General features: G+C 36.7%; 3 protein-coding genes across 3 annotated transcripts; 1 reads left to right on the top strand and 2 right to left on the bottom strand.

The window, feature by feature from the left end:
* The first annotated feature begins 22,545 nt into the window (after positions 1 to 22,545).
* LOC145107658 (putative multidrug resistance protein) lies at positions 22,546 to 26,021 on the top strand. Its single transcript, XM_079044596.1, has 4 exons — positions 22,546 to 22,976; positions 23,061 to 23,601; positions 23,685 to 25,531; positions 25,614 to 26,021. Exons 1-4 carry the CDS (start codon positions 22,546 to 22,548, stop codon positions 26,002 to 26,004), a joined length of 3,210 nt encoding a protein of 1,069 aa, XP_078900722.1. The 3' UTR covers positions 26,005 to 26,021.
* Positions 26,022 to 29,457: 3,436 nt separating this feature from the next.
* LOC145107656 (autophagy-related protein 16-like) lies at positions 29,458 to 32,846 on the bottom strand. Its single transcript, XM_079044594.1, has 5 exons — positions 32,526 to 32,846; positions 32,192 to 32,318; positions 31,787 to 31,968; positions 31,377 to 31,572; positions 29,458 to 30,656 (listed from the first exon to the last, which is right to left on the bottom strand). Coding segments are annotated over exons 1-5 (1,536 nt in total). The 5' UTR covers positions 32,528 to 32,846; the 3' UTR covers positions 29,458 to 29,627.
* A 579-nt stretch (positions 32,847 to 33,425) lies between these two features.
* Positions 33,426 to 36,772, bottom strand: LOC145107657 (uncharacterized). The gene is made up of 5 exons (XM_079044595.1): positions 36,187 to 36,772; positions 36,005 to 36,041; positions 35,672 to 35,908; positions 35,535 to 35,582; positions 33,426 to 34,227 (listed from the first exon to the last, which is right to left on the bottom strand). The coding sequence occupies exons 1-5, from the start codon at positions 36,486 to 36,488 to the stop codon at positions 33,709 to 33,711; spliced, it is 1,143 nt and encodes a 380-aa protein (XP_078900721.1). The 5' UTR covers positions 36,489 to 36,772; the 3' UTR covers positions 33,426 to 33,708.
* Positions 36,773 to 72,089: the final 35,317 nt, after the last annotated feature.

The following is a 72,089-nucleotide window of genomic DNA, read 5'->3' as shown; positions in this document are numbered from 1 at the left end:
CTTCGTTGCCTCATATTCAAATCTTTTTTGCGAAAACATATGTTAGACTCTTATGATCAATGTACAACTTGCATTGCGTGTCATACAAATAATGCCTCCAGATCTACAAGGCAAAGACTATTACCGCTAATTACAAATCATGTGTCGAATATCTTGTCTCAGCATCCTTCAATTGCCTAGAACCATAGGCAACCACCTTATCGTGTTGCATCAAAAACACAACCAAGACCTTTAGCTGAAGCGTAGGTATATACCACAAAATATTTTGTCCCATCGGGCAATGCTAATATCGTAGCTTCGCATAACTTCTTTTTTCTTGATCTTGTCCCCAAAGAAACTTCACTTCTTTTCTTGTCAAATTGGTGAGGGAACTGGATATACGGGAGGAATATTAAATGAAACATCGAAAGTATCCAACTAAACCCTGAAAACTACACACTTCTATAGGCGTCCTTGGAGGTTCCCATTTTACAGCGGCTTCAATCTTCACGGGATCGACCATGATTTCAGAACTAGACACAATGTGTCCAAGGAGTTGAACTTCTCAAAGCCAAAATTTACACTTTGAAAACTTGGCATCAACTTCTCCTCTTTCAAGACTTGCAACACTTTGCGAAGATGCTTCTCATGCTCTTCTTCGGTCATTATATAGATAAGAATGTCATCAATGAAGATGATAATCGACTTATTAAGGAAAGGTATACATACTTTATTCATGAGATCCATGAATATAGCGGGAGCATTAGTGACCAAATGACATCACAAGAATTTCCTAGTGACCATAACGGGTACTAAACGTTGTCTTCTCTACATCACTTCCCTTTACCCATACTTGATGATACTCGGATCGAAGACCGACCTTTGAAAAATAATCTGCTCCTTGCAGGTGGTCAAACAAATCGTCTATTCTTGGCAATGGGTACTTATTCTTGATGGTAACCTTGTTGAGCTCTCAGTAATCTATATGCATCTGCATCGAACCATCTTTCTTCTTTAAAAACAACATCAGGGGACCCCACGGTGAAGAAATCAACCGAATGAAACCTTTATCTAACAGCTCTTGAAGTTGGTACATCAACTCTTGAATTTCCAAAGGAGCTAGCCATAAGGAGATTTGGAAATTAGGCTAGCACCAAGAATCAAATCAATACTAAATTCCACTTCTCTTGAATGTACCACATATGCTAGAAATGACTCACAACATTGCTTTACACATTTTTGAGCTTTAACTATCGTGATCACACTTTGCATACGCCGATTCCTATTTCTATAGATGATTATCTTCCTTCCACTTGATGCTTCCACCGACACTAGACTACTATCACAAGTGATCTTGGCATGATTATTCTTGAGCCAATTCATACTGAGAATTACATCAAAGCCTCTAACACCAGGTAGAAACAAATGAACATCAAACTTCTCCCCATCTATCTCTAAGCAACAATCATGATAACTGTGACCTATACCGATATGTTCTCCGGATGCTACCTCTATCACATAGGTTTCTTCTAATGGCACTAAAGGTTTACTGTTAGTTCATGAAAAGTGACCCTTAGTCAATCTGAGCCAAGTCTATTTCTGAGATGATTCTTTTTCATATATGAGAAGAGTTTCCGATATTATATCCATTTCTGAAGACATCCTTATTCTGAGATGAAGTGGTTCCCAAGATAAAGTACTTTCCGAGATGATGAAGTTTCTGAGATGTACAGATTTTCGAGGTTGTGTTGTTTCCGAGACTAGTCAAAGTGCTTTGACAGAAGTAAAAGTACTTATTTGTTGTTTACTATTTGTAACTTAGTGTCATACAACTAAAAAGATCAACAGCAACAGATGTGTCAGGATGTTTATCTTCAGTACATGCACACTTTATCTATATTTATCTTTAGTAACTCATTGGCTATAAACTTTGTAAACAATAGACTTTCTAGACCTTTGTAGCATCTTGAGAACACTTCACTTCAATCTAATCAAGAATTATTCAGTCAATCATTTCTTAAACATTCTTTTTGTTCTTATTTACACTTCATTGTTCATACTTTCTTTTACTTATCTTGAGCACTTTGTTGAGTTATATTATTCAAGGCTTGACTGGTTTATCCAGACTTGACTTGACTTAAGTGTTGGGTTTTCTACATATCAAATACACTCTAAACTAGGTAGCGGAAAAATAGAAACTATGATATACCTAAGTGTACATGCAACATATGGATCTATGGTTTCATGCTAATTACATCTACCCTAGAAAACAAAAATACAAAGAAGAAAAAATATACCTATTATGTAGCCCTTGATCTGTAACACCAGGTTCATGGTATGATTTTATTTAAGTTTTTATCTTATTTTTGCCACGAACTAGGCGAGTCTGTGGGACAGGTTTCCTCCTTCGACTATGACAGCAGAGGATTATTGACATTACACCGCAGGGTGTGGGTTCCATATCTCGGAGGCGTGCGCCAGGTTCTGATGGAGGAGGCGCACAAATCCCGATTCTCCATTCATCCAGGGGCAACGAAGATGTATAGGGATCTTCGTCTGGACTATTGGTGGCCCTGCATGAAGCGGGATGTAGCATGGTACGTTGAGCGGTGCCTAACCTGCAGGAAGGTCAAGGCCGAACACCAGAGACCACACGGCAAGATGCAACCGTTGGATATCCCGCTGTGGAAATGGGAAGACATCACGATGGATTTCATCACCAAGCTTCCCAGGACCGCGCGGGGAGTGGATTCGATATGGGTCATCGTCGATCGATTGACCAAGAGCGCCCACTTTATCCCGATTCAGGAGAGCATCTCGGCCGAGAAATTGGCCGATATCTACGTCAGAGAGGTGGTGGCACGGCACGGGGTGCCAGTTTCAGTGATTTCGGATAGGGATGTGCGGTTCACTTCCAGGTTCTGGAAGAAGTTTCATGACGAGCTGGGTACTCGTCTGCATTTTAGTACAGCCTTTCACCCGCAGACGGATGGCCAGAGCGAGCGGACCATCCAGACTCTGGAGGATATGCTGCGGGCGTGTGTTTTAGACTTCGGTGGTAGCTGGGATACCTATCTTCCTTTAGCCGAGTTTTCATATAACAACAGCTATCACGCGAGTATTGACCGCTCTCCCTTCGAGATGTTGTACGAGAGGAAGTGCAGGACCCCGATATGTTGGGGCGAGGTTGGACAGAGAGTCATGGGGAGCACCGAAGTAGTGCTCAAGACGACAGAAAAGATTCAGCAGGTCCGGAGCAGGCTTCAGACTGCTCAGAGTCGGCAGAAGAGTTATGCCGATAAGCGCCGATCAGACCTGGAGTTCCAGGTCGGGGATATGGTTCTCCTGAAAGTGTCGCCGTGGAAGGGCGTCATCCGATTCAGGAAACGGGGCAAGTTGGGTCCCAGGTATATTGGACCGTTTAGGGTTGCAGCCCGAGTGGGCAAGGTGGCATACCGGCTGGACCTGCCAGCCGAACTCAGTCAGATCCACAGCACTTTCCACGTCTCCCAGCTGCGGAAGTGCCTGGTGGACGATTCAGCAGTGGTACCTTTGGAGGACATCCAGATTGATGACAGCCTGAATTATATCGAGCGGCCTGTGGCTATCCTAGACCGGAAGTCGAAGGAACTGAGGAACAAAAGGGTGGAGCTGGTGAAGGTGCAATGGCAGCATCGGAAGGGCTCGGAATGGACTTGGGAGCCCGCGGATGAGATGATGGAGCATTATCCGGAGCTGTTCCGAAAGGGAGCGGCAGACTTCGAGGACGAAGTCTAAAATAAGTGGGGGAGATTTGTAACACCAGGTTCATGGTATGATTTTATTTAAGTTTTTATCTTATTTTTGCCACGAACTCGGCGAGTCTGCGTCCCGACTCGCCGAGTAGCAGCAGGGTGGACACGGGATTTGAGCGGTGAACTCGGCGAGTCGATGCATGGACTCGGCGAGTCCACCTGTCTGGATGAAACTCTATTTTCAGACATTGCACCCTATTTTACCCATTCTAAAACACCCATTTCGTCCCATTCTCTTCCAGAAGAACTGGAGAGCGAAACCCTAGCCCATTTTGATCCTTGAGAGTGATTTTAGCTTGGTGAAGGAAGTTTGAAGCTTAAAAGAAGAAGGAGGAAGTTGGAGGGTGCAAGGAAGTGTGGTAGATCCGAAATCTACCCTGGGAGAAGCTCTTAACCAGGTAAGAAAGCTCCTTCTTAATCTTTAGTATAATAGATTCCCTTTTTGTCCCTTATATGTGGACTTCAAGACCTTAAACCTCCCAAACTCCGTGTGTTTATACCCTAGGAGCTTAGATTTATGGTTTGGAACCATTGCATGTCTCAGTTTTGGCCAGAATGGGTGAAGAGTCGAAGGGTACTCGGCGAGTGCCAAAGTGCACTCGGCGAGTTCCAAGAAGATGGCCTTAGACTCGGCGAGTTGGATAAACAACTCGGCGAGTCCTATGAAGATTGCCTGGTACTCGGCGAGTCGTTCTTCAAACTCGGCGAGTCCCTTGAATATAGCCTTGAACTCGACGAGTTGTTCTTCCAACTCGGCGAGTCATATGATCAGTCACTAGGATAAGAAGGGTTTAAGTGTAGGAGGTCCAACCCTCCGTAGTCGCACGTGGAATTAGCAATTTAACGTGTAGCTATAGTCCCAGAATCTCCAAATCTCCAAGGTTGATGTTCTGATGGAAGATTGGAGCGATTTGTGAGATCTGTTCGTCAGACTCGGCGAGTCACCCCCTTGGACTCGGCGAGTCCAGTCGCGGGTTTGTTAGTTGTCCCCGTCTAGCGAGTCAGGCTGACTCAGTGAGTGGGAACAGGGACCCGATGAGTCAGAGTCGGGCTAGACATAGAAGGACTCGGCGAGTCGCCATATGGACTCGGCGAGTCCAGTCAATCAGAAGGTTGACTTTGACCAAGGAGTTGACTTTGACCGGTCATTTGACCTTAGGGGTATTTATGAGTACCTAATCCATGTTTACGGATTTATAGCCGGAGGGATTACCGGTGCGGCAGCCAGGCGTAGTCTGAGCAGATTTTCGGCAGCTACTCTCGAGGTGAGTTTCTTTCCAGTAGGGACGGGTCTAAGGCACCAAGGCCGGCCCGTATAGACGATATGTTAGTATCGGAGTGTGGGCGGAGCCCGTATCTCATAGCTGAGTTTGATTGTGATATATGCCAGTATGATAGAATTGCTTATACTTGTTGTCTGAGTGATACTTGTATGTTATGGTTTAGTAGCGGAGTGTGGGCGAGGCCCGTATCTCCATGGATAGCAGAGTGTGGGCGAGGCCCGTATCTCCTAGCTAGTAGAGTGTGGGCGAGGCCCGTATCTCTATGGGTGTGGGCGAGGCCCGTATCTCTTAGCTGTTCATTATATGATTGCATGGTATGTGGCATTATGGGGGAACTCACTAAGCTTCGTGCTTACGTTTTATAGTTTTGCTTTCAGGTACCTCTTCAGCTAGGGGAAAGGAGCCGGCGCAGTAGCGGCATATCACACACTCTCATGTTTTCCGCACTGTGGATTTTCTGGGATGTACTCTGAATATTTTGTTATGAACGTTTTATAACGATGTTTTATGTATTAACCTAATTTAAAAATGAAATGTTTAGCTGGTATTTTTCGGACGTTACATGATCTCCATGCTTGAGATCTCGTCCTTGATGGGTTTTAAGCACTATAACACTCCTATGGTGCACATGCAACCCTAGATGCTTTTGATCTAAGTTTTCTCTAATTATACATGCAATTTCATTTTTCCAAAGCATACATCCTAACTAGCATACAATAGAGGATATACAACATAAAACAAGGTTAGATGAATACCTCTTGATGTAGTTTGTAGTTCTTGGCCTTAGAAAGCTTTAGCACCTCAAGTGTGATGCCTCTAATGTGTCACAAACACCAAATGAAAGAGGAGGCTTGAGAGAATAGGCTAGTAAGCTCAAAATCGGTTATCACTCTCTTAGAATGCATGAGCACCGATTTTGGGGGCTAGGGGTTTGCATTTATAGTGTGGCAAAGACTAGGGTTTCATCCATGCAAACCCTAATGCACCATGACCCTTCATATTTCTTAGGCTCCATGGGTTAAACCTTTTAGCCCATCCTAACCAACCATGGATCATTAGCTCACACTACAATAATCATTTATTTACTTAATCAGTCCCCATATATTTAATCAGTCTCTTTTGATCACTAAATTAATTCCAAATTATTTCTTGATCAATACTAATTAAATAATATGATTTATCAATTAGTATATTATGCTTATAATATATTAATAAATCACAAATAACCTCTTTCTCAAAAGTCCATCCTGTCAAATTGCACTGCTGAAGGCAACCCAAAAGGACCATGCTACTATCGGGTCAAGTACATACCAGTTATAGTTATGGGCTTAGATACCTAATCCACCAGTCTCCCACTTGGATAAGTCTAATAACTATAGCTGCCAATGCACCTTCAAAGATCCGATTAGCAATCGTAGCTCTCAAAAGCCGCTGTCGAACTCTGACCTAGTCAGTGACGCGTCCTTTAGATAAGGGATCATATCATCCTCTGATCTACAAGATATCGTGCGGACAAATACATGGAACTAAGTCATACTTATTGTCCTGTAGTTTGTTTCCCGATTTCCGATTTGTCTGACATAGAACATAATTGAACACATCAATTTAGTCCTGACCGGGCCTGACACATAAATCAAAACAAAATCATCGAGGGGCCCAATATATCGCTTTTGATCCTCTTAGGATAAAAGGAACCGATAAACTTCGACTTATATGCTTGTACTAACTACTCGTTAAATCATGCACAACGATACGTTTTATAACATCAAGTTACTGATGTGTTTTCATATCATCAATGCACAACCAACTCGTAGTCAACAACTCATATATCTTGGTTTGAAGACTATATGATATTATCGTCTCACAATCACTCATGATAAATTCCATGAAGTGATTCATGTGAGCGTGGGTTTAATCCAATACTCAAATATTATTTCAGGAGCACTCATGAATGTTGTAGCATACTTTTGCTATGTCTAACACCTTAGACAGTCTACAAGCCAATTCATGACAGTCTAACCATATAACCTACTTCCAAAGTATGATCGACTGTGGATAGTTTGAATAATCTTATTATTCTGGAAGTCAAAACATGCAAGGTGAAACAATAGTAAACAATTGACACAATATAATAACTTTACTTATAAATAAAACTCCTTTTATTCAATCATCAAATGTCAATTACATTTTAGCTATTACAAGTTTCAAATATTTATCTAATCACTAAAACTAATATAGTCCTTCAGCCCGATACTCTTAGCATGTTGCAAGTGCTTAACCCTACTCAGTCCCTTCGTAAGGGGATCTGTTGGGTTATCCTATGATGATACCCTCCTAACTACGAGGAGTCCTTCTTCTACTCGATGTCTTATGAAGTGGTACTTTCTGTCGATATGCCTGGATCTACCATGATCTCTCGGTTCCTTGGTTAAGGCGACCGCCCCTTCATTATCGTAGAAAATCTCCATAGGCTCCTTTATGGATGGTACAACTCCAAGGTTTCCGATGAATTTTTTCAACCATATTGCCTCTTTCGATGTTTCGCTCGCTGCAATGTACTCTGATTCACACGTTGAATCAGCTACAGTCTCCTACTTGGAACTTTTCCATGTTACTGCTCCTCCATTTAGGGTAAACACCCAACCCGACTGAGAGCGCAAATTATCTCTGTCGGTCTGAAAACCGGCGTCACGATACCCTGTCACTCTCAATTCATCACTCCCACCGAGGGTAAGGACCCAGTCCTTAGTCCTCCGTAGGTACTTAAGAATGTTCTTTACTGCAGTCCAGTGAGCTTTACCAGGATTCCCTTGATTTCTGCTGACCATGCTCAAAGCAAAGGCCACATCAGGGTGAGTACAAGTCATAGCATACATGATCGAGCCAACTGCGGAAGAATATGGTACTCGACTCATCTCTGCTATCTCAGCCTCTGTATTCAGACTCTGAGTCTTACTCAGTTTGGTATAGCTCTGGATAGGTAAGTCACCTTTCTTGGAATTCTCCATGCTGAAACGCTTCAACACCTTGTACGAGTAGGTACTTTGACTAAGTCCTATTAGTCTTTTACTCCTGTTTCTCAATATCCTTATCCCTAGAATATAGACAGCTTCTCCAAGGTCCTTCATAGCAAAACACTTCCCAAGCCAGGACTTAACCTCCTACAAGGTTGGATGTCGTTTCCTATGAGCAGTATGCCATCTACATACAATACCAGAAAGCTAACTATACTCCCACTAGCTTTGACATATACGCAGGACTCATCTTCGCTTCTCGAAAAACCAAACTCTTTGACTTTCTGATCAAAACAAAGATTCCATCTGTGAGATGCTTGTTTCAATCCATAAATGGATTTCTCAAGCTTACACACTCTATTAGGGTATTTTGCATGGACAAAAGCCTCTGGCTGACACATGTAAACATCTTCAACCAACTTTCCATTAAGGAAAGTTGTTTTAACATCCATTTGCCATATTTCATAATCATGAAATGCAGCTATGGCTAACATAACCCTTATAGATTTAATATTCACTACTGGTGAGAAGGTCTCATCATAGTCAACTCCCTGAGTTTTAGTAAAGTCCTTCGCAACCAGTCGCGCATCATATGTGTGTACTTTCCCATCCATGTCGGTCTTCTTCTTGAAGATCCATTTGCACCCGACTGTCTTATAACCTGGTACATTGTCAACCAAGTTCCAAACTTGATTGTCAAACATGGACTGAATCTTGCTGTCAATTGCCTCTTTCCATTTAGCAGACTCGGGGCTTGCTGTAGTTAGATGGCTTATCCAAATTTACCAGTGTACTATCACTAATAAACGTATCACCTTCAGTAGTAATATGGAAGCCATAAAACTCAGGTGCCATCCTAACTCGAGAGGAATGTCGAAGAGGTAATGACTCGTCAATAGGTTCAACGGGAGTTTCCTCCTCGGGTTGAGTGCTAGTGTTTGAGGTTTCTTCATCACTTAACTCTTGAAGTTCTTTAAGTTCAATTTGCCTCCCATTGTCCTCTTGGCATATGAGTTCTCTCTCTCTCTCGGAAAACCTCTATCCTCGCAACGAAGACAACATTGTCACTGGGTCTGTAGAAGAGATATCCAAAGGATTTTTGTGGGTAGCCGATGAAAATACATCGCTCGCTACGAGGTTCGAGCTTGTCGTGAGTCTCTCGTATTACGAACGCCTCGTAACCCCAAACCTTGATGTGATCTAACGAGGGAACCTTCCATGTCCACATCTCGTGAGGTGTTTTGGCAACCTTCTTAGTAGGGACTAGATTAAGGATATGGGCGGCAGTCTCTAAGGCATACCCCCAGAATGAGATAGGTAATGAAGCTCGACTCATCATGGAACGAGCCATGTCCAATAAGGTTCGATTGCGCCTCTCAGCCACACCATTCAACTGTGGTGTCCAGGGTGGCGTCAACTGTGAAACAATTCCACATTCCTTAAGATAGTCGTAACACTCGATACTAAGATACTCACCACCTCAATCAGATCAGAGCATCTTTATCTTCATGCCCAATTGATTCTCCACTTCTTACTTAAACTCTTTGAACTTTTCAAAGGTTTCTGACTTATGCTTGATTAAGTAGATATAGCCATATCTGCTGTAATCATCAGTAAAAGTCACATAGAAGCGGTTAGCATCCCTTGTAGCGGATCTGAAGGGTCCACACACATTGGTGTGTATGAGATCCAACAGACCTTCACCCCTTTCACAAGTACCGGTGAAGGGTGACTTGGTCATCTTTCCAAGCAAACAAGATTCGTAAGTGTCATCCGATTTTAAGTCGAATGACTCCAAGACTCCATCCTTTTGGAGTTGGGATATGTCTAAGAAGACAATGCCACAAGCATGCCTTGTCCAAACCATTAGACGAATCAATATTCAACACATTATTTCTTAAGTTATCTACAACCATCATAGTTTCATATATACCATTACAAGGCAATGCTTTAAAATAAAATACACCATTATAGAAAACATTTATAGAACCAATTTCATTATCAAATGAAAATCTAAAACCTTGTTTATACAAACCATGAAAAGAAATAATGTTTCTCGCCATATCCGACGAGTAACAAGAATTATTCAAATCTAAATTTAACTCGCTTCTAAGAAATAAAGAATAAACTCCAATCTTGCTCACAGGCGACACTTTCCTATTCCCCATGATTAAGTTTATCTTCCCGTGCTCCACATCCCTGTTTCCTTTTAGCCCCTGCAAATCATAACAAATGTGTAATCCACAACCTGTATCAAGGACCCAAGAATTAACATGCGATGAGTTATTAGATAGAATAGTGTAAATACCTATGAAGGTGGGCTTTATCTTCCCATACTTAATGTCCTGCAAGTATTTAGGGCAGCTTCGTTTCCAGTGCCCTTTTTCATGACCATGGAAGCACTCTGTTTCCTTTGGATTGGTAGAGGGATTAGCAGAACCAGCTTTGGTCCCACTGGAAGAGGATCCATCAAGAGAGTTTACCTTGCGACTCTTAGAAGGAGTCTTCCTCTTCTTTCCCTTCCCATGTCCAATTGCCAGAACAGGGGCAGCAGCAGTAGGAGTAGGTACAACAGCCTTACCTTTCAAATTCCTTTCTGCACTTCTTAGAAGGCCTTAAAGCTTGCTCAGAGTGACTTCCTCTTTGTTCATATGATAGGTCATTCTGAACTGATCATAACAAGGAGGCAAAGAATGTAGAATGATGTCAAAAGCCAACTCTTCATCGAAGTTCACATTCAACTTCAGCAAGCGGTCCACAAATCTCTGCATCTTTTGCAAGTGGGTCGTGATGGAATCTCCATCCTTCATTTTGGTTGTGATCATGGAGGCAATGATCTCATACATTTCCTGTCGAGCACTTTGATGGTACCTTTCCATCAAATCTTGGTGCATCTCGAAGGGCCAGAAGTCCTCATAGGACTTTTGAAGCTCAGCAGTCATGGTAGCAATCATAATGCACGACACCTTTGTCGTGTCCCTCTCATGAACCCTGTATTCCTTGATTTGCTCGGGAGTAGCAGTTTGTTCATCAATCTCCTTTAGCTCTTTATCGAGGACATATTCCTTGTCCTCGTAGCGAAGGGCCATATGAATGTTTCGAATCCAATCGTTAAAGTTTGACCCATCGAATATAGTTCTCCCAACCAAGTTCATGAGGGAGAATGAGCTAGAAGGGTTTAAGCCTGAAGCATTGTTTGGAATAGACATCTGAAAAGAAAAAGAGCAAGTTTAGATTAGATAAGAGTCCTTAATATAACACCCAAATGAAATATTAAGGCTAGGACCCAACACAATATTTTACAATTCGGAAAAGGGATGTCGTAATCCAATTGCAAAATATTTGAAGGTAGGTAAATGACGATTTACCAATTCCATCATGAAAAACGAAATTGATTATTAAGTTTTAATTGGATTGAAATTCCTATATTCTTTTGAGATTCATTGAACTTTTCAATGGCATGTTTAAATCTCGATTATGCCCTTCAAGTTTGTGACTAGGATGCCGAGGATCACAAACAAGGTGTGAATAACCATGCAAATATGCTTGGTACTCTTAATGTTACAAATCACCTAATCAATGTGCCGGTTAACCACACACGGTCCATTGATCTATGATTAACATCAAGCCACCCTTTGCTACCCTTGCTAGTCCTAAATTAGTGTGCCGGTTAACCACACACGCCCCACTAACGACTCAGCAAGGTGCAAAGTGCAATTTCATGGAATAGCACAATTTTCACATTTTTCCTAAAGTAACTAAGATTGGGAATTTAATAAAACATTTAGTTACTTATATAATTATCATTATACTTATAACGAAAATTAATGTCCTATCCTACCCGTTCGGCTAACGACCCTCCACCATTTTCACATTTTTCCTAAAGTAACTAAGATTGGGAATTTAATAAAACATTTAGTTACTTATATAATTATCATTATACTTATAACGAAAATTAATGTCCTATCCTACCCGTTCGGCTAACGACCCTCCACCAGTCAAGGAAGCAGTGGGTGAGAGTGGACACCCATTAAACCACCATTTTATAGGCATTAACCTTATACCCCCTTATAGACTGGCTTCGTGAATGAGGTCTACTAACGGTAAGCCTGACTTGTCTTATACATATATATATATATATATATATATATATATATATATATATATATATATTAAACTTATAATATTATAATAGTATAAGGGTTGAATTTTAAACTTTTAAAATTCTAAGGTTTGGAATTAAATGTTTCATAAGTGAGACTTTACAAATTTCAAAACTTGAGGGCAAGTTTTGTAACTCTTCAAAACTTTTGGTTTCCATAACTTATGAAAACTTATGAGTTTTAATGTTCATGAATGAGACTTTTCATATAACTTGAGGACAAGTTACAAAACTCACTTCAAGAACAATTTTAGATCAATTTTAACTAACAACATTATCATATAATTTACTATTGATCTAATCTAACTCATATAGCAAGGCAATTCATATCAAATAATACAAATAATTATCTTATTATCTTAAAATTTGACAATTGTCCTTTAATTGGATAAGAATCATCATTACCAAATCAGAAAATACAATTTTTATGATACAAAACAGTTTGTGGTAATGATCCTAATCCAATTCTGGCCAAAAACTCGAAATTTTGCACACAGAAGGCTCTACACGACGAGTGCATGAACTGGGCTCGTCGAGTTGCCCTTTTAGTGAGTGAACTCTTCGATTCAGATCATGGACTCAGCGAGTTCATCAGTCAGATGCCAAAAAATAGATTTTTTCAGCTTTGAAAAATAATCAAGGAACAATATAACAGAAAACAATCATAGGCTCTGATACCACTGATGGGTTTTAAGCACTATAACATTCCTATGGTGCACATGCAACCCTAGATGCTTTAGATCTAAGTTTTCTCTAATTATACATGCAACTTCATTTTTCCAAAGCATACATCCTAACTAGCATACAATAGATGATATATAGCATAAAACAAGGTTAGATGAATACCTCTTGATGTAGTTTCTAGTTCTTGGACTTAAGAAGCTTTAGCACCTCAATTGTGATGCCTCTAATGTGTCACAAACACCAAATGAAAGAGGAGGCTTGAGAGAATAGGCTAGTATGCTCAAAATCGGTTATCACTCTCTTAGAATGCATGAGCACCGATTTTGGGGGCTAGGGGTTTGCTTTTATAGTTAGGGTTTCATCCATGCAAACCATAATGCACCATTACCCTTCATATTTCTTCGGCTCCATGGGTTAAACCTTTTAGCCCATGCTAACCAACCATGGATCATTAGCCCACACTACAAGAATCATTGATTTACTTAATCAGTCCCTGTATATTTAATCAGTCTCTTTTGATCACTAAATTAATTCCAAATTAATTCTTGACCAGTACTAATTAAATAATATGATTTCTCAATTAATATATTATACTTATAATATATTAATAAATCACAAATAACCTCTTTCTCAAAAGTCCATCCTGTCAAATTGTACTGGTGAAGGCAACCCAAAAGGACCATGCTACTATCGGGTCAAATACATACCAATTATAGTTATGGGCTTAGACACCTAATCCAACAGTCCTCCACGAAGTTGCTTCGATGAGAGGACCCAAACCATAATCCCTCTAATGGTATCACACCTAATAACACCAAAGAGTGGAGTAAAAGTAACTAGGGGAAGGGTCAACTTCACAAACCCAAAGAGGGTTAGAAATCGTCCTAAAAAGGGGGAGGTAGAAGAGTTGGAAAAACTTCAAGCCAAGGTGCAAGCAAGAATGATGCAACGATAGTTCCATTAGACGACATTCGGGTCGATGAGTGCCTGAATTATGTGGAGTGGTCGGTGCCGATTTTGGATAGGAAGACTAAGGCCTTGCGGAACAAGGTGGTGCCCTTAGTCAAGGTCCAGTGACAACATCAGAAGGGTTTCGAGTGGACTTAGGAGCTTGTGACATCCCCATTTTCACGGCCAGAAAAGACCGATTTGATTATGCTTTGTTTTAAAATCAGAGTAATCGTTTACAGAAAACAGTTGCAGAATTTGTTCCCAAAACAAAATGTGATAAGAATTTATCAAAGCATTTCTTTAAAGAAATGTATTTTCATTAAATAACAAAATCTCGGGATGTCATGTTTCGATACAGACCAAAAGCATAAACAGTATAAAATAGACCTTACAACAGTTATTTATAACTACTGATCTATAATCCAAAATCTCTCGTCAAGTCCACCAACTTATACTCTTGTGCCATTACCTGTAATGCAAAGAAAACTGAGTGGGTCAGGCTTGGGAGCCTGGTGAGCATATAGGGTTTTCAACCCACAATAATATAATTATTATATTTAATCATCAAACAATCAACCCAATTACCCATCCCCATTATCTTCTCTATTTATTAAGGTTTTACCCTAAGAATCAACTATTTTTTATTCATTCGTTCCTAAGGAATTGGCACGAAGTCCATTGCTGCCAAAGTTTATCTATCAGGTACTAAGTCCATAGTTACCAACATTTATCTCTCAGGCACTAAATCCATAGCTATCCGGTGCTAACTCCATAGTCACCAAGGTTCACTTAATAGTAGGCGCTAACTCCATAATCACCAAGGTTTATACAATAGGCGCTAACTCCATAGTCACTAAGGTTACTTAACAGTAGGCGCTAACTCCATAGTCACCAAGGTTTACTTAACAGTAGGCGCCAACTCCATAGTCACCAAGGTTTACTTAACAGTAGGCGCTAACTCCATAGTCACCAAGGTTTACTTAACAGTAGGCGCTAACTCCATAGTCACCAAGGTTTATACAATAGGCGCTAACTCCATAGTCGCAAAGGTTTATCTATACGGTACTAAATCCATAGCTACCAAGGTTCTTTGTTAGGCACTAAGACAATAGCTGCCAGGGTTCTTTGTTAGGCACTAAGACAATAGCTGCCAAGGTTCACTCATACCATCTTTCATCACACACCAACTATATCATCTACCCATGTTCTACCCAACATATTTGTAGATATAAATACATATACAGTTTAACTCATTTAAAAACTATATAAAACATCCATACCACACTCATCTCAAATAAACAACAATATATAAACACATAGCACGTATTTCATAGCAAATACTTCATATTTATGTGTTAGAAGAAAGTAACTACACACTCACACAAAACATATACTTCATACATTCAAACAGTACTTGTATTAAAATCGTGTTTGTAAAAGGGACTATACACTCACTTGATTAGAAGAGGATCGGGCAGCACTACGGCTCGTAGAAGTAGTATTCTTCGGTGAAACTGTGATCTCTTCACACACCGGACTTCTCGCGGGCAGAGCTTCGGCTCGGAAACTCTTTTCTTCTCGGGATCTTCGGGCTTCGGGACTTGCTTCGGGTCTCGGGATGATACCGGGGCTTCGGGGGTACTTCTTTGCACGTAAATCGAGGTAATATGGGTGAGAGAGAAGAGATTTGGCAACCACAAACGGCTGCCCCTTCAAATCTATTTATAGGGCTGTTTTCTCATTTTCCACGTCGTGGGCTTGGTCGTCATTGCATGCGTCATCGTCCACTTGCTCTGTCAGGCTCCAGAAGGCGTCAGAAGCCATGCCACGTCGTGGCCACTGTTGCCACGTCGTGGTCTCTGACAGTTTTGGGGTTTCGCGCCCCGAACTTCAGAAATTCATAACTTTCGCATACGAACTCCGTTTTCGACGTTCTTTATATCGACGCGTAGGTAAAAACAAGATCTACAACTTTCATTTAGACTTTGTAGGCTAATTTTGACTTTATTTTTAATATATTAATAATATACTATTTTTAGTAGGCCGGGACAGGAAAACTCCGTTAGAAATTCATAACTCCTTCATCTGACGTCCATTTTCGACTGTCTTTTCACCGTTGGACTACTATCAATGAGATCTTCGATTCTCGTTTAGATTGTTTCGGCTAAATATCGCTCGATCTCATATTCGAACTTCGAGCTGTACACTGCTAAGCCGAAACTTCGAAAAATCATAACTTCCTCATACGAAGTCAGATTTGGACGTTCTTTTTATGCACGCTCTCGGTTTAACGTATTCTACGACTTTCATTTAGATCGCTAAGGCCAAATATTACTCTAACATAAATTCACTATTTACGTCTCGCTGTGTCGTACCGGTTCTGTCGCGAAACTTCGACAGGTCATAACTTCTTCGTTATAACTCGGATTTCGGCATTCTTTATATGTACGGAATACTTGTAACATATACTACAACTTAGTTAAGATTATTCATCCTAAATAGTCTTCTATCAAAAAGTCATTTTTGACGCTTATCGTCTCTAAATTGACTAGCCCGGATCTACGGGCGTTACAGAGCTCGATTCGGAGATGTGTGAGCAATACTCAGATCTATTTGCAGTTGAGGATTTCAAGGACAAGATCTAGTTCAAGTGGGGGAGAATTATAAGACCAATTTCAAGGTAAGCATCACTTTTGAGTTTGTCAATTTAAGTCTTAAAGGATGAAATCTTTGGCCACGACATGAGCTTATGTGTATTACGACGTGGCGGTGCCCAAGGAAAGCACACATCTCATTAGATGTCACAACGTGACAACATGTTGGTCATGACGTGACAGCTCCTGCATGCAAAACCCTAGTTTTGGGGTTTGTACCTCTATTTAAGGGAAGTGAAGGCCTGGGTTTTCACACCCTCGGCCTCCATAAACCCTTCCTCCATTTCATTCTCAACATAAACCCTTCCTCCATTTTTTATCATTTCAGAGTTTTTGGTGGTGTTTTGGTGCTTAGAATAAGAAAAAAAATAAGCTCTTGGTGAAAAGATCTAGCAAGCTAACATCCTCTCTTCATCCTTGCTCATATATTGGACTTTTGTAAGTCCTCAAGATCCAAGCTTTATGTTTAGTGTCACTAGATCTAGGTTTCTTGTCCCTTTTCTCCATGATTGTGAGAGTTTGAATGGTCAGGTTCCATAAAGTTGGCAACTTTATGGATCCTTGGGATCCCTTTTATGATATATGCTCCAGATCTAGAGTTCTATGGTATATTTGGTCTCATGCACAAGTTTGAGTTCATTTCTTTCATGTTTTTACCTAGAATGGAAGAGACATGCATTTCCATAAATCACCGATTTATATAATGCATTTGGAGTAGGAAAGCCTTCTGGAAAGTATGGATAAGTAGCCTTAACGATTAAGAACTTAATGGATTAAGAAAGCCAGAGCAGTTCTCATGACGTGAGAGATTGGCCTTCACAACGTGAGAAAAGGACAATCTCCACGACTATTTTGTCTCAAGGCTACCACGACTTGACAATAGCTTGGTCACGACGTGGCGGCCAATTATAGGACTTTTGATTGTTGAATTTAACCTTGACCATTGGCTTTTTTGACCAAGTTTGACTTTTAGGTCAATTTGGGGGTTTGGGGCTGTAGTTAGAGATTTGTTCCCTGATTATTGTATAGGTGACATGTAGTGCCATTTATTGGGTCTGTGAGCAGTGTTGTTGTATGCTAGACTACGAGGTGATTTTTCTTAATATATTATGTACTGCAGTATGTGTCTTTATGTGTAGGATGTTATTATGATGTAGTGATTTGTTAAACTGGTAGATCTGCTATGATTACATGTGTTTGTTTGTTATTGTTTTGGTGCATATGTCGACATATTGTGGTTGGGTTGAGGTGGTACTGCTTTATGTTGTAGGCCAACAAAACCAGGAGCAGTCCAGTTATATGTTGTAGGCTCGGGAGCGATCCAACGATATGATGTAGGCTCGGGAGGCAGTCCAGCCCTATGATGCAGGCCTGGTGTGCATGCATTCTATGTATATTGTTGTGTGGAGTATTTTTGGGGAGCTCACTAAGCTTTGGCTTACAATTATGGATTTAAATGTTTTCAGGTACTTCAGATGATCGGGGCAAGGTGAAGGCTCATTGATTTATTTTTTGAGAGATGATTTGATACTCTGATTTCTATGGTTTTGTCTTGAAAACAATGTTTGATTATTTTATGCATTTTATGAATATGTCTTTTGAAAATGAAAATTTTTATCATGGATTTTGGGACGTTACTAGTTAATTTTTAACAAACAAATATAACAAAAACTAACATTGATGACGGAATGGAAAATTTGGGTCGTTACACATAGAGTTCTTCTAGCCTACATCGTATCCCAATCACCTTTTGATACCATGGATCCAGTCAACAACAAAGAAGAATTAGAAAAGAAACCTAATAACTATATTTGCACAACTGAATGACCAAAGTAAGGTGTAACGCAAGTTTAGGAATATAATAGATTTTGGTGAGAGATATGTGAGGGGTAACAACATAAAAAAACACCTTCTACTTGCATGGATGCGACACTAACAGACATAATAGAAACATGTGATCCATGAGATAAAGAAACAAAAGATAACAAATAAGGTGACATATATAGATGCACCAAAATCCAAGATCCATAATGATGGAAAGATACCTAAAGTACCTGATAAAGATATATTTTAATGAGACATTAATGATGACATGTCAATAGTATTAAAGGCAAGAAACTATTTAAACTATTCAAAAGATAAAGATCCAAATCATATGGTAGTATGGTGGTAAAATGAAGATTAGTCTCTACAAAAGGTGCAATAACAATAACTATGGTGGAATAGATGCCCAAGGGGTAGGATCAGAAGGGCATGGTTGAAGTGGTCAAGATAATTTGTTTTATTCTGGAAGCCATTATTGATGTTTTGCTTTGTTGATTTACAAGGGGCACAAAGACTAAATGGTTCTTCTATTTGCTAAAACCCTAAATAAAATCTCAATACAAAAGTGACCCTATTAACTTATTATGCTAACAATGTTAAACATGTAAAGTTGATGTATTAGCATAGTTGTTTACACATAAATGTTAATATTGTGGTTTTTCTAAGTGAATAGTATATGGGCTCATTTGACAAGCAACAAAATTTAAGAGTTTGATCATTGACATGTTCAAGAATTGTGTATTAGAAGTGTATGCAAGTGGAAACACAGTTCTTGACTAAGTGGTTTCAAATTTGGTTGGAACAAAAAAAAGAGTGAATTTGATGTAGTCCAAGCATGGCATGTGAAATCTTGCTCGGCCCAAGCATGTGCAAAATATAAATCTCGAGTAGAGTGGTAACACATAACAATCTTTAGTAGAACATTAATAAACGGAAATCTTGAGTAGAGTATTGTAACCAAAAAGGACAATCTTAAGTAAAGCCCTCCTACATGGAAATGTGGAGCATAGTCATGCATAATCGGGATCTTCATTAGGTTGTTAGAGAAGTCGAGGATGAGTTGTTCATGACTCTTGAGTCAGGCACGAGTCATAGTTCACTTGGATTGCATTACATCCCATAATATCCTAAATTCATATGTTAATGTGTGATTTAAGGTATGAGGCCTAGTAATAAGGGATATATTGAGATTAGAAGCTTGGAATATGAAACCTAAACCCCCTTTTGGGGAGTTTATCTTTGTTCTCCTTAGATGAATTTTGTATCAAATAAATAAAATGACAAGTTAGGGGACAAATCGAATTAAGGGATATATTATTTTATTTTATTTTTCCTTTGTGGACTTATGTATTATTTTTTATTTTTTTTCCTTTGTGGACTTGGTAATGTTGTCGTAGAAGTAGAAGCAACTTGGTTTATGATGTATCACAATCACTTACCTAATCATATAATTATAATTCTTTATCTAAGCAAACCATAATCATATAATTATAATTATAAGTATTTATTTTGGTTGGATCGGTATAATGTTGCTTACTACGATTGGTGCCCAATTATTTTCACAAAAGTTATCTTAAACTATTGATTTGAATTCTATATGCTCTTAATCTTATTAAATTTGATGTATTTGTTAATATTTTTGTGTTTAGTTCGAATAACATATTTTTCATAAATGTTTTCAAGCTTTTTCACATTAGTATTTTTGTGTTTATATCTTTTGGTTATTTAGGCTCTCGATCCTCAAATCAAGTTCGGTCTCATATAAAAAGGTTTGCCAAGCTATCACATCGAATTCAGGTTTAGTCTAAAACATTCCGTTCACCATTAATACACTTTGACTTGAGATATTAAATCATGCCATACCTACATTAATACATATGGCACGACCAACGAACAATTATGCTACACACATTTGCTATTGAAAATAATGGATGTAAGGCCATTTCTTTTTATTTAATCATTAAGTATTGACTGAATAAACAAGGTGGGAAGCCGTGGATTCGGTAGACTCGGTTTTAACAAAACAAAACAAAAAATCTTGCTTTTCTTTCTTGTCAAGCATTTGAAACTTTGAATTTATAACAAAATACATAATCCTTTCTCCACAGTTCTATTTTCTAATACAATGTATATTTTTTATGGGTGAGAAGAAATATACATCATATAGCTGGAACACACGTTTAAAAATGCTAATTTTTGAATCAAATTGACCCAACAACACTTTTTTATATATCTTTTGTATTTTTCATTCTCCTATTTAGAGTAGTAAAATACCCGACTAAACTGATCTAATAGAACATGAAGAGATTGGGTATGAGTAGAGGTGTTAAAGAACCGCATGAAGTCCGAGTAATTTGAATTTTGGCTTAAACCAGAATATTTTTAGTATTATCTTAAAGCTCAAGCTTAAATATTATCATGAGCTTGAGATTGGTACTCATTTATTAATTTAAGTTTTTTTTTTTTTTTGAACGGCATTTAAGTATTTTGTTATAACACAGAATTTGAGCTTATGCGTAGCTCATTTACTATCTTGATTCAAAGTCCAAAGATTATATTTATTTCAAAAACTATGTACACGGATATCTCAAAAAAGAGCGAGTCCCTAAAATGGACCATTTTACCTCCATTAACTTCTTGAAACTTTCTTTTTAAATCATCTACTTAAAGATCAAACTCGCAACTCTAGCTAAAATCAAGTTAAAAACCATTGTTTCAAATTTAATTAAAAAAAAATCAGAATTATCTCTATTCCATCCTTGCCCAAAATCACAAAAACAGTATACCAAAAACCAAACTGTCGTTTGCTTCTGTTTGTATTTGTATCTAACCTTGGATTCATAAACTTGTTTTTTTGTTTGATCTTGTTTCGGGGTGAAGATTTTGGGGGAGTTTATACGGCAATTAGATTGGTTCCAAGTGGAAAGAGGCATATAACTGGAACGGCTTCCATACAAAATTCCATTCATATGCATACAAAATCATCACAAATCCAGATAAATATTCCTAGTAATAACCAAAAGTATCCTACACCAACATCACCTTCATGCCAGCATTATCCAACTTCAATACCTTGTGTTCAGTAGTAGCAAAAAGATCAAAAAATATAACCACCTTTTGTCTCTTCAACTGTAAAAAGAATATGCGTTCAATATAATGATACAGCATCGTTTGGCATGTGATGGGTGTCTGTAGAATATGAAAGAAGCTATAAAAATGGTGAACATGAAATTAGTTTTGTAGCGTATGTAACTCATAATAGATCAGATGGAAAAAAAGAATGGATCATCACCCGGGCTATTAGGGGTAATTTCAGAACATGCTGACCGGATAGACATGAGTTTAATGGCTCTCGGGACAGCTGGCTGTATTGCAAATGGATCGAGTATGGCTTTGATTATGTTCGCCCTCAGTCGAATGATGAATGGCTATGCATCAACAACTTCCATAACCCTTGCTGACATCAATCAGGTCAGTCTCTGTTATCTGTTATCTGTTATCTACTGTCAGTTGTCTGATTACTTTTTGTTTTTATTTTTGCAGTATGCAATCACCTATATGTACCTTGCTATTATTGTGGGTTCGGGTGCGTTTATAGGTAGGTACTTTTATCTTCTGTTAACAAACAACATAATATGATTTTTTTTTTGAGCAAATCTTTATATTGCAATTTTGTAATGACATTGAATAGAAGGATTCTGTTGGGGACACAGTGCAGAAAGGCAATCATCACGGATACGCATCAAATATTTAAAAGCTATTCTACGACAAGAAATCGGTTACTTTGACAAAACTCTTGAGGCATCTCGTGTTGTCACAAATATCTCAACCGATATATCGATAAACATTCAAGGAGTTATTAGCGAAAAGGTCTTCTAACTTAACATGATTCTTGCTTAATATATCCAACGACAGAATTGGAATTCAAGATTCCATTCCATGTCGGTTGCCAAATGGACGGAATTTAAATTCAAATTCCATGTATGATGGATTTCACCATTCCTACGGGAGAGCGGAAGCAGTTCAATTTCATTCTTCCTTTTTTTATAAAAAGAACAAAATACCCTTGTCATATATATTTAAATAAATAAAATTTAAGAACACGTTACGAATTATGATTCAACTTCTTTAGATTCCAATTCCATTCTACTAACTCTTCTAACATCGAAACAGATTCCAGGGTTCATTACGTATCTATGGATGTTCATGACAACTGAATTAACAGCAATGTACCTATGTTGGAGACTAGCAATTGTCGCACTCCCTGCTATGTTTTTACTGATTCTTCCAGGGGTAGTTTATGGAAATCTTTTGGCAAAAAATGAAGAGAAGCTACAGGAGGCGTATGGGGTTGCTGGAGGGATAGCAGAGCAGGCATTTTCTTCAATCAAGACTGTTCATTCGTATGTTGGAGAGGAAAGGATGATGAGGCGTTTTTCAACTGCATTACACCCCACTCTAATTCTTGGAATCAAACAAGGTTTATTAAAGGGCATTGTTTTCAGTAGCTTTGGAATCCTATTTGCTGTTTTTGCACTTGTGAGCTGGTACGGGGGCGTTTTGGTCATTGAAAAAGGAGTCAAAGGTGGAGATATTCTCAGTGCTGGCATATGCGTTCTCTATGGAGGATTGTAAGTATAAAAAAAAAAATTCACCATTGTTTCTCAGTTTAATTAGTATTCTTAATAGTTTTTTTTTTTCAACAATCCTTACAGTGGTCTTGGAGCATCTTTAATGAACATCAAGCATTTTGCTGAAGCCAAGATTTCAGCAGCCCTAATTAGTGAAATCATCAACAGGGTCCCACCCATAGACTCAACAGACAAACAAGGAAAAACAATCTCCATAGTCAAAGGTGCATTAGAGTTCAAAGACATCGACTTCGCATACCCTTCAAGACCAGAAACCTTAGTGCTAAAAAAGTTCAATCTCAAAGTCAATGCCTGTCAAACCATTGGATTGGTTGGTCAAAGTGGGTCCGGTAAGTCAACGGTGGTCAATCTGCTAGAAAGATTCTATGATCCAATTGAGGGGGAGATATTACTAGATGGAATTAACATAAAGTTGCTCCAATTAAAGTGGTTACGTAGTCAAATGGGGTTAGTAAGCCAGGAGCCTATACTTTTTGCAACGTCGATTAGAGAGAATATTTTATTTGGGAAAGAGGGTGCTACAAGTGAGGAGATTGTAGAAGCAGCTAAAAAAGCAAATGCTCATAACTTCATCATGCAGCTACCAAATGGATACGACACACTGGTAAGTACAAGAAAAATGTACTTTCGTTTGTTTGTGTATTACAGTATTCATACTTTTATTTCTTTCTATACGACGTTCTTCAGGTTGGGGAATTGGGAACTCAAATGTCGGGAGGTCAGAAGCAACGAATTTCCATTGCAAGGGCGTTGCTTAGAGAACCAAAAATCTTGCTCCTTGATGAAGCTACAAGTTCCCTTGACTCACATTCTGAGAAAGCAGTACAAGAAGCTTTGACTTGTGCATCAGTAGGAAGAACAACAATAGTCATCGCACATTATTTGTCCACCATTCGTCATGCAGACTTAATCGTTGTTATAAAATCAGGAGAAGTAATCGAATCTGGTTCACATGAACAACTTATACAAAACCCTTCTGGATCATACTCGATCATGGTACATGTAATGAACACACAAATCAAAACTAAAACCCTGGCATCTCCAAGTAGCAATTTCACAGAAAAAGAAGAAAAAATAGATGAAAAGAAACTGACTAGATCTGATCTTGTAACAAATCAACGGTCAGATGAAGAGTACAGTCGTCCATCATGGAGGCATCTGATGGAGATGACCACACCAGATTGGAAGTCGACTCTAACTGGAACCATTGGTGCACTCATTAACGGATCAGTTCAACCTTTGGTGGCTTGCTTTCAAGCAGCGATGCTGTCTATATTCTTCCTCAATAATCATGACGAAATTAGGTCTCAAACAATAACATTATGCTTCGTCTTCTTGACAATATCTGTCTCTTCAATCATAGCGAGCATGATTCAACATTACTATTTTGGAGTAATGGGAGAGAATTTAACAAACAAGATACGATCATCGATCTTTGAAAAAATCATGAGTTTTGAAATCGAGTGGTTCGACCAAGAAGAGAATAACACCGGTGCCCTATGTTCCCGACTTTCTACAGATACCCTAATGGTAAGAAATCTTGTAGCAGATCGTTTAGCGTTTTTCGCACAATCAATCTCAGCTGCCATTTTAGCGATCATTTGGGGGTTATTATTGTCATGGAGACTCGCTCTTGTGGCGATCTGTTTACAACTATTTACAGTTGGAAGTTTTTATCTGAAATTAGTAATGACAAGGGAAATGTCGAAGAAGATAGCGGATGCACGTGACAAGAGCAGTGGAATTGCAAGTGAGGCTGTTAGCAATCATAGAATTATTACTGCTTATTATTCGCATGAACAGGTTATGAGATTATATGAAGATACACAGAAAGGTCCTAAAAAAGAGAGCCAAAAGCAACCTGTATATGCAGGAATGGCGTTGTTTACGCGACAATTTTTAACCATTGTTAATATAGCTGTTCTTTATTGGTATGGAGGGAAGCTTTTGTACAAGGGTGAGATTACATATAAGAACTTGTTTCAGACGTTTTATATTGTGGTAACAGCTGGGATTTTAATAGCCGAGACAGGAAGCATGATTGGTGATTTGTCTGTGGGGACAAATGCTTTAAAATCGATTTTCAAAATTTTAAAAAGAGACAGCAAGATGGATGTGGGCCCATTAGAGAATCATGTTTTGAATCTTAAAAAGATAAATGGGAAGATAGAATTAAGGGAGGTGGAGTTTGTTTACATGATAAGGCCAACTAAGGTTGTTCTTAATGGTTTGAACTTGAAGATTGAAGCTGGAGAAGTTGCAGTTCTTGTTGGAATAAGTGGATCTGGAAAGTCAACTATTCTTGGAATGATTCAGAGGTTTTATGACCCGATAATGGGATCCGTGGAGGTGGATGGAGTTGACATTAGAAGGTACAACCCGAGGGCATTACGGTCATTTATCGCATGGGTTAGCCAGGAGCCTACTCTATTTGCGGGAACTGTAAAAGAAAACATTGCATACGGGAAAGAGAATGCAACAGAAGCTGAGATAATTCAAGCCGCAAGCCTTGCGAATATCCATGAATTCATAAGGTTTACTTTCTAATTTTCTATTTCTTTTTTAATTTATGGTTATATACATTAAAAATAATAAGTTGATTATTTCTGTGATCAGTTCCATGAAAGATGGGTATGATACGGTTTGTGGGGAAAGAGGGGTGCAGTTATCAGGGGGGCAGAAGCAAAGAATCGCGATTGCAAGAGCAATCTTGAAAAATCCAGCTATTTTGCTATTGGATGAGGCAACAAGTGCACTTGATGTTAAATCAGAGAGTATTGTCCAAGATGCTTTGGAGAAAACCATGGTTGGTAGGACATGTGTGATGACAGCTCATCGGTTATCTACTATAAGTAGATGGAATAAAATAGTGGTGATTGACAATGGAAGTGTTGTAGAAGAGGGTTCTCATGATGATTTGTTAGATAAAGGAGAAAATGGTGCGTATTTTTCGCTTTTTAGTCTTCAACAACAATCTTTCATAAGTAACAGAGAAAGCCCGAGCTAATGGCTGGTTGGTTATTATGTTTGTGATGCTATTCTTAAATTAGTTTGCAAATAAAATGGATTATTGACTCAAAGAATCGGAATTACAAATAATGGTCTTGTCGTTGTACTTATCAGTCATAATCAAGGTTTTAAAAAGCTCGTCATGGCTCCGCCATGGCATGTCATGGCTCCAAGGCTTGTATGTGCCGCCAAACTTTACCAAAACGCCGTCTTGACTTATATATGTGTATAAAAATGAATAATAGTAGAAAATACATATAAAAATATGAATTATATACAAAATTGTCGCCTTAAGTCACGCCTTACAAATGACGTGGCTCGCCAAGGCTCGGAAAAACTTGAGGCTTGGCATTGCCGCCAAGTCACGTCTTACGTTATTTAGAACCTTGGTCATAATTGATATCTAGTTTTAGCACTAAATTTTAGAAGTTTTGCATGTCTACAAAATGTCACCTAAAAGCATCTCCAATAGTTAATCTATCCTACCACTTAATATTTTTGTGACATCATTATTCTAATACTTTTGACCTCTAATTAAATAAGTCCTCCAATGGTTAAGCTTTTTCAATAGTTTTTTTATAAATTTAACTTATTGATTCTCATCTATCTAAAATGTTCATAAAATCTTTTCGTTTAATTAGTAGTCTTCAAACATATTATACTTTAATATGAAATAATTTAAATTGAAGTTATCATTAGAAATTAGTATATAAACATTTAATAAATGAAAACCTATGATAGAAATAATTAAGTAGTTAAATAAATAAAATATATTTAAAACTAGAATATAATTAAGGAGGTAAAAATAAAATATGTTAAAAGTAGAAGGGGTTAGATGTTTAAAGTTTTATACTATATTAATCACTCAATTAGGGATGTCAATGGGGGCAAACAGGACGGGGAGTGCATCCCCTGCCCTCGCCCCTAAAATTTCCCCGTTCCCCCGTCCCCGCCCCCGTAATGTCTAGTCTTCCTACCCCCCCCCCCCCACCGAATCCCCCTTATTACCCCCGCTCCCGCCCATGATTGATTTTGGGCTGTCTTTTTTTTTTGGCTAAAGAAAGTTGTTGTTTGGGATAAAAGAAGCTATTTTTAGGTTACAAATAATTATTTATAGCAGAATTTTACATATTAAAAATAAAAAAGTTCGGCATCTTAAAAACATTATACTAACAACTTAAAAACGTGTTTTTGTTGAATTTTGAAAGCTCAAAATCATGTTATTGTTTATTTTATAATTTATTAACGGGGTCCCCATGGGGGTTTCGGGACGGGATTGCCCACCCCCGCCCCTGCCCCCGAAATTAAAACAAGGGTTAACCTTGCCCCCACCCCCGTCCCCACCCCCGATTTTTTTAATAAATACCCCCAAACGGGATAGGGGCCCCACGAGAACGGGGTCACGAGACGTTTTGACATCCCTACACTCAAGATATATTAAGTGCTCAATATAAATACACAAAAAAATAATCTACTCCAACGGTATTAAATGAAAATAAGGTGTTATTTGTTTTTTCGAAGCGAAAATGTTTGAAGTTTGCGGATCACCTCTGCAACCCTATGTAGCAGAAGAGGGAGATCAAACGGCTGCAACATGTAATAAAAAGTCTGTTTGTTTTTTAACCTTTGCGGACTGTTGCAATAAGTTAAAGTAAAGTGTGAAGAGGTTTAAAGTAGATAGTCAAGTGTTGCGTCACGCAGCACATGCGCAACAATTTTTAAGTCATAATTCCTCTGAAAAACAAACAGTTGTGAAGGGTCATGTGTTGCGTGTGTGCTACACGGCGCAACAATAAGTGGTCGGAAGTGATTTTTAGAAAAAACAAACAATACCTAAGTGATGAATCAATTAAAAAAAACTCTAAGATAAGTCCCCATTGGAGATGCTCTTATCGACTCACTATGAAGATTGTTGTAAAAATCGGTCTAGGCTGCTAATTAGGCGGGGCACTTAGGCGCTTAGCGGGGCACTTAGGCGCTTGGCGGCCTGTTACTTGCTACTTACCTGGTAGGATTAGTGGTAATCTCTCATGTTAATCGAACTCGGTTAAATTCGGCTGTCTAGGCAATCAAAAAGTCAAACATGTCAAAATTAATGGGAAGTTAGAAACCTAGTGGGTGTTTGGGATAATTTTTTAAAATAGCTTATTAGCTTTTTAGCTTTTCAAAAAGTTAATAAGCTAAAAATGTGTTTGTGTATTTAAAAAACGTTTTTTAAAACAACTTTTTGGATAAGAAAAAGTAAAGCATTCAAAAAACTGGAAAATCCTAACTTTTTAGCCATTTTATTCTTAAAACACAGTTTTTCTTATCCAAACACTTTTAAAATCAGTTTTTCCTAAAAACCATAAGCTAATAAACACTTTTCTTAAAAATCATTTTTGTGCTAAAAAAGCTAACCCAAACATGTCCCTGTTATGGAGATGAATGATAGATTGAACAATTAAATATTTGAAAATGAGTTTTCTTATTTTTTTGAGCTTATTAAACTTGTAATGAACTATCGTGATGATTGGTTACATGAATATTTAAACACTTGAATATGAATATTTTTATGGCTAGTTACTTATATTGTAGGATATTGCCATATTGGTAATTTTAATATTATTTAAATAAATTCATTTACAATTCATCCCTAGCCTTGTAATGCCTAAAGACTTTTACAACTTTGATTATGAAACCCCATTGTTGTGTTAGACGGTGAGTTTAAGCAATTTAAAGAACTAATTTTGATTCTTTTCCAGAAGGGTGTGTTAATGGTTGAAAATGACGTCACGCACTATATAAAGACAAAGACAGGATGGTTCAAGTGGAGTGTCACCACAAGAATTTGTTCGACAAGAAACTCCCGCTGAAATGGAAAATTCTAAAGCTGTAAGAGTAGCTATGTTGTATGCATCAGAATGTTGGTCGATTAAGGAGTATGAAAAGAAGATGGAAGTCGTGGAAAACAAGGATGATGAAACAAATATGTGTTTGATAGAATATTGTTGGACATGATACCAAACACGACATTCCAAAATTCGTTGGGAGTGTCGTCGATCATCAATAAACTGAGTAAGGAAGTTGGTAATGGTTCATGCATGTCCAAATGAGGGGGCGATGATTATTGTTGGAGGGTGGAGAATGGAGATGATCACAATCGATGGTGCAAGGAGGAAATGATGTCCGAGAAGAAATAGTGAAGATAACATGAAGTTAGACAGGAAAGAGTTGGTTCTTTCCAAGGACATGACCTTAGATAAGAGGGAAAAGAGGCTTATAATTAAAGGTAGTGGAGTATTATTGCTAGTATCTACTTTCTGCCTGTACAAATATTACCTTCATACTCTTTTACTTACATGAAGTTAAAATAAAAACATGTATCCGTTCAAATGATATCATCGACGTTAATTGAAAACTAAACGATCATTAGACATCAACTTTCCGAAAATCTAGTGCTACCATACCATTAAACAAATAAAAAACAAGTTTAAGAAGCTTTATTTTGCGTACCTTAGTTCTTACACGTGTTTAGCCTTTCCAACTGATTACTTAAACATCTCATGGAAGACCAATATTTACACAAACCGAAAGAATCTAGCAAGACATCTTTACAACAGGATCAAAAAAACCAACATGTCAATGGCTCCACAAACAGATGGTTCCATTCCTACCCGAAGTAGCTAAAGGCTTTCCAAGACCACTCCAAGAACAACAAAGTACAGAAGCCGTATGTTCTTTAAGAGTACTCACTATATCACCTTTCGAAATCGACAATACATGAACACACCCATCAGCGGACCCCGCAGCAACATAATTATCATCCGGACTAATACACGACCTACTCCAATTAGAAGCTACTTTACTCCCACTTCCACTAAACGTCCCACAAACTTCAAGACTCCTTACATCAAACAAATGATGCAAATTATCCCTCCCACTTGTCAACACCATATTCCCATTTCTAGAAACACAAACAGAAGTAACAGCAAGAGAATGTGCAGCCACCTCACTCAACACCTTCCCTGTTTTTATATCCCATAACCTCACATGTCCATCAACATGACCTGAAATAATCGTCCCCCCATCCGAACTAAAACATACAGTATTACAATTACTCGGGAATATTATAGTATTCACACAATACCCTTTATTCAAATCCCACACTTTAATCGTACGATCATAACCCGAACTGACAACATGGCGACTTGAACATCTGCTAACATCAACCGCACATACTTTATCCAAATGACCAGTCAGCGTATGGCAGACCCTACCAGAATTTGTATCCCATACGTATAAATTATTTGAGCTACTTGCTGCGATTATATAGTTGTTGTCGTTTGTGATTGTGAGGTCAAGGATTGACCCTAGGCAACCGTGGTAGGTGCGAGTTAGCGACCCGGTGTTTGTGTCCCATGTTTTGACTGTTTGGTCTTGTCCCCCGCTGATTAGTTTTCCGGAACTGTTTTCGAAAATTAAGGATGCGCAGCCGCCTTCGTGGGCTGTGATCCTGTGTGTGCATGTTTTTGGTATGGTGGTGGTCTCTACGTAGTGTTCGGCGCCTTGTTCGCTTTGGCGGACTACTCCATCAATTTGTGTCCTGGCGAGTTGTTCTAGACCACTGGCTTTGAGCTTGTTGAGGATATCTTGGTATAAAGCGTTAACCTGATGAAATAAGAAATTGAGTAAATTACATAAATGGTCCCTCAATTTAGCTGATTTTTACAATTCTGGTCCCGAAAAGTTCTCCTGTGATTTAATTCTTGTTTAAGGTTTTTGTAACGTTTTTGGTCCCTGTTCTAAGTAAAATGACCTTTTTAGGACCAAAATTGCAAAAAACAGCTATACGCATGGACCAAAAATAGTCATTTTACTTGGAACGGGAGCAAAATGGTTACACAAACCTCAAACAAGGACCAAAATTGAAAAAGAAACCTTTCTGGAACGAAACCTATAAAAAAAAACAGCTGTACTCAGGGACCAAAATCGTCATTTACTCTTAAATCAAATCATAAAATTTTGTAGAAAAACTAGATAAAGGGTAATATAGTTGTGTTACTTGACACATGAACCAAAATCGTTAGGATACTTTAAAATAAGGACCAACATTGTTAGATGCTTCAACATAAGGACCAAAATTGCAATAGAAAGCTTTTTGGGACCAAAAGTGCAAAAATCAGCTAAACTCGGGGACCATTTTTTAATTTATTCTAAAAAATATCTCTTTTTAAATGGGTACAGAGCGGAGCCATCAAGGCATCAACACTCCAAAACATGAATACCAAAGAAATTATAAGAATGGAGTCAGCACACACAGATAAAATATTAAAAGTTACTTGAAAAAAGATGGCATGGGGCCACAAAGAATGTAACATGAACTTGTACCTCATTAAAACGTTCAGAATCCTTCATTTTCTGCAAATTCCACCTATCAATTAATGTCTTGTTTTCAGCCTCCACATTGTTAGCTTTTGCTCTCATATCTTCATATTGAGTTCTCAAGTCCTGATTCTCACCAATAAGCAACTTTAGGGCTTTCGTCTTTTCCTCCAAAAGTGCTGTTAAACGAGAACACTCATCCCTGTGGCATAAGCGTAATTCCAGTCATCCAAGGAATACCTTAAGGTAGTGTTTGGTATGCAGCATTAAAAGAGGGAATGGAATGGAACATTACAGTGTAACGATCCATTCCATTACCTTGTTCATTTCATTCTTTTGTGATTCCATTCCATGATACCAAACAGACATTAGGTTAAAGCTCAACCAAACAGATATGGTTGAGCAAAGAGGATAACCTTGCTTGAGAAATCTCATTTTCAAGACTAGGAATTAAGGCTTCTTTCTCCTGAACTAAAGCTTTTGATGCTCTGGACTCTGCAACTTCCACAACAAGCTGCTCTGATAATCGAGCTTGAGTTTTATAACATTGTTGAAGTTCCAATTCAAGAGTTTCTGCCTTATCTTTCCACTCCATACCCTTCATGTGGCAAATACAAACTCAATAAGTTCAGTATAATTCTTGTTTTCCCACTTTCAGAAAAACCAAAAGAAAATGCAAAGCACATAATATATATACAAATTCAGTAGCAAACTGCAAATGAAAATCTCACATATATGCTAAGTTAAGTACCAATTAGAATAACAAACTAAAGCTACATTGTATGTTTATATTTGGATTATGGAGTATGGGGAAGAGGAACCTGAGAAGCAATAGGTTTTGAAATAGCTGTAAAAGCAGGAGCATGAGCTCCCTCCTCCATGAGATGACGCTTTCTAAGAGCTCTCATGGCATGCTTTATTGCGTTTATCCCAATTTCATCCTCAGCCCTATAAAATCAAAATATCAAATCGACATTCATTCTTCTAGAATGATATGTAAGCATATTAGGTCATCCACATAAAAAATATACGACCACAAGATGATGTTCTTAATTTTAAATTCATTGTTTTTCGATCACGCCATGTAAGTTCAATGGTGTCATAAGTAATAGAATCAAACGTTCTCCCAAATCCTAAAATTGTGCGATAACTTACATCTTGATGATGATTGATTGCCACAGATCCGTCCTCGATATGTTTCTTGTCGAAATCGGACTGCACGTCGGCAGGAATCAACCTGCTTTCTTTCAATCAAAGTCTGTGATCACTGTTAATTTCAGATCTTTTTCGACAAAGAATAGTGTAGCCGTGCAGCTATCCGTTTGAAAAGCCATTCTAACGACAAAGCCGTGAGGTTCTTCAAGCAAAAGATGTCTACAAAGGCCACGTAAAAAACGGAAGAATCCTGAAAAGATGAATGATCCAAACAGCAAACTGTTTGAGCCAATCCCCATTATGATTCAAAGGTTCATCTCCAGAAAAATACAGAGCATGTGGCAAAACTATATTTTATTTATTAGTTTATATAATTAAAAAAACTTAAAATTATTAATCAATTATTCTAACTAAATTATTAATTAAAATATATTTTTTTAATTATATAAAATTATAATCGTTGATATAAATAAATACATGAAGTTATATCACTTTAAAATCCATATTAATTTTATTTTAATTTTTATTCTAAGTTATTAATAAAATATAATTAGAATGAAAATTTTAAATTTTAAAATTTAAAATGAAGAAGCAAATTACAAGTGACATTACATTATTTAGAATATCTAATTTGATGATACATAACAAAAGAAGAATAATAATATTTTTTTTATTAGAATAGAGATTTCAAATTAAAACATTATTTTGATTTATTTTTTGGGATATAAAAACCATAAAGTTTTTAAGTTTTTTTTTCGGTTTTACCCTTTTGCAGATTAAAACATAAAAGCTTAACCATAAACAATTCAAAAATAACATTCTACACTCTTAGTCCAAGATAAAAAAACAATCAACATAAGATCGATTTACTTAGGTAGGATTGTAAGATCCAGATCGTGATTTTAACAACTTGGGATAAAACATTAAACTCATATTTGAGGCTCGACAATAATAGGATTCAACCTACTTGAGTTTGGGATCTAACAAATTTGATTACATTTCAAACTTGATCAACATTCAACTTGAACTAAAACAACATTTTAAACATCAACTAACAACTTTTTTTAACAAACAAAATTACAACACAAATTAAACCCCAACCACCACCCTCCTTTTCCCTCTACACTTTCTGTAGTAACCATAACCATAACCATATCCATAAAAATAAAATGTTTATAACTAACTAGTTACGACTCCTATCAATACAATCCACACTCTTACGCCCCCATTCAGCCTTCATATCAGTACTTAATCTAGGATTTTCACGATACTCCATACTCTTCCTAGACCTCTCCATATGCTCATAAGGTATTCGCAGCTTTCCAACTTTATCATCACTTTGATCAAACTTGTACTCACATAGTTCATTAATGAGGTCCAAATTCTCCTTTGTGTTCATGCTCGTGCTTTTCCTTGGAGCTTCAAAACAATCCGTACTCCTCCTCCTACTGGAATGGTGGTGGTGGTGGTGGCGGTTGGTGGTGGAGGATTGGTCCATGCTTTTTCTTGGATTGTTGTTTCTTCGTGATGATGGTGGCTTTTCAACAATGGTTATGAATTTTTTTAGGTGTTTAATGTATTCTGGATATAGCTCCAAATTACAATGCTTTCCTCCTTTGATCCATAATGGTTCATATTTTTCTTGGCATAGTTCCCAAAGTTGTTTCCCATGAGAACAATCAACCACCTCATCCGCAGTTCCCTGCAATATTTTATAATATTTATTTAAACCTTTTAAAAAGAAGTTTGAGGTACTATTTAGTGAAATTGCTTTAGCAAAGTTGCCACGTCACATGACATATGTCCACATCAACAAAAATATAATATTTTTTTTATAATAATAGAATTAAATTCAAAGTTGAGCGATTAAGAGTGCGTTTGGTTGTGGAAAATTTTTCAGTTTCCATGAAAATTTTCAAATGAAAATGAAAATTTTGAAAACGCGTTTGGTTGATTTATTAGCTTTCAAAAAAATTCCAAGAAAATGAAAGTTTTAATGTGTTTGGTTGTGGAAAATTGTTTTCATTTTCCAAGAAAATGTTTTCAAAAAATAGAGTTCAGTTTTTAATGAAAATTTAGAAAAAATGTTTGGTTTGAACCGATGGAGTTTTCATTTTCCATCTTAGAAATTTAGAAAACATTGGAAAACTGTAAAAATCACTTTTCTAATTTACATACAATTTGGAAAACAGAAATTTTCATTTTCTTGGAAAAAATTTGAAAACTAAATCAACCAAACGTGTTTTCGAAATTTTCATTTTTATTTGAAAATTTTAATGGAAAACTAGAAATTTTTCCGCAACCAAATGCACTTTTATGCTTTCCAAATTCTATGTAAATTAGAAAAGTGATTTTTATAGTTTTCCAAAGTTTTCTAAATTTCTAAAACAGAAAATGAAAACTCCAACCAAACACGTTTTCTAAAGTTTTCATCGAAAACTAAAAATGAAAACTCAACTCTATTTTCTGAAAACGTTTTCTAGAAAAACGAAAACAATTTTCCACAACCAAACGCACCCTAAACCTTTTAAAAGAAGGTTTGAGTTACCTAGGTGGAAGTTGGAACAAACATGAGACTTGATTTAGGGGTTGTCTTTCTTTTTCCTACATTTAAGCCTTATATGGTATATTTGTTGAAGGGTAATGATGTATGTATGCATAAAGTGTTGCATACAAAAGGTTTGTTTCTTTTTAGATTGAATAATCATTGAATGACACTAAACAACTATTTTACCCTTACATTCAAAAAACAGATTTCACAATATTCATCAATTTTTATGTGAGATGAGTAAGGGAGGAAGAAAGAAGAAGGGCAAATAGGTAAAGCGTTTAGTGTCTTGATTCATTAAGCCAAGGGTTTTTTAGCTTCACCCATTTAGTCATGCTGTCCAGATTAAGTCAAAAAGAATCAGAAATCTACAGCCCTATAGACTATAGTGATATTGTCCCAACTTTGAACATCTTAATTATGCACTAAAAAGTGAAAAAGATTACAAGCATGGTGCTTACATGGATGACAAGAACAGGGCACTTCACGAATTGAATTTTATCAATGTTCTGCACATATCCAATTCAAGAATCATAAGTTCAAAAAAATGATATATACATGAATTATCATTTATCAGTAAAATAAAATGAGGCCACACCTTATATATGTCAAACCAGTATGTGTGTTTAACAGGATACATGACTCTGAGGCCTGATAATATAGGGCTATGCAAAACAACAGCTCTCAATCGAGGCAAACGAGCAGCAAGATTCACAGTGGGGCCACTTCCTACAGATTGACCATAAAGGATGATATCTTCTTGCTTTGTGTTGTAGCTTTCTTCCAAACACTTATATGCAGCTTCAATATCTGCGTATGTGTTATGCTCACTTGGCTGCAAAACAACATAAATTGGAAATAAATGAAACATTTTAGAGCCGTTTTCAAAGATAATTGGATGTTTTTCATGAATTTAGATCGTTTTAAGCACCTTTCCAGACGACTGCCCGTATCCTGAGTAATCATACCTGCATAACAGCACAGCAATCCAACTCAGTAGTCGAAATCATATCGGAAGTGAAGACTCTTTGATTTACCTAGACTAATTGAAAGTTCGTATAGAAGCAAGAAAGAATTAGAATTGAAAAAATTAGGGCACGATTTGTTACTAACCCCATGAGATTAACTTTGAGGTGGATGCTCAGATCAATGAAGAGTTCATACATCTGACCAATATCAGCAGCATTCCCATGTGAATAAAGTATAGTGCGAGTGGCCATGGGATACCTAACATACACCGCAACGATTTTATTCCCCCGGCGAGTAGGGAGCTTCAGAACGTCGACATTTTCACGGTGAGGAAACCTGTCCAGGAGCAATAACCCACTTGATTTCTCTGTAATCACCTTGTAAAACGGTGGATTCGGTGGGAAAAACGCCAACTTGGCCGCCATTGATGACGTGACACCTCCCATCTCCGGGCCCTTCTCTCTCTCTCTCTCTTAAACTCAAACACAGGTTGTGGGTTTGATTTGTGGGTGAAATATAATTAGGATTGGGATCTAGATGGGTGATCGACGTTCGATTGACGACGATTGAAGAAACAGGGTGTAGTTTTGGCAGGAAGAATTAATTGGGGAGCAAGAACGGAAGAGTTGAGTGATGCTTACAGGTGAAGAGACGACGACCACAATATACTCTATGAACTCTTTTCTTTATTTTGGTTGCTGGTTTTTCGATTCCAGAAGTGTAAATAAAACAAAGGTGACATTCCAAAAGAAAACAAGAAACAGCACGTTATTTCCAGGAAACATTATACAAAAAATAATTTAATATTGTAAATTTCGTGTTTAAAATAAGTTAATTTATCGTTTTCTAATTTCTATGTGACCCATTTGTTGAATAAATAAGTTCAAATAAATCGATGTTGGAGAAATTTAAGTAATTTGGTGTAAATCCAAATGGGTTTTGGATATTGAAATTTATCGGATTTATGGAGTGCGACGGGACATGTGTCCCCTTTGCTTTTGTGCTTGGGGTTGCCCCTCCCCCACCACCCTCCTCTCCGCTTTCTTCTCATTTTGTCTTTACGTCCTTTCCTTTTCTTTTTCATCCTCAATCGTAACTAAAAATAACAAATTAATCATGTTCTAATATGTTTTTTTTATAGTAATTAACTATTATTATATTAGTATTATTGTTATGTATTATTGTTATTTTATTATATTATATTTTTGTATTTGTATTATGATTAATATTGATTTTTCTTATTATCATCTATCACGATAAGTAGTATTATCACCTGTTTTTTTGTGTTTAAAACCCATAATTTTTTAAAAACTTGATTTGATTCTGGTTTATAAAGTTTAAGGTGATCGAGGCGAGTTATGTCTTCCAATCTTTTGGAATCATCCAGCAAATACATATTATAGAGTCATAAACAATGGCGGATCCAGATCAAATTAAAGGGATATCTCTAACAAGTAAAGGGGTATCCCGACAAAAAAAAATTACGTAATACACAATAAGAAAAAAAAATTCGGAAAAAATTACACTATCGTAATTTTTTTTGAGGGATATCGCAGGCTATCCCGGAATATATACTAAATCCGCCAGTGGTCATAAACATGAAAAAGAAAATTTAACACATTACGAATTTATTATAAAATTTATAGATGTCCAAAAAAGTGACAATCCTGTAAATAATAAACGTGACATTTTCTTTCTTGCGGTAATAAGGCTTTAAATGTATGGTTTAAGATGGATTATTAATGTTTATTACTTTCACTCTAATATTATAACGTCTGAATGTATGTTTGTGACATAATCAATTAACGGTGCTACCAACACTATATGAATATATATATCACACAACTAGAAAAATAATCAACAATTGGATTAATCTCAAACACATTATGACACTTTATACCAGGTAAAAGTGACTAAAGCATGAAAGGTGCAATAGATGTTTGCAAAGACATACATTAAAGCCAAGACGATAATGGTCATGATATAATCAAGTAGTGTATATTTGAGTCAATATTTCAAAAACCATCTATATAGTTCTTGGATTTTTTAACATTAAATTCACTTGGAATGTCACAACAAATGGAGTATTTGAGAAGAGGAATTAAATATTGTTAGATGTGATAAGGTCAATGATGATTAATACAAATCTTCTACTATTTTTTTTGAAGTTATTAACTAGAAAGTGCTACACACATATCAAACAAGGTTCAAACCAAAATGGTTAATAAGAAACCAAACCATGTATAGAATGGGAAGAATTCCATCATTTCTTATCATAAGATCTGGGGCGCGAGGCTTACCTTAAACATCAAGACTTCAGGTCTTCAGCCAAGTTAGGCCTAAAATCCAAAAAATACAAATTTGTTGGATATCCTAAAGAAAGCATGACATGTTACTTTTACAATGTGGTGTCAACAAGTTAATAATCATGATGATAGTAATATTGTCCTGATTACAATCAATTTAGTTAAGCAAAATGGATTTATAATTTTCTCATTCCATAATAATCTTAGTTGAATAAAGCAACAACATTTGGGAAGCTTGTGACTGAGTCGTCTATTTGGCTTGTATGATATATTTGCATAGGTTCGATGAAAAAACGTTTGAAAGTTATTATATAGAACACCAGAATATGACTTAACATATGCTTTCTTTTGTCAAACACTTCTATTACTATTTAAACATTTGTCTAACTAAATAGTAATTATAAAGATGGTTAGTAATCGAAGGACTTATATCGACTAAATCGGTTGAAGGATATTTTTGGAGATGCAAAAAAGATGAAAACGGCCAAGATATTATAACTCGTACAATTTGGGGCTAGAAGTTTTGACCTATATGCGTAAAAAAATCAACAAAAAAGATAAAATGAGACAATAAGTTAATGAATCAAGTGTTAAAGATACATTTTGATGAAAATTTAGGTAAAAGATGTCTAAGGTAAATTTTGGGAACAAATAAGAGTTGAAGTACATCGTTATCGTATAACATTTAGCTTTTATTGTTTAAAGATGATTAATTTTGGTTAAATGAAATGACTAAGATTCTTTAATATTATATATATATATATATATATATATATATATATATATATATATATATATATATATATATATATATATATATATATATATATATATATATGACGATAAGTGGTTTCATTAGTTGTCTTAAATTTGAGCTTGGTTAGTGTTTTGGTCAACCTTAAGTATTGGGCATATCTTGAACTTTTGGTCCATTATTATTTTAGACCTAGTTATTGGATTTTGAATCACCTCATGGATTGTGTTAATACATAGTTTTAAGGCTTTTTTTAATGTCTTGGACTAATCTTAGGGCTTTTGGGCTTATTGTTGGCCAACTCAATTAAATATGTGTGTTTGAAAATAAACATATATGATTAAATAAACATTAAAGGGTTCTGTTTTTTTATTTTATTTTATTTTATTTTATTTTGTTGATTTTGAATATGATTTATTGGTATATAATAAGTTTTTTAGAAAATGTTTGATAAGTTGATAAGCATTTTTGAAAATATTGTTTGAAATAGTACCCACAGTCGCAACAGTTGGTAATATAACTGTGACATCCCTATTTTCACGGCCCGAAAAAAAAAACTTGTATTTATGCTTATTTAACTCAGAGTATTCTTTTCTTACGGAATTTGTTCCAAAACATTATTTCAATGTGAGATAATAAAGCATTTTCGAAGAAATAGTTTTTCATTAATATATATAAACTTGGAATGTTATAATTGATACAAAACATAAGCATGAACTTGTCTTAACATACCTTACAACATCTTATTATATCAATGGCCTACATCTCCTCGGATCTCTCATCAGATCCAAACATCACCATCCATGTACCTGCATACCCTACCTGTGATACAAAGAAACTGAGTGGGTCAGGCTTGGGAGCCTAGTGAGCACATACGGGTTTCAACCCACAATAATTAAATATTTTAATTATATTTTTCATCAAAGAATTAACCTGATTACCCATCCCCGTTATTCTCACTTTCTGATCCTAAAATATTGATCTCAAGGGACCTATCATAAGGATCATCGTAAGCATCGAATAAACAATACTACTTCGGGGATTCCATAGCAATTCATGTCAATAAGGCAGAAATGGGGGGATAAAGTACATCGAATGAACATATGGTTCATTAACACATATAGGTTGCAAGTCTGCCATCGTTCCATTGGACTGTCTAGAATCGTCTGTGGTCGTCATCTATACTCTGTTAGATGACTAGTTCATCAGTACAATAGTAATATAAAGTCATGGCCTCTCATCATTATTTCATCTTCCTCAACCCTTTTATAAGTACAAAATACATATATGATTAAATCATGTTATATAATTTCATCTAGCATAGATATCAAGAACACAGATAATAGGCACATATAGCATTTAATCATCTAGATACTTCATATCTATGTGTAAGATGGAAGTAACTATGCACTCAGTTGTTAAAAGTGGATGATTGGTGATTTGGGCAGCGCTCTGCCTAACACTTTAGTTTTTCCTTTGATGTGACCTTTGTATAAATATCACTAAGTCTTAGTCTTTGTTTTATAATTATTGTAACTATAATGATGATAGTCTAGGTTCCTCAATAATCCCAAAAAATCTTATCTATAGCCGATAAGGAATAATCCCAAAAAATCTTATCTATAGCCGATAAGGAGCAACCAGGTAAGATCATATTGGTGTTAGGGTCTGTTTGGTATACAGAGTATACTGTTTGGAAATCTCACTTTAAACACCTCACTAAATCTAGCCTAGATATCACCCCCGTAAGTATATGTCACACCCCCGGCCGAGGCGGCGGAACATGTCGGGCTGTGCGACTTATTTCATGGATCACGAGCAAATTGAATATACATCACAAGTTACAACAATAACAATACAACAACTATATTTCACTTTCAGATTCAAATACAAGGTTCATACAATCATAATAATAATAAGTTCCTAGATTGCCTTAACAGATAGGCCGATAAAACAAAAGCTAGATAAAACTAGGTTGCCCGAAATCCATGAACGTTTCATCTGCTAAAAACTGGTTCAATGATCTCCTGAGAATACATGTAATTTGAGAGTCAACAGAGAGATACATGTTTTCTACTAACCACAGTAATGATACTTTAAAGGTCTAAAAAGTATTCTTTTGTATTTAAAACCATGTTTGATAAAGAGATAAATCATAACTAAATCCATACTTGAAATGTTTGTTAAAGAGATAAATTATAATTAAATTCATACTTAAAATGTTTGATAAAGAGATAAACCATAAGTAAATCCATACTTAAAATGTTTGATAAAGAGAGAAACTGAATTCGTGGTTTCTAGATAAATGATCTAGTTAATACTTGATAAAAAGAGAAACCGAGTCAATGGTTTCTAGATAAAAGAGTATGGTTAATGCTTATAGTGAGTTCTATAACCGAGCTAGGTGACTAGATGTAACCCCTTACGACGCTTCATTGGACGTCGTGGATAAACTATAGATATTTATCACCTGCATCGATTGATCCATCGAGGTTGTAGCTAGAAACAAAGGTGGGGGTGTTAACCCGTATAAATCTATACATACGTATCTCGCTCTGAGGATTAACGGTTATATCCGAATGGGAATACTAAGTGATTAAACTTAGGTAATGAACAGTGTCTCGCTATAAAGGCCATTAACTATGATATACGATAAAGTTCCCTATAAAAGCCGAGTAAGTTCGATGTATCCGTAAAAGTATCTTTTACTCGCTTAAATAGATGGTAAGTTTCTCAAGTGCATGTATAAATTCCAAGATATGAGCGTTATAATTAATACATATATTTTCAACACAAACACACACACACACACACACACACACACATATATATATATATATATATATATATATATATATATATATATATATATATATAAATACATGCATGATATAGATATAATGATACAAAATTAATAAACATTTGTTGTACACGTTTTATGACATGCATTTATCGTGTAAAATCATAACATCGTTTAGAAAATGATGAGTTATATTTTCTAGTTTGTAACATATTTAAACACCAATATCATAGGTATATCAACATAAATTAGTTATGTTATAAAACTTTGATAAAATATTGATTATAACTAGATATAAGTTTTTACATGCATATTTCATAATCGGTAAATGTTTTTCATATGTATTCTCCCTCAAAATAATAAAACATTAAAAAGGGGTCATAAGCACTCACCTTCGTAGCATGAACGAGGTTCGTGGTGTGAAACTTGTCGTGAAAATTGCTATGTGACGTTCCTTGCTCTTAAAATGAACCACCGGGTATACTTATATTACCTAATAAACCAAAGTGATAGTTTTGGTATTAATTATTAAGTATTGGGTGGTTTTCATTAACACAAATAATTTCTAGGGTTTAATTTTTGTTAAAATCGTCCTCAAGAGACTGGCCTTGTAACTTATTTTCAAGACAGGGGCTGAAAGTGCACATTCTCAGCCTAAGTTACAGTTTCAGATCCATCTTGTTAAGATTTTCAAGGGAGGGGTTGATCTTAGCTATTTTAATGATAGTTTGACTTAAACTGTGAGTTATTTCTAAGGAGGGGTCAAAATTGTACAAGTTAGAAAGTTGAGGGATATATTTAATTAAATTGTAACAACGTTTGCACAGGAGCGTCCCTTCCATTCTCAGTCCGTGATTTTAGAACATGAACGAGACCCACTTGCTGGGTCGATCAATTTCGGAGGCTTGATCTTAAATCCTGACGCAATACAACAAAATGGGAGTGATGGTGGCTTACCGACGGCAATAAAGGTGGTGATGATGTCGAAAGATGATAGCCACAGGGTGGTTACTCGGTGGCGGGGTGGCAGTGGTGGCGTTTCTCGGTGGCCACGATAGTAACTCCACCGGTGGTGGTTGCTTTCAATGCAAGGAAAGAAAGGAAACAACGGTGGGAAGGGAGTGGGATGATGGCACCGGTGATGGAGGAGGCTACCAATCACAACAGTGGCGGCAGGGAGGTGGTAGGTGGCGACGGGTGGCTGGCGATAGCAGCTCCGCTGCCTCGTTTCCTTTGCGTCTGGCAGCACAGGACGAGGAAGGAAAAGGGAGGGCAGCAACAACGTTGGAAATGTGAGGATAGGGGCTGCTAGTCGTCGAATCAGGGACAAAAGGGTGAAGGGCTGGTGGTTCCCGGTGGCCTCACAGTCGGCAGTTCTTAGCTACCCTCGGTGGTTGGGTTGATTGGTTGGGAGAGAAAGGGAGGAGTTGCAGCTCTTCATTCTCTGTTGCAGCAACGAGAGAAGCTTGGCTGGATAAAGCCTTTGTCAATTAGTTCTTGAAGTTGACTGGACAGTTCTTGCATTTTTTTATGGTGCCAGATGATAAAGAGATCTTGCCACTGACGTTGCACCTGGTATTAGGTCGATTCAGAATTCAACCCGTCTGGCTGGGGGTAGTCCAGGTAGATCCTCTGGGAATACGTCCGCGTAGTCGCAAACTTGTGGAATATCTTTGATTTCCTTATCCTTGCCTTGAATATCCACCACGTGGCCCAAGAAAGCGAAGCATCTCTTCTATAATCACTTTTCTTGCCTTCATGAAAGAAATGACTCTTAAATTCTTCCCTGATTTATCTTTGTAAATCACAAGGGCTTCGTCCTTGGGTAGGGGTAGCCGGATGACTTTTTTATAGCATAGAACTTCGGCTTGGTGAGGCCATAACCAATCCATTTCGATAATCACATCAAAACTTCCAATGGTCATGGGTATTAGGTCGACGTGAAATACATGGTTATTCAGGGTGAGGAGGCAATTGGTAAGTATGTCTATGGCGCTTTCTACTTGTCGTTTGCCATTTCTACCGTATAAGCCTCATTAAGTTTGCAAGATTTATGGTTTAGCATGCTTCTAAACTTATGGTCAATGTAGCTTGCATCAGCACCAATATCAAATTGTTGGATTAGTGTCTAAGCCCATAACTATAATTGGTATGTACTTGACCCGAGAGTAGCATGGTCCATTTGGGTTGCCTTCACCAGGACAATCTGATAGGATGGATATTTGAGAAAGAGGTTATTTATGATTTATTAATATATTATAAGTATAATATATTAATTGTGAAATCATTTTATTTAATTAGTATTGATCAAGAATTAATTTGGAATTAATTTAGTGATCAAAAGAGACTAATTAAATTAACGGGGACTGATTATGTAAATAAGTGATATATATAGTGTTTTGGCTATTGATCCATGTTGGGCTAAGTTTATGTAAGTATCCATGAAGAGTTAGCCCACATGAGATATGGATCATAACCTAAGTGTATGGATTAGGGTTTACCCATGACTCTTGGAATCCTACACTATATATATGTTATCCCTTATCCAAAATCGATTACACCAAAGCATTTTAAGAGTTCTAAGAGAACCCTAGCCGGTTTTGGTGGTGCTTAACCTCTCTCTCAAAGTCCTCCTTTGTTCATGATGTTTGTGAACCATTTGAGGCATCACACTTGAGGTGCTAAGCTCTTGAAAGGCCAAGAACTACAAACTACATCAAGAGGTATACATCTAACTTGATTTTATATGGTATATCCTCTATTGTATGCTAGTTAGGATGTATGCTTTGGAAAATTCATATTGCATGTATAATTAGAGAAAACATAGATCCAAATCATCTAGGGTTGCATGTGCACCATAGGAGTGTTATAGTTCTTAAAACCCAACACAAATAATATTGAAGCATAAATATTATTGATAGGAAATGTACCAGTAACCACAGTTGGTTCCTGGTGAGCATCTCCAACAGTAATCATCAATGCCCTTCCTTTGCCACCCTGATTCTTCAGTTTCGGGAAGTCATTCTTAAAATGCCCTGGTTGATTACATTCGAATTAATTACGACTTCCTCCCGCAATAGTGGTTGAGTTCAAAGTGTTTCGGGTCTTTCTGCAGTACCTTGTGATGTGACCTTTCATGCCACAGTTGTTGCAGGTCATATCTATGAAATTTCCAACATGGTGGAAGTTGCATTTGGTATAGTGGGCAGAGTTCCAATGTAAGACTTGGATAGGGTGGGAGTGTTTGTGATTGCGGCATAGGCAGCCATAGGTTTTGGCTTGGGTTTGTGATGCTTGGAGTTCCCTCTTGACTTTCCCTAGAACTTTCGCTTCGTACCCTGATTATGTTTCGTTTGCTGGGCCATGGTACCCTGATGGATACACTGTTCAGTCAATTGATAGGCCAATTGCTTAACACTATCAAATGTAGAGGGTCGGGATATTGGATTTGGTGTCTAAGCCCATAACTGTAACTAGGATGTACTTGACCCGATTGTAGCATGGTCCTTTTGGGTTGCCTTCATCAGTGCAATTTGATAGGATGGACTTTTGAGAATAAGGTTATTTGTGATTTCTTTATATATTATAAGTATAATATACTAATTGAGAAATCATATTGTTTAATTAGTATTGATCAAGAATTAATTTGGAACTAATTTTGTGATCAAAAGAGACTAATTAAATATATGGGGATTGATTATGTAAATCCATGATTCTTATAGTATGGGCCAATGATCCATGATTGTTTAGATGGGCTAAATCAATGAGATAATCCATGGATAGTCCATGGAGGTTTAACCCATGGAGCATAAGAATGTGAAAGGTCATGGAGCATTAGGGTTTGCAAGGTGCAACCCTAGCATTTACAACACTATAAAAGGAACCCCTCATGGCCAAAATCGGTTACACCATTCATTCTAAGAGAGTGAAGATGATTTTGTGCTAAGTAACTTATTCTCTCAAGCCTCTTCTTGCATTTGGTGTTTGTGAACCATTAGAGGCATCACACTTGAGGTGCTCAAGCTTTTGAAGGCCGAGAACTACAAATCCTACTAAGAGGTGAGTTATCTAACTAGTTGTATTGTTCAATTGTTCAATTGTATGCTAGTTAGGGAGAATGCTTTGGAAAAATTGAAAATGCATTTATAATTAGAGAATACATAGATCCAAAGCATTTAGGGTTGCATGTGCACCATAGGAGTGTTATAGTGCTCAAAACCCAACAGTGGTATCAGAGCCTAGGATTGTTTTCTGTGATAGTTGATGCTTATTATTTTTCAAAGTTGAAAAAATCGATTTTCTGGCTACTGACTGATGAACTCGCCGAGTCCATGAACTGACTCGACGAGTCCACTCAGTAAAAGAGCAACTCGACGAGTCTAGTTCACGCACTCGTCGATTAGATGCCTCTGTGTGCAGAATTTCGAGTTTTTGGCCTGGACTGAATAGAGATCACTACTACAAACTGTTTTTGTATCATTGAAAAAAGTTTTTTTTATAGGGTACTGATTATATTCATCGAATAACAAGATAATTGTCAAAGTTTTAAAGTAATTGTTGGTTTATATGATAAACAAAGTTATTTATAAATTGTTGACCTAATATTATCTTGTTTATGAGTTTAGTTAGATCAATCATGAATTATATGATTAATTTATTTGTTGAAATTGATCTAAATGATTTTAATGACATCCATAACTTGTCCTCAAGTTATGGAAAATGAAAAGTCTCATCCATTAAAATAACATTAAACTCATAAGTTATGAATTCCAAGAGTCATCAAAATATAATTGTCAAAATTCTTATGATAGTTGTTAGTTTATATGTTAAGCCAATTACTTGTATCATTTGATTTGAAACTATTTTGACTTATGAGTTAGTTTAGATCATGATTATAAAAAATTATATGGTATTTTTCATTGTTAGAATTGATCTAAATGTTCTTTAATGACTTCCATAACTTGTCCTCAAGTTATGGAACATGAAAAGTCTTTTCATAAATGTTTTTTATGAACTCCATAACTTGTCCTCAAGTTATGGAAAATCAAGAGTCTTTTCATAAAACCAACATTAACTCATAAGTTATAGATATGAAGAGTTTTGACAAGTTTTAAAACTTGCCATCAAGTTTTGGAATTTCTAAAGTCTCACTAATGAAACTTTAATTCCAAACCCTAGAGTTTTAAAAGTTAAAATTCAACCCTTATACTTTATAATATTATAGGTTAATAATATATATATATATATATATATATATATATATATATATATATATATATATATATATATATATAGACAAGTCAGTCTTACCATTAGTAGACCTCATTCACGAAGCCGGTCTATAAGGGGGGTATAAGGTTATTGCCTATAAAATGACAGTTTAATGGGTGTCCACTCTCACCCACTACTTCCTTGACTGGTGGAGGGTCATTAGCCGAACGGGTAGGATAGGACAATAATTCTCGTTAAAAGTATAATGATAATTATAAAGTAACTAAACTTTAATTAAATTCTTAATCTTAGTTACTTTAGGAAAATGTGAAAATGGTGTTAATCCATGAAATTATACTTTGCACCTTGTTAAGTCGTTAGTGGAGCGTGTGTGGTTAACCGGCACACTAATTTGGGACTAACAATGTGTGGCAAATGGTAGCTTGATGTTAATCATAGATCAATGGAGCGTGTGTGGTTAACCGACACATTGATTAGGTGATTTATAACATTGAGTGTACTGTCACACCCCCGAACCAGACGGCAGAAACAGTCTGGGGGCTTGGGTGACTTCATCTTGTAATATCATCACAATGTATATAATTGAAACAAGACAACACCATCATCATACATATCAAAATACAACCAACATTGTTTACATCAAGTATAGTATCATAAATTACATGTCATAATAATCAATGTATGATGGTAACAAAATACGACAAATTCCACATGTTCTTATTGACCTTTCTGCTTAACGATTCCCTGAGAATACAAGTTATTTTGAAAATCTCAACATATATAATGTTGGTGAGTTCATAAGCATGTTTGAATGAAAAGTTTTGTATTGTTCGTAAAACACCAGAAAATCCGATATTTTCTATAATATGGTTTGAAAGTGATGTATCAAGATCAAGTATTAATGCATGTGTGTATTCTGTTTTTGGAATGTATATGAAAATGTAATCCGGAAAAATCCTGTATTTTCTGTTGTAAGTAGAAGGTATTGTTTAACTGTATGTTTCCCTAGAAAATCCGATATTTTCTGTTTATAAAAGTGTTGTGGTCTCAAAACCCTAAGACCGATTATCAGTGTGTGTATGTTTTCGTATCGACAAGATTTTATATGTATTCCGTAAAATTATGATGTAGAGAATCTCTATGTGATTCGTTTTAACCATACTTGATTATGACGAATTCGCCTGTCGTTGCGTTTTCAGGCGCCAACTTGTTTAAGGTAAGGTTTGTCACCCTAGAATGGCCTAGTCTAACTGTAGCGAACAACTTAGGTGTGGGGTGTCACCCCGTATAGATCTATACACAAACTCTTGCTCTCCGTCCAGGAGACTCTGGTTATAACTACAGGCTACGATCGTACATTCTAGAGGTGTCAACCGACATGTCTCACTAGATCCTTAACTGAGTTTACATGAATATTATATTATGTTATGTATAATGTTTTCCGTGTATGTTTTATGTTTGAAAAGTCCAATAAGTATGTATGTGAATGTACGAGGCCCAACAGACATGTAGAAGGACCACTAAGGCCCAATAAAGATGTAATGTATAGTCCAGGCCCAATAAGCATGTAAATGGACCACTAAGGCCCAATAAACATGTAATGTGTAATCCAGACCTAATAAGCATGTAAATGGGCCACTAAGGCCCAATAACATGGATTGTATCCAGGCCTAATAAGCATGTAAATGGGCCACTAAGGCCCAATAACATGGATTGTAAGTATTAGGCCCAATAAACATGTAATTGATGAATTTAGTTCGTTTGTTATTACATTGTTTGTTTTAACTTGATTGTTTTCTAAACAGGCATAAAAAGCCCACTTTTGTAATGATGACATTTTTGGCCCATTAAGCCGAAAATTTACAATTTAGGCATATTTTTTATAAAATTGACACTTTAGGTCCCTTAAGACCAAAAGTTTACATTTATGGGCTTATTTCAAATAAAATGACATTTTTAGCCCACTATTGTTAAAAATAGCATTTTCGACCCAATATCATGAAAATTGACATTTTCGGCCCAATTTAATAAAATTGGCATTTTCAGCCCCTTTTTGACCGAAAAACAACATCTTTGGCTCAAATTTGTTGAAAATGACAATTTAATCCACAAAAGTCATAATTTTTCCAATTTTGGCCCATAAAACCGTGAAGGCCCAATTTAAGCCAATTTTGTGAAAAATTTACTCTTTTAGCCCTTTTCAAAAAGCCATAATATCATAAAAACCCATTTTTATACAAAAATGACTCTTTGGTCCTTGAAAAACCGTAAGTATCACAAAAGCTTCATCTTTTTATTTTTTTTTGTCAAAAATGGTCCCTTTACAAGATTTTGCTTAGTTTTTCAACATCCTTAACATGTATAACACTTTAATCCTTATGGTAAGTTGCATAAAGTGTTTTAGTTTACAGATATTGTCAAGACTTGATAGAGTTTTCGAGATCTATGAAGTTTCTTCACATAATCACAACATATAACTTAGAAAACACACATAAACATGCACAAATACATAGATCTATCACATAAGCAACTTGTATCCTCCCCCAAAACATAGTAAAACCGAAAAACAAGGGGTATGAACTCACATTGAGGTTTGGATCGATTTTGGAAGGAGATTGGAGATGTTTTCGGCCTAGGGTGCTTCCTTGGAAGAAGTTTTCAAACCTAGATGATTCTAGGAAGTTAGAACACGAAATGAAGCTATTGTAAGAAAGAGTTCTTAGCATTAAAATGGAAGGTAACAACTTGTATAAGATGATAACTTACCAAGAGGTTGAAACCTTGATGAAAAGCTCTTGAAACCCGCACACAACCTACGATTTTTGATGAGGAAGAAGGAAGTTCTTGGTGTTTCTAGAGAGACATGAAAGGATTGTGTTTGAAGTGAAAATAAATGTGGTTGTGGGTGCTCTTGGCCGAGAGTAATAAGAGAAGAGAGATAGAGGAAGATTGGTTAATACATAGAAGATTAATATGTAGATGTTTAGATACATGTGATGCATTTTGCTTGGAAGTCCATTAGTTAAAGGTGAGGTGTCACTTAATTAGATTATTTATAATTTTTTTTAAAAGCCAAGAATGAGAGAGGGGTAGGAGAAAAAGATTAATCATTGGGCTTGAACTTGATAGTCATCGAAAACATGTAGCCCAATAAAAACGTTCGGCCCATTGGGCCCACATATGCGTTTACAGCCCAATAATGGCGAAGGAAATGTGTTTTAAGGCCCAATGAGATTCAAGAAAACATTTATGTGGTTTTTGGCCCAATAAGGCTTATGAAACCATTTACGGCCCATTATGGCCTGTTAGAGATAAAATAAATTATTCTAGGCCCACATGGCCCAAAATACTTTAATTTCATGGAATGTGGGTCCAATTAGAGCCCAAATAGGGTTCCTAGGCCCAATGTAGTCAAATTGAAAGTTTATTGGTCCATTATGCCCAATAAGAGAATCCTAGCCCATAATAAATCTTGAACCGAGATATTTAGGGTTTTCAATCCATAGTTGAACATATGAGATGTACTGTATTAGGTTTTGAACTTCAATCAAGAGTTTGGATTCAAATGGATGATTTCATGTTATCATATAGCATGATATTCACTTAGAGTACACGTTTTTACAGTAGTTGATGTTTACCTGAAAACAAAATTTCCTAGCTAAAATGCCAGTTGTGACATGTACCAAGCTAATTTGCATGGTTAGTCACACCTTGCTTGTGATCCTCGGCATCCCAGTCACAAACTTGAAGGGCACAATCGAGATTTAAACATGACATTGAAAAGTTTAATGAATCTCAAAGAATCTAGGAATTTCAATCCAATTAAAACTTAATAATCTATTTCGTTTTTCATGGTGGAAATTGGTAAATCGTCATTACCTACCTTCAAATATTTTACAATTAGATTATTGCATCCCTCTTCGCAATTGTAAAATATTGTGTTGGGTCCTAGCCTTAATATTTCGTTTTGGGTGTTGTATTAAGGACTTAAATCAACTAACTTGAATTTTTCCCTTGTAGATGTCTAGTTCAGACAACTATGGTCTTCTTGAATCTTTTGGAAAAAGCTTTCCAAATGAAGATGATATTCCACAATATCATACTTCACTTCCTCCACCTCCTCCAATTATTCTCCCTGACCCACAAGTTCGAAGACTTGAAAAGTTCAAGGTCACTCAGGCCCTATTGGCGAGCAAACATGAAGATGGAAGATTTGTGTGTGAACATGTCTTGGAGATGAAGTCACACATTGACAGGCTGGGAATGTTGGGTGTCGTTTTCCCGAGGAAGTTGGCTGCTGACTTGGTTCTTCAGTCACTTCCCGTGTCATATAGTCAGTTTGTTAAAGACTGCTATATGATAGACCGCGACGTGACCCTCATTGATCTTACCTATTTGCTTATTGATGCTGAATCAGAAATGCTTTGGCGCAATGGTCAAGCAAATTTTATTGGAAGATCTACTTCCCAAGCTGCCATGGACATAGGCAATGTCATAGATAGTCCAGAAAAGATCCCTTCTCCTATGGGAAGGGAATTAGCTATGGTCAAAAGATTTGACCATAAGAGAAAAGCCAGTTCTGAGATAGTTCCATGTGCAAATGCCAAAGATTTCTACTGCCATTTGAAAGGACATTGGAAGCGAAGCTGTCCTGAATAACTGAAAGATCTAAGATAAGGTAAAGTAAAAAAAGTTTGACTCTACTTCAGGTAAGTCCACTATCTAACTCTATTAAATTTATGTTTGTAGATTCTTAATACATGATGTGATAAGATTACATTTTGATGTTTTGTAGGATCAAAGGAAGCTTAAAGGAAAGGCATGCAGAGTCTGATCGTGAAGAGATGGATTTCGATCGCATGGTTCGATGATTGGATTTTTGGGCTGCTGTTTAAGAGTTATGATAGATTGCTTAGAAATTTGTAATAACATAGTTTTCATTTGTAATTACATTGTAAGGAAAAGTTTTTCCACAATTATATAAATAAAGAAAAGGATTTATTTTATCTTATTTTATATTTCCTTGCAATAGCATATGTGAAAATTGATGTTTGTATTTTTAGCAATATGGATTTGATTCTTTCGTTTGTGGGAGTTTTTAAATTTACCAAATAAGGAAAGATTCTCATCACCCAAGTTTCAATTGGACAGAAACTTGAGATCATGCAAGTGTATTGTATGATGAATGAGAACCTTCATCCTTGGGAAATTAAGACTAATTCCTTGTTCACATACAGAGGTGAGTTAAGTGAAGGACCAGGGGATCGGGTACACTTGGTTGTGCGCTGATCAGGTCCACCACAAAGAACGATAAGACTATTCGTTATGGTTTACTAAAGTTAGTAGATATGGTTATGCTTACAAGATTAAGTATAATTCCGAGTCATTGAAAAGTCTCAATGTATAGCAGAACGAATAAGAAGAATCAAAGTCGGCAGAAAGATAAAAGTTTCTCCAATCTGAAAAGATGGGAGAGTACTTAAGTATCGTGTTTTATGATCATCTTAATGATTATGAAAACCATATCACAATTTGATCCTCTAAGGACGCCTTAGTGAATTTGTTTGGCTAAGAAGAGGAATCAGGAATTGTTGAAATGGTTAAATCAATTGAGATGAATCATACTTTGTTCCAAAATCAAATCTTAGAGTCATACTCCAAGATTGTACATTGAGTGACATATCAGCAAATGTAGAGTAAAATGTTTTCTACTCTAGTACATTTGAAATTGGTAAGTTGTAATGTTTTGGATAAAACAAAGATCAACTAAGACCGATTGTCAAAAGTGTTTGTCTTGATAAGAAATCGCACTAACTCTTGAATATTTGTTGTCAATTAATGTCTCTTGACAAAGAGAATCTTATATGTCAAGAGGTTAGTGAGAGTCTTAAAGATCTCGAAACGTTTCGAGAACTAATCAAGAGTAAACTCATCGTTAATCATTAGCACACGACTTGAGGTTTGTAACCTATCGTGTTGACATATTCTTGTTTTCGTGCCCATTCCAGTTGAAGTTGACTATGCATGTGAGTTCTATGAGTTCTCAATTGTTTGCATAATAACTTGGAAGACATGGTAGGCCCTTTAGCTTCCAGGTGGCAAGAAATTAAGATTGAACAAGTTTGGTCCATATGAGTTTGGATTTGTCACTAACCCTGTCTTAAGATTATGGTTATGACAAATTCACATGGATAGGAACACATACACCATAAAATCTAAGTGGCAAAGGTTTCTCTCCAGTTCATGAAAATCATTGTGAGGAAACTCTTTCACTAAGTAGATTTTAAAGAGTTAGCAATTGTGATATTTGCATTCTCAAATTCGATTATGACTACGGCATCCCTCTTCATAGTTCGAATTGTGAGAAATGGCAAAAGATCTAAACATTTGAGACTTATTGCTGTAAGTTCTAAAATTGTTAAGACACACATATGAGCTTTTTAATAAAAGGTGTGTGAGCTTAGATAAAGGCTTATCGAAGCATCTCGTGTCAGAAATCTGAACTTTGGTAAGAAAGTCAATAAAGTATTGATTTCTAGAAGTCCAGCTGATTTCTGGATTTATGTCACAGCTACTGCGAGCATAAATGTTATAAAAGTAACAAAATGATTGTTATGATAGTGGGAGCATAATTATTATAGTAAGTGTTGCAAGTTAGCAATGTTAATTATAGAAAACAAAGTTTTCAATTCGCAAAGTTGCAGGGTTGAAAAGTTATTTTGCTATAATTAAGGGAGAGGATCTTATACTTCATTTCAATTCTAAAAAGTTTAGATTGAGATTTTAATCAAATTTAGTCAAGGATTTATATGAATACCATGTTGAAATGCTTCAACATTGGAAATTCTATATATGGAAATATTATAGCAAAAGACTGGTCAAGTATCATGTCTTTATGTAAGACATTATGAATCGTATCCCATATGCTTCGGGTATAGGATCGATTTCATATGCTATAATATTCATGTGTTCTAATTTTCCAAATGCCTAGGGTATTAAGAGGGAAAAGGACTAGAACTGTATATGACTAAAGTTATTAAACAACTGCTAAGAACAATCCAAGGTTCGCCAAAGAGTGGTTGCTTATGGATAGTTTGAAGTATAGTAATGATGGACCATATTGACATTATTATGAATAGATAGGATTCTATTAACAATGAGTTGTCATATGGAAAATATGGAAATGTTTCCATAATGGGAGTTGGATATCAAGAATCTATGAGAAAGTTAGACACTTTTATGCAAGAAGGATGTTCAAAGGAATGTGCTTTGAATATGAGACTTCGGATTTATGGAATTGTCTTGTAACAATCTTGAATGGAATGTTTTGTAATTGAAAAAGTCTCTGTGACTTGTGTACATAGTCATTACAAAAGGATCACTGCATATATGTTTAGAATCTAACAAATTAGAGTAAGTGGCAAGAACTTGGTATTGTCACACTTACAATAAGGATTTGGAATTGTGAAATGAGTATCGTTGGAAATGTTTACAATTGATCTATTTCACAAAGTAAGGACCGTAGGTAAACATAGTGTGCATGCTTGGAGCATGGGATAGCTGTTGTTTTAATTCAAATATTAGTTGATAAATCGAAACAATATACAATGAATAATGTGTAATCAATATGGTGATTGAATAAAAGGTGTTTTATTTACACTCAAAAGTTTCGGAGCCATATATGATTAGTATTATTCTTGTGTTTCACTTTGCATGTTTTGACTTCCCGAATAATAAGATTATTCAAACCATCCACAATCGATCTATAACGACCCAAAAATCAAGGGTAAAATTTTCATTTTTAATATAACTAAAACAATGATAACATTTAATTCAAACATTTCAATTCATAGTCAAGTAAATCCTTTATCAGAGTTTATCCTAAAATCATTCATTGCGGAAATCATAGGTGTGTGCACTGCGACCAATCTGAGTCCTTCCTTTCCAAAACGATGATACCTGAAACCATAAACAAAACCTGTAACCACGAAGCTTAGTGAGTTTCCCAGAGCATACCATACACACAATCCACATATCACATATCTTGTTAGCTATAAAAGCTACTTGTATCACATATCCTGCTAGGTATAGAAGCTACCTATACACATAAGCCATGCATACAAAAACCTGTAAGGATGATGTGGGCTCCCACCAGGGTCTTACACCATTGTGCCATGGGCTACCCCACATGGTCTTAACCTGGGAATGCCATGGGCTACCCCACATGGTCTTATATCCAATTGCCATGGGCTCCCCCCGGGGTCTTCCATGCAAGTATCACAAAGACAACTAGCATAACACACATCACATAACATATCATATATCACATAAATATCTACACATAACACAAACATAAACCTGTAAGGATGTCGTGGGCTCCCCCCAGGGTCTTACACCATTGTGTCATGGGGTACCCCACATGGTCTTTACCTAGGAATGCCATGGGCTACCCCACATGGTCTTATATCCAATGTCATGGGCTACCCCACATGGTCTTTACCTGGGAATGCCATGGGCTACCCCATATGGTCTTACATCCAATGCCACGGGCTCCCCCCGGGGTCTTCCATACAATAACACACAATCACATAGCATATCAAATCACAAAATGACTAACACATATACCATAATCACATAATGGGCCGGCCTTGGAGCCTTAGACCCATGGGTATGGTGAGAAGACTCACATCGCACTGCTGAAGTCCTGCAGATGAACTTCCAGCTGCTGGTTGACAGATTCCCGAACTGCCAACATCAAACAATACCCAATTAATAATTGGGTTCCAATGCATAACCACAACTCCATACTTGGGGTAAAAGACTACTTTACCCTAACTTAACTTTATTCAGTCCAAGGCCCAATCCAAAGGCCCAAAAGTCAAACCAAGGACCAAAGCCCAACATATGGCCCAATTTTCCAAATTGGGCCCAACCTTTACATGGTATCATTCAAAGGCCCAACCATTTAGTCCAGTCCAAACATTTGGCATTTCTACTGGCTCAATATCACATAATCATAAAGGCCCAATTATGGCCCACTTATGGCCCAATTTTCCAAATTGGGCCCAAGCCTCTCTAACGGGTCCTATCCTAAGGCCCAATGATTTCCTTAGTCCATAACATGTTCCTAATTGGGCCAATAAGAACCCAAATCCAATTTAGGGTTTTTCACATAAGATATCGATTAGGGTTCAGTGTTTCTACTTAACCCATTAAGGACTTAATCCATTAAGTCCAATATTGCCTTTAGGTCAGTTTGCCAATGATTGTTAATTACTATTTTAGGTTTATTAAATAATTCCCGAACGTATCCCGATTAACCCCAAAATTAGGGTTTCATGGCATTAGGGTTTTCCAAACCCTAATTAGGGTTTCCAACCCATCTTAGCCCAATAGGCCCAATAGCTAGGTCCTATGATCAATTAGGGTTCGTTAGGCCCATTAGGGCTTTATTGGGGCCATTAGGGTTTCAAGCATCCCAACCGAATCAAACGCAACAAGGCAAGGCACACCGCCACCCGACACGGCGGCCGGTGGCGGCAGCCACCACCTCACGGTGGTGGTTTAGACTTTCCTTTTTCATTATTTTGATACGGATTACAACATAATTTACCATAATGTCTAAATAACACACACACTCATAAAATAATACACACACAGCCACCCCTTGTGGTGGCCGTTGGTGGTTTATGGTGGCAGCCACCATGGCTGGTGGCTATGGTGGTCCCTTTACATTTCCAGACAATAAATCACACACACCACATACATGCGCATCAGAAGTAGAAACACACCCATACACCCGTGCACGGAAAACTGGACGCAACTGTTGGATTAGGTGTCTAAGCCCATAACTATTTTGGTATGTACTTGACCCGATTATGAGCATGGTCCTTTTGGGTTGCCTTCACCATATCAACTGATAGGATGAATTAAAGAGAAAGAGGATTAATTATGATTTATGAATATATTATAAGAATAATATATTAAAAGAGAAATCATATTGTTTAATTAATATTAGTCAAGAATTAATTAAGAATTAATTTTGTGTCTAAAAGAGATTAATTAAATAAAGGGGACTGATATTGCAATTATATGATAGTTGCAAATTGGGCTATGGATTCCTAATGGAAAGGGCATTGGACGAAATCTATGGGAAGCCCATATGATTTTCATCCAAGGCTTTCTAGAGGGACTCCATGGGTTGCTTAAGGCCTAAGCAGAGAATTAGGGTTTTCACCTGAAACCCTAGCAGCCCAAACAAGTATATAAAGACCCATAGGGCTCCCAAAAACGTGGCTAAGCTTTCTCTAGAAGATCTTGGACGTTTTTGGTGCTCCTCCTTCCTCTCCTAAGTCATCTTGTTTCTAGTGGTGTTTGTGACTCCATTAGAGGTGCAAAATTTGAGGCACTAAGCTTTCAGAAGTCAAAATCAAGAAGGATTGTGATTGTTATTGCTACATAACAATCAAGGTAATGTTTCTAACCATAATCTTATGTCAATTTCGATAATAGCATGTTAAATCTAGGGTTTATGCTTTGGTATTCAATGTTGTTGTGTTCATAGTAGAAAACCTAGATCAAAGCAATTAGGGTTGCATGTACACCATAGGAATGATGTAATGCTCATAACCCATCAGTGGACTCGGTGAGTCCAATGTGCTGTTGCCGGGATTTTCAACTTTTTGAGCAGATTTTGTTAAGGATAATTACCAAAACTCATTTTTCTTGCCAAAATCTTATTTTTTAAGTTTGGAATGATTATCCTCATCAAAATTGATGGATTTGGTTAAATATGGATAATATAGGATTATTATTTGTCAAATATTTAACTTAGTAATTTGTAAAAGTTTCAAATTGCACCCTATAGGTTTTATAGTTTAAATTTGAACTTAAAAGTTTAGTTTTGGATATTTAAATAGTTAAACCCTAATGTTTTGAAAGGTTTCAAAACTTGCCCTCAAGTTTTGGAATTTAATTTTAATTAAAAGGTATTAATTTTGAAATATTAAATTCTAAAATCCTAAAGTTTTGAAAATTTCAATTTACACCCTTATGGTTTATTAATTTAATTAAGAGTTTAATTAAAAGAGATAATTAATAAATCATAATTATATGGTTTAAGATTAATCAAATTAAAGGTCTAATTTATTAATATGTTTAAACCACTTTTTAGTATTTTAAAAGTATAAAATACACCTTATACTATATAACATTTAAAGGTTTAACATATTATATATGTATAAGTAAAGAGTCAGTCTTACCGTTAGTAGGCCTCATTCACGAAGCTGGTCTCTAAGGGTGTTTAAGGAAATTGCCTATAAAATGACGATTGAATGGGTATCCACTCTTACCCACCGCACCCTTGACTAGTGGAGAGTCGTTAGCCGAACGGGTAGGATAGGACGCAAACCTTCCATTATAAGTATAATGTAATACGAAGTAACTAAACACTTTTATAAATTCCCAAATCTTATTTACTTTAGGAAAAATGTGAAAATGATGCTATTCCATGAAATTATACTTTGTACCCTTGCCAAGACGTTAGTGGAGCGTGTGTGGTTAACCGGCACACTAATTTGAGTCTAGCGAAGGGGGCAAAGGGTGACTCGATGTTTGTCATAGATCAATGGAGTGTGTGTGGTTAACTGGCACATTGATTAGGTGACTGTAACATTGGGGGCACCAAGTACATTTGCGTGGTTATTCACACCTTGTTTGTGATCCTCGACATCCCAGTCACAAACTTGAAGGGCATAATCGAGATTAAACATGCCATTGAAAAGTTCAATGAATCTCAAAAGATCTAGGAGTTTCAATTCATTTAAAACCTAACTTTCAATTTTCGTTTTTCATGGTGAAAATTGGTAAATCGTCATTTACCTACCTTCAAATGTTCTGCAATTTGGATTACGGAATCCGTCTTCCAAATTGTAGAATATTGTGTTGGATCCTAGCCTCAATATTTCATTTGCGTGCTATAATGAGGATTTTATCAACTAACTTGAATTTCTCCCATTTTGTAGATGTTAAATCTAACAACTATGTTCTTCCTGAATCCTTTGGAAAACGTTTTCCACATGAAGATGATGTTCCATGATTGGATTGTGGAAATGGAAATCATGCTTCACTTCCTCCACATCCTCCAATAATTCTCCCTAACCCACGTGTTCGAAGACTTGAAAAGTTCAAGGTTACTCAACCCCTATTGGCAAACAAACACGAAGATGGAAAGTCTGTATGTGCTCATGTCTTGGATATGAAGTTGCATATTGACAGATTGGGAATGTTGGGTGTCGAAGTCTCTAGGAAGCTGGCTGTTGACTTGGTTCTTCAATCACTTCCTGACTCATATAGTGAGTTCATTAGAGAGTACTATATGATGGACCACGACGTGACCCTCATTGATTTGACTTATTTGCTTATTGCTGCTGAATCAGAAATGATTTGGCAGACTGGTCAAGCAAATTTGTCTAGTAAATCAATGTCCCAACCTTCTATGGACAGTGGCAACATTGGAAGTCCAGAAAAGTTTTCTCTACGCAAGAGAAAGGCTAAGTATCAGATAGTCCCTTGTGTCATTCCCAAATAATCTGTGTGTTTCTATTTCCAAGAGAATGGGCATTAGTCACAAAGCTGCCCTAACTACCTGAGAGATGTAAGAGATGGGAGAGTCAAGATGTATGACTCTGCTTCAAGTAAAATCCACTATCTAACTCTATTAAGTTTTCTGTTTTAGATTCTTAATACATGATGTGATAAGATTACATTTTGATGTTTTGTAGGATCGAAGAAAAGAAAGGAAGCTTAAAGGAAGAAGTGAGTTGAGTTTGATCACGAAGAAATGGATTTCGATCGCATGATTCGATGATTGGATTTTTGAGCTGCTACTTAGAGTTATGATAGATTGCTTAGGAATATGTAATAGCATAGTTTTCATTCGAATTTGCGTTGTAAGGACAAGTTTTCCGTACCTTTTATAAATAAAATAAATTTTGAGTTTTGTCTTATTTATATCTCCTTGCAATGTCATTTGTGAAAATTGATGCTTGTGTGTTTCTATTATAAGCAATATTAAGTGGATGTGATTCTTAGTTGTGTTATTTATGGTAGTCTCGTAATTTTTCTAAGTAAGGAAATATTCCCATCGCCCAAGTTTCAATTGGACAGAAGCTTGTAATCATATGATTTGAGTCATGTGATGTATGGAAATCTTGGTGCTTGGAAAATTAAGACTAATTCATTGTTGACATAAGTATGTGAGTCAAGTGAAGGACTAGGAGATCTGGTACACAATGTTGTGCACTGGTCAAGTCCGCCACAAAGAACAATAAGATTATTCGTTATGATTTACTAAAATTCTAGTAAATGTGGTTATGCTTACAAGATTAAGTGTAAAGAACGAATAAGAAGAATCAATTGGGCAGAAAGATAAGAGTTTCTCCAATCTGAAAAGATGGGAGAGTTTAGTATCATGTTTTATGATCGTCTAATTGATTATGAAACCATATCATAATTACTCCTCTAGGTAAATCTTAGTACACTTGTATGGCTAAGAAGAGGAATCAAAAATTGTTGAAATGGTTAAATCAAAAGGTGAATCATACTTCGTTCCAAAATCAAGTCTTAGAGTCGTACTCCAAGATTGTGACTTGAGTGACATCATCTTAAGAAGTTTTAACACACTCATCAGATGTGGAGTAGAAAAGTAGTAATTATCATGTTAGTGGGAGCATGATTACTATGTTGCAAGTTAGCAATATTAATTATAGAAAACAAAGGTTTCACTTTGCAAAGTTGCAGGGGTTGAAAGGTTGTTTTGCTACAATTAAGGGAGAGAATATTATACTTCATTTCAAATCTAAAAGTGTAGATCGAGAAATTTTAATCAAATTTAGTCAAAAGGGATATATGGATGTTTTGTTGAAAAGATTCAACATAAGGGAATCCAATATGGCAATATTATGGCAAGAGACTGGTAAAGTATCACGTTTTCATTGCGTATCGTATCCCATACGCTTCGGGTATATGATTGATTGCATATGCTGTAATATTCTGTAACGCCCGCAGATCCGGTCTAGTCAATTTAGAGATAATAGGGGTCGAAAACGACTTTTCGACAAAAGATTATTTAGAATAAATAATCTTAACCAAGTTGTAGAATATGTCTCAAGGGTTCCGTACATATGAAGAACGCCGAAATCCGAGTTATAACGAAGAAGTTATGGCCCGTCGAAGTTTTACGGCAAAACCGGCACGACACCGGGAGACATAAATAGTGAATTTTTGATAAAGGACTTTTTAGACTTAGAAATCTAAACAAAAGTTGTAGTAGATGTTAAACTGAGAACATACAAAAAAAGAACGCCCAAATCTGACTTCGTATGAGGAAGTTACGAATTTTCTAAGATTTGGCATAGCCGTGCACGACCCGAAACTCGAATTTTAGATCGAGCAGTTTTTGGCCTACGTGACCTAAATGAGAATTGAAGATCTCATTAATAGTAACTCAACGGTAAAAAGACAGACGAAAACAGAGTCCGTATGTAGAAGTTATGAATTTTACGCGGACATTTAACAATATAATCTCCTCGTACTGTTAAATTTAACATCGATCGAGAATTAGCCGACGGAGTCAAAATAAAAGTTGTAGATCTTATTTTTACCTACGCGTGGATATAAAGAACGTCAAAAACGGAGGTCGTATGTGAAAGTTATAGATTTTAGAAGTCGGAAGTGTGTTGTGCGAAAATGGGTGATGTGACACAATCTTGGCCATTGCTTTCTCCCCAAGTCTTGCCACTAGATGGTGACATGTGGCACCAAGTTCAGCCATTTTTCACCCTATAAATAGAACCTCCCCCACCCTCATTTTCTTCACACCTTTCCCATTCTTTCTTCTCTTTACTCTCTCTCTAGAACCTCTCTCTAGCTCCGAAACCCCCCGAAAAGCCTAGGGAACCTCCCTAGCACGAGGCGGAAGCCCCGGAGTGCTCGAAGGATCCGAGAAGAAGAGCTTTTCGGCTCGGGAACGCTGCTCCAAGCAAAGTTCAGGAAGTGATGCGAACCATGATAGACTGATAAAATAGAGGAAATAATAATGCTTACGATAGTGAATGATACCTATTAGAAGATATCGTAAGAGAGGTATCTTGCCTTTAGAATGCGTCTAATAAATAATACGACTAGTATGGGAGAAGTACACTTTCGATTGGCAGAAAGAAAGAATTCTTGGTATAATCCATAAAGTTATCCCATGGTCTTGAATTTCCAATACCAACCGAGTCGAAGCGGAATTGATGATTGAAGATGTGCATAGAAGAAGTCCTAGTAGAGTCTAGGGAAAAAAAATTATGATTATTTGGACACACTCGTATGTGTTAAATTGTTTTGTGATTTTAGGACTTGGGGACTGCTAGACAATACTTGGGACGAGTATGAGTAGGTGTGAATGGTAGTAGATGCATATACTACCGGAAGCACAGGACTCACACTTGGATCAGGGAAAGTCACAAGGTTACCAAGAAGCTAGTAATTGATACCATTTTATTCAAGTATGTCGTTACCATTGTTTCGGTGATGACTAAGAATATTGTTGTTATTCCGACCCTAGTGGTCATATCAAATTGAGTCCGACTAAGACGAGTATGTTACATGGTTCAGAGAACCAAGTCCGATGTAGCATCTGACTTAAGCTAGAAGATTGAAATGGAAGACAATAAAAGCGATCAGTAGAGGTATCGCGATAGTTGCTTGTAGCTAGGAATGCTACCTTTTAAGATGTGATCATATCACATTAGAACATGAAGGAAGGTATAGCATGTTCTGGAATTTGACTCTAAAAGACCTGAGTCCAAGCAATGCATCATACGATGAGAGGTCATTAGAACATGACCCATCGGTATATTATGATAATCGAAGGAAGAAACTTATCTCAAGTTTGTTAAAGAAGGAGTATCCAATAAAGATCGAGATCGTGACATGAAGATCATGATTGGAAGTCTAACTTGAGATAGAGAGCGGGTCCAAGATCGGGCACCGCCTGCAGTCAGAAAGTCTTAGAGTTACATACTCGTTCGAAGAAACATCAAAGTTACGATTATTACTTAGGATGAAGAGATAACTTATGGAGTCATCATGTGAGCCCTGTTTCGTTGATGATTCTGGGACGTAATCATCCTAAGGGGGAGATAATTGTAACGCCCGCAGATCCGGGCTAGTCAATTTAGAGATAATAGGGGTCGAAAACGACTTTTCGACAAAAGATTATTTAGAATAAATAATCTTAACCAAGTTGTAGAATATGTCTCAAGGGTTCCGTACATATGAAGAACGCCGAAATCCGAGTTATAACGAAGAAGTTATGGCCCGTCGAAGTTTTACGGCAAAACCGGCACGGCACCGGGAGACGTAAATATTGAATTTTTGATAAAGGACTTTTTAGCCTTAGAAATCTAAACAAAAGTTGTAGTATCTGTTAAACTGAGAACATACAAAAAAAGAACGCCCAAATCTGACTTCGTATGAGGAAGTTACGAATTTTCTAAGATTTGGCATAGCAGTGCACGACCCGAAACTCGAATTTTAGATCAAGCGGTTTTTGGCCTACGCGACCTAAATGAGAATTGAAGATCTCATTAATAGCAACTCAACGGTAAAAAGACAGACGAAAACAGAGTCCGTATGTAGAAGTTATGAATTTTACGCGGACATTTAATAATATAATCTCCTCGTACTATTAAATTTAAGATCGGTCGAGAATTAGCCGACGAAGTCAAAATGAAAGTTGTAGATCTTATTTTTACCTACGCGTGGATATAAAGAACGTCAAAAACGGAGGTTGTATGTGAAAGTTACGGATTTTAGAAGTCGGAAGTGTGCTGTGCGAAAATGGGTGATGTGGCACAATCTTGGCCATTGCTTTCTCTCCAAGTCTTGCCACTAGATGGTGACATGTGGCACCAAGTTCAGCCATTTTTCACCCTATAAATAGAACCTCTCCCACCCTCATTTTCTTCACACCTTTCACATTCTTTCTTCTCTTTACTCTCTCTTTAGAATCGCTCTCTCTAGCCCCGAAACCCCCCGAAAAGCCTAGGGAACCTCCCTAGCACGAGGTGGAAGCCCCGGAGTGCTCGACGGCTCCGAGAAGAAGAGATTTTTGGCTCGGGAACACTGCTCCAAGCAAAGCCCGGTTTTCTATAAAACCCGCTGTAAGTGAGCTACGCCTACGCTATTTTTAATATATCGTTTATTTAATTATAGTAGCGTTATTAGGAACTTATAATAAGTACTTGGGGTATTATTATGGGTTATATAAGTATTGTTTAAAGCTTATATAATAGTAATAATAGCTAGACTATTAATTAGTCTCGGCGAATAATAGACTAAACTCTAGTGGTAATAATACTAGGTTTCGTCGAAGGAAATTATTTTTAAGAAGCGAAGCGCTGTCTGAGTTCGGATTCACCACCTTTTCAAGTGAGTGCATGGTCCCTTTCATCTTACACATAGATATGAAGTATTTTATATAAGTTACGTGCTATGTGTGCATATTATCTGTATACTTGCTATCTATGCTGGATGAACGATTTTATACATGTTTTAAAAGATTTAAACTGTATATATATATATATATATATATATATATATATATATATATATATATATATATATATATATATATATATATATATATATATATATATCTACGAGAATATGTTGGGTAAAACATTGGTAGATGTAATAGATGGAATATGAGTTGGATGATGAGTTGAGAGGTGTTATAGACCACGAGGTAAGTGTGAGAGGTGGACGATGTGAGAAGCCTTTCCCAAATGATGGCCCCGTCATCTAGCAGAGTATGGATGACAACCACGGACTATTCTAGACATTCCAGTGGAACACTGGCAGGCTCGCAACCTGTAGGTGTTGTGAACGATGTGTTCACCGGTGTACTCTACAAAACCCATTGACATGTATTGCGAGTGGACTCTCGAAAACGATACTGTCAATAAACGAGATAACCCTAGCAGCTGTGCTCGAAGGACAATACTGGTAGCTGCGCCTCACATAGAATGTCACAATTCTGGCAGCTGCGCCTAAGTGATAGAACTAGCAGCTGTGCTTGACAGCTGTGTCATTGACAACGATGGACTTCGTGCCGATTCCTTAGGATGATCCTTAGGAATGAATGAACGTGGAATAATTGATTCTTAGGGTAGATCCTTAAGAGTAAAGAAGATAATGGGGATGGGTAATTAGGTTGATTGTTTGATGTTTAAACATAATAATTATATTATTGTGGGTTGAAAACCCTATTTACTCATCAGGTTTCCCAACCTGACCCACTCAGTTTATTTGTATCATAGGTGTCGATATGAAGTTACATTACACTGAGAGATTTAAAAGAGATGTAGATCACTAGTGTAAATGAATGTAAGTTCTGTTTATGCTTATGTTTCTGTATTAACGATGACATCCCAAATGTTTTAAAATGAATAAAAATACATTTCTTCGGAAATTCTTTGATAACGTATTTATCATGTTTTTCTGGGAACAAATTCCGCAAGATTTTTATTAAAAGAAGTACTCTGATTTTTATAAAGCATAAACAAAATCGGTCTTTTCTGGCCGTGAAAATGGGGATATCACATATTCGACCGTTCTAATTTTCCAAATGCCTAGGGCATTAAGAGGGAAAAAAGGACCAGAACCAAATATGACTGAAATTAATTAAACAACTTTCAGGAACAATCTGAGTTGATCACTTGTGGGCAGTTGGAAGTATAGTATTGGATGAACCATATTGACATTATTATGAATAGATAGGATTCGATTTAGAATGAGTTGTCATATGGAAAATATTGAAATGTTTCCACAAATGGGAGTTGGATTTCAAGAATCTATGTCTAGATTAGAAACTTTTATGCAAGAAGGATGTTCAAAGGAATATACTTTGAATGAGAGACTTCATATCTATGGAATTGCCTTATAACAATCTCCAATAGAGCACTTTGTAATATCATTGGCAAAGTCTTGGTGGCTTTGGTGCTATGACATTACGAAAGGGTCATTGCATGAAATGTTAGAATCTAACATATTCTAATAGTGGCAAGAATTGGGTATTCTTACACTTATGATAAGGATTAGGAGTTGTGAAATGAGTATCGTTGGAAATGTGTTCAATTGATCTATTTCACAAAGTATGGACCATAGGTAAACATAATGTGAATGCATGGAGCATGGGACAACTGTTGTTATAATTCAAGTAATAAGTTGATTATCCGAAACATTATACATGGAATAATGTGTAATCAATATGGTGACTAAATAAAAGGTGTTTTATTTATACTCACAAGTTTGAGGCCATATTGGATTCGATTATTCTTGTGTTTCACTTTGCATGTTTTGACTTCCCGAATAATAAGATTATTCAAGCTATCGACACTAGATAAATACTTTGGAAGTAGGTATTGAAGTTAGACTGTCGTGAATTGGTTTGTAGACTGTCTAAAGTGTATTAGACATAGCAAAAGTTTGCTACAACGTTCATGAGTGCTTATGAATTAAAATTTGAGCATTGGATTAAACCCACACTCACTTTAATCACTTCATGGATTTTATCACGAGTGATTAGTGAGACGATAATATCTTATATTTTTGAAACCGAGACATGTGAGTTGTAATTTACAAGTCGGTTGCACATTGATAATATGTAAACGCACCGGTAACTTGGTATTATAAAACATATTGTTGTGTGTGATTTGATGAGTAAGTACAAACGAGCATTTGAGTCGAATTTTATCCATTCCTTTTACCCAAAGTGGGATAAAAGCGATATATGTGGGCCCCTCGATGATATAGTGATGACACCCTAAGCGCTTGGCCAAGCCTGGACTAAGTTGATGTGTTCAATTGTAGTCTGTTGTCAGTCGTCATGAATAGGAAATCGGGAAACAACACATGAACAGAGAGTATGATTAAAATCCATGTCTCAGTTCATACGATATCTAGAATGGAGGAATATATGATCCCTTATCTAAAGGACGCGCTTCTGATAAGATCAGAGTTGGCAGCGGCTTTTGAAAGCTACGATTGTTGATCAGGTTATGAAGTCGTATTTACAAAATAGTTATTAGACTTATCCGAGTGGGAGACTGTTGGATTAGGTGTCTAGGCCCATAACTATTTTGGTATGTACTTGACCCGATTATGAGCATGGTCCTTTTGGGTTGCCTTCACCATAGCAACTGATAGGATAAATTAAGGAGAAAGGGGATTAATTATGATATTAGAACTGGCATGTTACTTTTCGGAGTAATAGGGAGATTTATACGTCTATCGTAAATAAAACTTTCCTATCTTAAATTCTCGCCTCGGTACACCGAATGTCTACTTTGGTGTACAAAACGTCATGGTGAAGACAGACTAGGAAATATCCGAGGAAGATAACAACCTGAGCCGAAGAATGTGACGGGTCATGCATCGGTCGTTGCGCCTGCACCCGAACCTATCACAATGGCAGAAGTTCAGGAAGTGATGCGAACCATGATAGACTGATAAAATAGAGGAAATAATAAGGCTTACGATAGTGAATGATACCTATCAGAAGATATCGTAAGAGAGGTATCTTGCCTTTAGAATGCGTCTAATAAATAATACGTCTAGTATGGGAGAAGTACACTTTCGATTGGCAGAAAGAAAGAATTCTTGGTATAATCCATAAAGTTATCCCATGGTCTTGAATTTCCAATACCAACCGAGTTGAAGCGGAATTGATGATTGAAGATGTGCATGGAAGAAGTCCTAGTAGAGTCTAGGGAAAAAAATTATGATTATTTGGACACACTCGTATGTGTTAAATTGTTTTGTGATTTTAGGACTTGGGGACTGCGAGACAATACTTGGGACGAGTATGAGTAGGTGTGAATGGTAGTAGATGCATATACTACCGGAAGCACAGGACTCACACTTGGATCAGGGAAAGTCACAAGGTTACCAAGAAGCTAGTAATTGATACCATTTTATTCAAGTATGTCGTTACCATTGTTTCGGTAATGACTAAGAATATTGTTGTTATTCCGACCCTAGTGGTCATATCAAATTGAGTCCGACTAAGACGAGTATGTTACATGGTTCAGAGAACCAAGTCCGATGTAGCATCTGACTTAAGCTAGAAGATTGAAATGAAAGACAATAAAAGCGATCAGTAGAGGTATCACGATAGTTGCTTGTAGCTAGGAATGCTACCTTTTAAGATGTGATCATATCACATTAGAACATGAAGGAAGGTATAGCATGTTCTGGAATTTGACTCTAAAAGACCTGAGTCCAAGCAATGCGTCATACGATGAGAGGTCATTAGAACATGACCCATCGGTATATTATGATAATCGAAGGAAGAAACTTATCTCAAGTTTGTTAAAGAAGGAGTATCCAATAAAGATCGAGATCGTGACATGAAGATCATGATTGGAAGTCTAACTTGAGATAGAGAGCGGGTCCAAGATCGGGCACCGCCTGCAGTCAGAAAGTCTTAGAGTTACATACTCGTTCGAAGAAACATCAAAGTTACGATTATTACTTAGGATGAAGAGATAACTTATGGAGTCATCATGTGAGCCCTGTTTCGTTGATGATTCTGGGACGTAATCATCCTAAGGGGGAGATAATTGTAACGCCCGCAGATCCGGGCTAGTCAATTTAGAGATAATAGGGGTCGAAAAAGACTTTTCGACAAAAGATTATTTAGAATAAATAATCTTAACCAAGTTGTAGAATATGTCTCAAGGGTTCCGTACATATGAAGAACGCCGAAATCCGAGTTATAACGAAGAAGTTATGGCCCGTCGAAGTTTTACGGCAAAACCGGCACGGCACCGGGAGACGTAAATATTGAATTTTTGATAAAGGACTTTTTAGCCTTAGAAATCTAAACAAAAGTTGTAGTATCTGTTAAACTGAGAACATACAAAAAAGAACGCCCAAATCTGACTTCGTATGAGGAAGTTACGAATTTTCTAAGATTTGGCATAGCAGTGCACGACCCGAAACTCGAATTTTAGATCAAGCGGTTTTTGGCCTACGCGACCTAAATGAGAATTGAAGATCTCATTAATAGGAACTCAACGGTAAAAAGACAGACGAAAACAGAGTCCGTATGTAGAAGTTATGAATTTTACGCGGACATTTAATAATATAATCTCCTCGTACTATTAAATTTAAGATCGGTCGAGAATTAGCCGACGAAGTCAAAATGAAAGTTGTAGATCTTATTTTTACCTACGCGTGGATATAAAGAACGTCAAAAACGGAGGTCGTATGTGAAAGTTACGGATTTTAGAAGTCGGAAGTGTGCTGTGCGAAAATGGGTGATGTGGCACAATCTTGGCCATTGCTTTCTTTCCAAGTTTTGCCACTAGATGGTGACATGTGGCACCAAGTTCAGCCATTTTTCACCCTATAAATAGAACCTCTCCCACCCTCATTTTCTTCACACCTTTCCCATTCTTTCTTCTCTTTACTCTCTCTCTAGAACCGCTCTCTCTAGCCCCGAAACCCCCCGAAAAGCCTAGGGAACCTCCCTAGCACGAGGCGGAAGCCCCGGAGTGCTCGACGGCTCCGAGAAGAAGAGATTTTTGGCTCGGGAACGCTGCTCCAAGCAAAGCCCGGTTTTCTATAAAACCCGCTGTAAGTGAGCTACGCCTACGTTATTTTTAATATATCGTTTATTTAATTATAGTAGCGTTATTAGAAACTTATAATAAGTACTTGGGCTATTATTATGGGTTATATAAGTATTGTTTAAAGCTTATATAATAGTAATAATAGCTAGACTATTAATTAGTCTCGGCGAATAATAGACTAAACTCTAGTGGTAATAATACTAGGTTTCGTCGAAGGAAATTATTTTTAAGAAGCGAAACGCTGTCTGAGTTCGGATTCACCACCTTTTCAAGTGAGTGCATGGTCCCTTTCATCTTACACATAGATATGAAGTATTTTATATAAGTTACGTGCTATGTGTGCATATTATCTGTATACTTGCTATCTATGCTGGATGAACGATTTTATACATGTTTTAAAAGATTTAAACTGTATATATATATATATATATATATATATATATATATATATATATATATATATATCTACGAGAATATGTTGGGTAAAACATGGGTAGATGTAATAGATGGAATATGAGTTGGATGATGAGTTAAGAGGTGTTATAGACCACGAGGTAAGTGTGAGAGGTGGACGATGTGAGAAGCCTTTCCCAAATGATGGCCCCGTCATCTAGCAGAGTATGGATGACAACCACAGACTATTCTAGACAGTCCAGTGGAACACTGGCAGGCTCGCAACCTGTAGGTGTTGTGAACGATGTGTTCACCGGTGTACTCTACAAAACCCATTGACATGTATTGCGAGTGGACTCTCGAAAACGATACTGTCAATAAACGAGATAACCCTAGCAGTTGTGCTTGAAGGACAATACTGGTAGCTGCGCCTCACATAGAATGTCACAATTCTGGCAGCTGCGCCTAAGTGATAGAACTAGCAGTTGTGCTTGACAGCTGTGTCATTGACAACGATGGACTTCGTGCCGATTCTTTAGGATGATCCTTAGGAATGAATGAACGGGGAATAATTGATTCTTAGGGTAGATCCTTAAGAGTAAAGAAGATAATGGGGATGGGTAATTGGGTTGATTGTTTGATGTTTAAACATAATAATTATATTATTGTGGGTTGAAAACCCTATGTACTCACCAGGTTTCCCAACCTGACCCACTCAATTTATTTGTATCACAGGTGTCGATATGAAGTTACATTACACTGAGAGATTTAAAAGAGATGTAGATCACTAGTGTAAATGAATGTAAGTTCTGTTTATGCTTATGTTTCTGTATTAACGATGACATCCCAAATGTTTTAAAATGAATAAAAATACATTTCTTCGGAAATTCTTTGATAACGTATTTATCATGTTTTTCTGGGAACAAATTCCGCAAGATTTTTATTAAAAGAAGTACTCTGATTTTTATAAAGCATAAACAAAATCGGTCTTTTCTGGCCGTGAAAATGGGGATGTCACATATTCGACCGTTCTAATTTTCCAAATGCCTAGGGCATTAAGAGGGAAAAAAAGGACCAGAACCAAATATAACTGAAATTAATTAAACAACTTTCAGGAACAATCTGAGTTGATCACTTGTGGGCAGTTGGAAGTATAGTATTGGATGAACCATATTGACATTATTATGAATAGATAGGATTCGATTTAGAATGAGTTGTCATATGGAAAATATGGAAATGTTTCCACAAATGGGAGTTGGATTTCAAGAATCTATGTCTAGATTAGAAACTTTTATGCAAGAAGGATGTTCAAAGGAATATACTTTGAATGAGAGACTTCATATCTATGGAATTGCCTTATAACAATCTCCAATAGAGCACTTTGTAATATCATTGGCAAAGTCTTGGTGGCTTTGGTGCTATGACATTACGAAAGGGTCATTGCATGAAATGTTAGAATCTAACATATTCTAATAGTGGCAAGAATTGGGTATTCTTACACTTATGATAAGGATTAGGAGTTGTGAAATGAGTATCGTTGGAAATGTGTTCAATTGATCTATTTCACAAAGTATGGACCATAGGTAAACATAATGTGAATGCATGGAGCATGGGACAACTGTTGTTATAATTCAAGTAATAAGTTGATTATCCGAAACATTATACATGGAATAATGTGTAATCAATATGGTGACTAAATAAAAGGTGTTTTATTTCACAAAGTATGGACTCCATGGGTTGCTTAAGGCCTAAGCAGAGAATTAGGGTTTTCATCTGAAACCCTAGCAGCCGAAATAAGTATATAAAGACCCCTAGGGCTCCCAAAAACATGGCTAAGCTTTCTCTAGAAGATCTGGTACGTTTTTGGTGCTCCTCCT

Source organism: Lactuca virosa, chromosome 4 (assembly GCF_052849685.1).
Source record: "Lactuca virosa cultivar CGN04683 chromosome 4, Lactuca_virosa_CGN04683_v6, whole genome shotgun sequence".
In the NCBI taxonomy this organism is placed as follows: domain Eukaryota; kingdom Viridiplantae; phylum Streptophyta; class Magnoliopsida; order Asterales; family Asteraceae; genus Lactuca; species Lactuca virosa.
The sequence above is the reverse complement of the archived record's forward strand: the minus strand, read 5'-3'. Positions and strand labels throughout refer to the sequence as shown.

Bases quoted from the DNA above. Each gene is read 5' to 3' on its own strand.
- LOC145107658 (XM_079044596.1), top strand. From the start codon at position 22,546: ATGTTCATGACAACTGAATTAACAGCAATGTACCTATGTTGGAGACTA. The intron at 22,977-23,060 runs GTAAGTATAAAA...CAATCCTTACAG, and splicing joins TGCGTTCTCTATGGAGGATT to TGGTCTTGGAGCATCTTTAA. The intron at 23,602-23,684 runs GTAAGTACAAGA...GACGTTCTTCAG, and splicing joins CAAATGGATACGACACACTG to GTTGGGGAATTGGGAACTCA.
- LOC145107656 (XM_079044594.1), bottom strand. The intron at 31,573-31,786 runs GTTATCCTCTTT...CTTATGCCACAG, and splicing joins AATGAGATTTCTCAAGCAAG to GGATGAGTGTTCTCGTTTAA. The intron at 30,657-31,376 runs GTACAAGTTCAT...TTATTTCATCAG, and splicing joins ATTCTGAACGTTTTAATGAG to GTTAACGCTTTATACCAAGA.
- LOC145107657 (XM_079044595.1), bottom strand. From the start codon at position 36,488: ATGGGAGGTGTCACGTCATCAATGGCGGCCAAGTTGGCGTTTTTCCCA. The intron at 35,583-35,671 runs GTGTGGCCTCAT...GGATATGTGCAG, and splicing joins ACTGGTTTGACATATATAAG to AACATTGATAAAATTCAATT. The intron at 34,228-35,534 runs GTAAGCACCATG...AAAATATTGCAG, and splicing joins GCCCTGTTCTTGTCATCCAT to GGAACTGCGGATGAGGTGGT.